The sequence below is a fragment of the Vigna umbellata genome, chromosome 1, assembly GCF_029865625.1.
Source record: "Vigna umbellata cultivar VRB3 chromosome 1, Vumbellata_1.0, whole genome shotgun sequence".
In the NCBI taxonomy this organism is placed as follows: Eukaryota; Viridiplantae; Streptophyta; class Magnoliopsida; order Fabales; family Fabaceae; genus Vigna; species Vigna umbellata.
The window spans coordinates 92,190,890-92,262,978 of NC_142165.1; the positions used below are offsets into that span (position 1 = coordinate 92,190,890).

Below are 72,089 nucleotides of genomic sequence, written 5' to 3' on the forward strand. Positions count from 1 at the left end.
AATTTTTCGTCAGTAAATTGTTTGTCATTAACAATAAACTTACTTAGACAAAAAATCTTATTGGATAAAAGTACTCTACTATAATCCATAATCTTTATTGTTATCTTTATAAAATAAAATTCAGTAAGTAAATTTTCTATTCATAAATTTTGAATTTTAATAATAAATATTCAAACTTTATTTATAAAATAAAACTTCTACTCTTGACTATTTTCTAGATCCTTGTATATTATATGTTAATCCATTTTCAATTTGACTCAAATCCATTTAACTTGTGGGTCAAGTGAGTCGAGGTTTAGTTCAATCTACTTTTGAAAAATTTAAACCTTTTTAACCTAATATAATTTGAATCTGTAATAATTCAAATCGTCTCACGAGTTATAATCCATTTTGACATTTCTATTATCAGTAAAAAAATATGAAAGAAATACAAAGAATTCATTATTTGTTTGTGCACCTACGTCATTATGATATTTTTATTTCATTTTTATTTGGTGTATAATTTTTTATACTTTAAAATAAATCCTTGATTCACCCTTGTCTGTGTTGAAACATGTGATTCGTTATTTCTAAATCAGAAAAAAAGAATTGTCATTAACAATTTGGTCGTTATGATACTATTCATTTAGAAATTGAATTGGATTAGTCTTAATTAAGTTGATGACATTTAATGGGTAAACTAGTGATTGTACATATCAGTGGGTAATGAAGTGCTCTTAAAAACCAAGTCAAATGCTACATTATATGATATTAATTAGTGATCGACAATATCAACTACTGCTATTAATTAAATTTAGTCGATAACCGTTTTGTCGACTATTTATTTCATCCACCTTTGGTAGGTGGTAAATCGGCCACTACCCAATAATCTTTACCCACGTATCCATTAAAATATTATTAAAAGTCAAATTTTTACACTTAATGCTTTTCCAAGTAAGTTCAAACATAACTAGAAAAGAATACGTATGCTATTATTGACTACCATACAGATCTACCAACTCTTTCATTTTTCTTACCTGTTTATTTGTAAATTATTATTTATTATGTTTTTTTTTTATGATTGGACTTTTGACAAAATATTAATATTTTTATTTATCACTTTTAAAATTTCAAGATAAATATAACTTTTTAATTACACTTTTAATTGAATTAATATAAAAAAATAGTTATGATAACTCAGTGAAAATATAATAACACAATAATGTACATTGAGATAACCAAACTAAAATGAATATAATTAAAAGTAACTTACTGAAAGTTATATTAAAAGAAAAAATATTACCTTAATCTATATGAAAAAAAAATATATTAAATGGCCACCATAAAGAAAAGTGTAAGACTAAAAGGTCTATAGATAGATTTAAAATAATTTATTATCTATTTGATATAAGTTTGCTCTTTTCAAAATTCAAAGTTTTTTTACACTTTCTTTAATAATTGTCCATCGCCTTTAAAATTATATTTCACTTTTGAGGAGGTAATAAATGATACATCACAATAAGTAAATCAAAATTTTGATCTAAGCTCTGTGATTTCTTACGGTTGATTATAAATTTATACTCGATTTGTCTCAAGAGTATGAATCTTTTACAATTAGAACAAATGGAGGTGTTGATGTTATAGGTTCAATAAAAGGTATATAAGATTATTTTATTGAGTTGAAAGCTTTTTATTTTCTTTACAAAGTAAGTTATCTCTATAGGTAAAAGGGAACTGATAAGGTGCATTATTTATTAAACTTTGGTAGAGTATTAAAAGTACTGATTTTAAGTTGTTCAACAATTAATTAATTCTTTTTTTTTTCTTTCATATATAGTTTGAAGGTTAAGTTGATCGCTCAAATAACATTTAAGGGATCATAATTACTTGGACAAAGTACTATTATTTAAGGATTCTTTTAATTATTTAAGAAATACTTAAAAGATAATCATTATTATTTAAAGAAAGTATTGTTGATTAAGAATTAAACAATTTTAAGTTGGTAGAAGTACTAATATTACTTCTAACAACGATTTTTTTTGTTCATATATCAATTACTAGGTTATGAATAGGTTGGTTGCTCAAGCGATACTTAAAAGAAGTTATATGTAAACATTTGGTAAATTAATTCTTCACTGTATCAACAGTGTGTAGTGAATGAAAAACATATCGCATATATGGGATGGTGATATGTGTGCAGAATGATGATAGTATATTGAATGATTGAGTTGATTCGTAAATGATGAATATATGGGAATAGTTTTGGTCCAATATTAACGCAAAATGTGTCCTTGTGTAATGGGCATCTTTCTCGACTCTGATCAAACCCCTAAACCATGCGCATCCGTGATCTCTCCTCTAACAGTATTGCGATCCGCAGGTTGCATATTTCGATTCATTCCTTCATTTAGTGTCGTCTACATCACGCGTTTTCCCATCCACCTAATACCTCATTTTTCTCTATTTTTCATAACTTCGATGCATCGTTTTTCATGATTACATTTAAAACTCAACATAATGCTTAAGCAAGGATATCTTTTCTCATACTTTCGCGCCTCATGTTCATGCACAATGCATCTTACTGTTAATATCATTATATTATTATAATTTTGTTTCAATTCTGGTTCTGTTTAGTCAAAAATGTATTTGAAAGTGAATCAAATCAATTCCACGTGATTTTTTTTAGTTAAACGAACTAACAAATTAGTATTTTTTTAATTTTAACTAAAGTATGTTAATGTTTATAATTTCACTATTACTATTAGCATAAACTTAATATATAACTCGTTTATATTATGAATTAATCTCATAATTATTCTCAAATCGCTAAGTTTTCCTTTAATATGTTCATACACTTTTTTCTCACAATTATATTTTATTTTGTATTTATTGTATTTAATGTCTCAATTTTTTTTATTTGCAGCATTCATAGAGTTTCTAAATTGTAAATATAATTTATTATTCTTATTTTACATTTAAATGATCTATTTATGTCTTTTTTTTCTATTTTCTTTTACTGTTAAACTAAAATAAAATAAAAGAAAAATTACATTAATTATTATAATTGTCTTAAAATCACTCATTCTTCCCATGCTCTGCAGTAGTTATTATAAGTATCCTTACTCGATCCAATTCTATCATTTCCTTGATGGTACGTTTCTGTCAATATCATCTTTCATAATATACTTATTGACGACGAGCTTTATCCGTAACCATTCCTTGGATTTTCTTTCTTGATCTCTCGATACCCTCAATAAATTTCATGTGATTTTATAATATGTATATTCATAACTTACCTTCTGTTAGATAATTTTCTTTTATATACCATAACTATTAGTGAAGTAACTAACCGTTAGTAGAAGAGTTTTTAGTGTATATTATTCCAATATATTTTATAAACATTAGAGATTAACTTTGATATTAAACTTGATGCAATTTAATTAAAGTCATTACAACATGTTTTAAACTCTTTCTTGGCCATTAGAAAACATCGTTTTAAAAATGTAAGAAAATTATTGTGAATCCCAAAGTTTTGACGTAATAGTTGACCTCTCCAGAAGCAACGTTAGCGCCATCTAACAACTACGAAGACTACGATAAAAATTTAATGAATTGAGGTTGGAAAATGAAGCATGTGTGCGTTTTTTGTAATGTTCTCACATTAAAATTAGGAAAACGTGATCGAATTATTTAAATGTTCCCACATTTTGTTAGCAGCAAACGAATATTTTAGACATACGAAAACTTAATGTGCCCAAGATAAATGTACTGTAATGAGGAGGGACAATCCAAACATGTGCTATTTTCCTGGATGATCTAAAATGTCACGTGAGGCCACGTGATTTATAATCCGTTTAAGATTGACAAAGATTTGACGAGATAATAATGGGATCATAATCGATAATTAAGCGGGCCTTATTCATATGATATGCAAGAATCTAAAAATGACATTGAAAATGGAAACCATAATCGACAAATCAGACATAGATTAAACTCTCATGTCACACACTGTTGGAATTGGACGCAATGGTCAAAGCTTGTGCAGTTTAATGGATGATTAAATTTACAATTTGGCGCAATGAAGAAAGTCATTCCAAACCTAATTCCGATTGCAAATTACCATGGCCAAATATTTTACGTTCATCCGTAAGAAACTTGCTATAGAGGTTCAAATCTTGAATATTGAATCGTTTTGCTATTGAAATTCGTGATATGTTGAGTGGGAGCAATGCTACTCAATTCCAAAGAGACATCAGAAGCGTGAATTCCGAAGTTTAAATTATAGGGGGTATCAGTATGACAAAATGGGCAGCATGTAACTTATCACTACGGGCAAGGTATAATCACCATCGATAACTGCAAACAAAAGAAAAAATAAAAAAACTACTGACACTCACACGTGTTCTTACATTCATCTTTCAATTTCTTTTGTAATGCTTAGCTATAGTTGTTAATAGTTTAAGGGCATTCTTAAAGTGGTGGAAGAGAATAAACCATAATGGTAATGCTATTTTTTATTAATCGGCTTCGTTTTGTAAAATCAAATAGGGTAGAGAATGGTAAATTTTATTCTCCTTAATTTCCTTCATAATTTAAATGCAATAAAAATATAATACCGTTAATATTAAGGAAAATGATACTTGAACAACCATTTTTGACAACATTTAGACACGCGCACACGTGTCAAAATCTGAGCGGTCCATTTTCATTTAATTTTTCCAACTGGACCACTCAGATTTTGACACGTGTGCGCGTGTCTAAATGTTGTCAAAAATGGTTGTTCAAGTGTCATTTTCCTAATATTAATGTTGCCAGGACAAAATAAGTGACTTTTCTATTTGTATTCGTATGTTTTCTATTATGAGAATATTATTGTGAAATGTCTCTTTCTTATAGTTTTTTTTTCATATAATGTGATTCGAATATGTTTTTCTATTTATATTCATACGTTTTTTTATTATCAAAATATTATTGTTAAATTTCTCTTTCTAATTGATTTTTTCTCAAATAATGTGATTCAAATATAAAAAATAACAATACCATCATGTTTGGTAGTTTATTTTTTTAAATAAACTTTAGATTTAATTCAATCTCATAAAATTTGTTTGTAAGATGAGATATACATCCATTTATATTTTATAAAATCATCTTATTTTTAGTTGATGTGAAACTTTTAAAATTTGTTTGTAAGATGGGATGTACACCCATTTATATTCTATGAGATCATCTCACTTTTAATTGATGTGAAACTTTTAACACATCTCCTAATGTGGAGGTTTATATATTTCGATAATAAAATTTGATATTAATAACTGATTCGATAGTAGGTGGAACAATATACCCAACAAACAACTCATTTTGTTAGGACAAACTCTAAACCATGACATCATGTTAAGAAGTAAACTTTAAGTCTAACTAAGTCTTAACAACAAACTTGCTATGATAAACTCTAATAACGGTTCTAATATCATACAAAATAATTTTGTGAAATTGAGTTATACTTAAAATCCACTTCTTAACTTCATATCAAAGTCATTGTTAGTTATAAAGTTAGTTCAGAATATATATAAATGGATATAAATATTAATTTAGAAACTAATTTCGTGAAACAGAATTAAACTTTAAAATTTACCATAATTAACAAAATTTGTTATTTATTAAAAATATTCTATTAAAGATTTCACATTAATCAAAAATAAAACTAATTTTAATATATATATATATATATATATATATATATATATATGAATATCATCTTAGAAACCAATTTTATTTTATCGATTGAGTTAATCTTTTAACCTTATAATAATACGTAATATCAATTCTATTAAAATCCATCATTATTGAGATAGATAGGTTACCTGCTTTTGTCCTTCACAGCATGTTTTCATTACCAGCTGCAGTGCAGTAATATATTCGCATCATCAATGATATATTTTATACGTTAATCAAAAGTACAACCAAAAGTATGAAGGATAAAGCTAGGTTCAGAACATGTTTTTTCTCGTTATAATACTATGACAATAAAATTAAATTATTGAAAAAAAATTTAATAAAAATGGTTAGAAGAGAGGAATGTACATTTTCGCGATTATTGATATATGATTGTCAAAGTATAAACTTAGATGTATAGCAAGTGGTTTACATAAATGTTGGTGCCTCAATATTAAATATGAATTTCTCATTTTCTATTGAAACAAGCAAAGGCCTAAAGAGAGAGATTTGCATCTTTCAAACATGATCAAAGATTAAAGAGAGCAGATTATCAAACTCAAAAGCTGTCAGTGTCATAAGTCATCACTAATTTAACTTATTATCTCTAATTAAGCTCGCGTTAACTAAGCCGTGTCAGATTGGAACCATTCCTAATATCTCCACAAAATTATTCAAATACTCTTTGTTTTGTCAAGCAGGCACAGACCGAAGGCCTGAGAAACCACGCACAACACGAAAAAGACAATATCCCTTTTGGATCGATCATCTGCATTTCGGGGAACACAGGAACACTGTAAGCTAGCTGGAGTAGATCTCACATTAACAGAAAACATTCCATTTTAGGATTATTTACTCTATGGTTGGTGCACCAATTCTGATTCAGAGTTTTGATTCTTGCCATATATCTTCATGGTATCCCATACTCGAGCCGCGTTTATGTTATGAGACAACCTTATTTGCCGAAACGCGTAGGTTCTTGGCAAGTTCCTTCATAGTCAAATTGTAATTTTCTCCCATCTGCAAAACCATCAGCATTCAAATACAATTAAACTAATTGTACTTCAAGTTGGTATAGATTCAAGCAATTAAAAACGTAGTGAGTGTGCGAGAAAAATGACAAGAGCTTATAAAAATAATATTACAGTATGATCATTATTTTTGTTATTAAGGTAAGGATTGTCCTTCTACCTGAGCAACTATGGTAATGTCAAGGATAGAATCACCGAATGGTAAGATGCTGCTATTAATAACGAGTAGGTTATTTCTTTGGATCTCGGCCAGTAATTTGACGAGAAGCCCCTTTTGCTTGAGGCAGTGGATCCGAAGCAGCATCTCCTTCCCTGACACTCTTGATTCCACCTCAAACAGAGTGTCACTGACACTATCAGCACCAATGCACTCATCACATGAAGAAGAATCATCATCGCCAGAGAGCTCTGGCTTGTTCAGGACCACCGCCGATTCTTCCCTTGTTTTCTTGCTCTGCTCTTCAAGCACTGCCAAACGCTCTTTAAGATCTTTCACATATTTGATAGCGTCCCCTAACACAGAAGCCTTATCCATCTGCGTGGATCAACACATTTTCCACACGTTTAGTCAAGCAGGGTAACCAAGCCAGTGGCATTGATGACTTCTTTATCTTTTAGGCAAGTGTGTCAGGTTAAAGTTGAATATCAGTATAAATTTTTTAATCCAATTACTTAACTATGTAAATTTTATTAGCAATTCTATGATCAAACAGATAATCAAGTGTATTATAACAATTTCTAATTATGATTTTCCACTACTGAACTGATTCCTTAGCAAACATTTTCCAATGAATCATAATTGACTTGCGCTAGCATAAGAGTAGTTAATTACCTTCTTTAGGCCAGGAACAAGAGCTGCAAGAGCAATGAAGCTCTGGCTGAGCTTCTCTCTTCGCTTCCTCTCGGCCATGATGTGATCCTGAGCGTGAGCAGGAGATCTCTTACCATGTGAGGGTTTTGTTTCAAAGTTGTGATTTTTTGAGGACCCTTTTGGCGTTTGATCAGGGAAGCGTGATTTTGTCAATTGGGGCATTGACACTGACACCATTTCGTTCTGCGTTGGGTTTAAGTCAAAGCCGTAAAAGTGGGTGGTGGTGGTGGTGGTGGTGGTGGGAGGGGAGGAGTTGGGGTTGTCAAAAGACAGAATATGAGACTGAAAGGAGGAGAAGGATGTGGATGGGGAAAGTTTTGGCGAGAGGTTGTTGGTGATGGTGGATGAGTCAGAGTTACAGCAACTACTGCTTGTCGTTTTCAGTAACTTGGCTGGTCTCTCAAAGTCAAAACTGGTTTCATCGGTGGATGAGTTGCTCACAGTTTTGGAAGGGCACTCCGAAGACAAAGATCGCTGCAGGCTCTGTGTCTGTTCTTCAAGGGCACTGGCAATGTCTTGTGGCAGAAACTCTTGATCATCAAACAAGTTCAAGTTCAGGGCACACTCATCTGGAAATAAATTGTAATCATCCATGTCCTGTCATCAAAGACAAAAAAAAAGAAAAGCAACACAAAGTGTGTTAAAGGATTTGTAACCATCCATTTGTGCATTTTTCATGATTGGAAATCAAAATCAATTTTCTTACCAAATCAGATAACCAGTTGGGTGCTGATGCATCATCCATTGGTTTGTTTGATTCCTCCGTCATAATTAGGCCACCAACACTTTACGTACAGAACACTGATTTGTCCTTTCTCTATTCAAAGCTTTTTCTCTTCTACTGAATGCGAAATGTGTGTTAACTTTGTTCAATCTTTATAGCCTACTAGTCTTCACCTTTTCAATTCTTCAACTGGCTTTAAACAAAGGAAAGAAATAAAGCACGTGCGGACAATCTACTCGTGCCTTATAAATTGCTTATATCTATATAATGCTTTTAATAATAATATTTTTCTAATCTTTTTCATCACATCAATTATTGTTTACTTTTCTTTCTCATATTTGTCTTTTTATTATGAGACAAATTGTATAATTATATCGCATAAATTTTATTTTCCAAATTGTTATAGGCTGTTAGATGATAACTCTGCCAATTTTTAATCATATCTTTCAAAATTTATAGTATTTAATTATAGGGGAGATGCAAGAAAATCTAGTGTGCCACCCTGTAGCTGTGAACGTGGAATATGAATCATGTGATATTAATTAACCTATTCATCTCAATAATTGAGCCAAGTAGTCAGCCAGCCCAGATTAATTTTTATCTTATTTTTAATTAACTTTATGTTTTTCTGTAATTATGTTTTATTACACAAACACATGTGCACGGCGGATCTCGTTCAAATATAAAACTTTCCTAGTTTAATCATGTTTTCTGCCTTTCAAATTTCATCAATTTGTATTTCTATAACTATCAAGTCAAGTGAGTAAATGTTTTCTTAAACTATTAAATAAAATTAATACATATTTATATCTTAAAGTCCATTGTTGTTTTGAAAAATATTGCCGCATATTATATACATAAAGTTATACTGATTTTAAATTATTTAACGTGTTATAAAATATGTTAAGATTAACGTCGCATTTGTTTTTCAAATTACAAGTCGTTTTACTGTAAATTTATTAATCTAAAATTTTACAATATAAATTTTAAACATGGTAATTTGTCTTCTTCTTTTTATTGAAGGTACGAATAAACATTAAATAGGAAAACCTTTTTAGAGGAGAAATAAATTTTACTTCATGACTTTGACAAATTCCTTGGGTTGGTTTGTTAAGTTCTTTTAGGAAAAAAAAAAAACTATTTAAAAAATAATTATTTATATTTATATTTATTTATTTAAATTTCGAAAAAAAAAACTTAAACAAATCAAGATTTTGTTTTTATTCACTTTTATTATGTATTGTATCTTATTTATAATAGCAAGAAATAAGAATAATATAATTTGTTGTCTCAATAGAAATTATATCAAGATTAAGATTAAGATAATTTAGGTTTTCTTAGTAACAACCTAAATTAACATGTATTAATTTACTAATCAAATTTAACATATTTGGTATTAAGCAATGTAAAAACAAGAAACGCAAATATGAATATAAATTCCTTAAAATTTTTAACACATCATAAGCAAACAAAAATGCATTATGAATACTGAAATCATATTAAGAGGTCCCATATATTTATATCATATACAACCAAACTTGATTGTAATAACTTTTATTATTTAGCTCATAATCACTTTTACTATTAGACTTCACTGCTTCTTGCACTATTATATGCTCATGTGTATCACACAAACATAATAGGTGAATAATCAACACCAATCATAGATAAAATATAAGGGCAAGATTATTAATTTTTATAAAGTTATATCATGCATTTAAGATCCTATACTTCATGTTTCTATCAGGTATTCATAATTCAAGTCATCATTCCATATGAAACACAAATAAACCTATAAGTCTCTAGTCCAGGAACATATACATAAGGAATCAATGCTCATATAAAGTCCTACACTTTTCATGATCTTTCTATAGTGGATTCGACTAAAAATAATAGTTATGACTCAACTTGGGTCAATTACCATGACAAACATAGTTCTGATCAATCCTCTACGTCATGACATTATTTTATATTGATCCCGTAACGAGAAACCTCCTTTAACTCTTACCATATAAATCTCATTCTCTATGAGTCTGTGAGTTGGGTAGAGTTAGGATGACTTCACGCCAAACTCTCTACACCATTGTATATACTACACTAGACTTCACAATATTACACTTCTTCTTAGAAATGAATGTATTTATACAATTTACACCATCATAATATCTTAAATCACAATTTCCTATAGATTTTCGGTATTCAAATCTAGGCTTTATATTGGTAATCCAAGTGTGAGTCTAAATCCCGCATTGGGTAGAAATGAGAAAGTGCAGCACCATATAAAGGTGGAGACCCATTAACCTATTGCCTTAAGGTTTTGGGTACAGAGTGATACTAATCCCTTATGTGATTGGGCTTAGGTCTCATTGGTGTTGTATCTCCCTAATGAAACTCCTCCCTCAATACAAACCCAACAGTGATATCAAAACCAATAGTTAGTTCTAGTGACCGACTTGGACAAGTAAAATATATTTTTTGTAACAAAAGTCTTACTAGAAAGGATTCCAAGTAATCGTGGTTGTGAATGCATCTGATGGAGGGGGAGTGTACCAATGTGGAAGGGACTCATCCTTGAGGAGGAGATTGTTGGAAATCCAAGTGTGAGTCGAAGTCTCGCATTCGGTAGAAATGAAAAAGTGCAACACCATATAAAAGTGAAGACCCATTAACTCATCACCTTCAAGTTTTGGGTAGAAAGTGATGTCAATCCCTTATGTGGTTGGAATCGAGTCTTATTGGTTTATATCTTTCTAGTGAACCTCCTACCTTGATAAACCTAACACTTTATTCAACCTAACATATACCATCACTACAAAGTTCTCATTCTTCCATTATCATCAAATCAAGAAAACATCTATAAAAACCTTTTTACTAGTTTTCATAAGAAACTTGTGTAACATGTGACAACTCTTGCATTTACAACTTATTTAATTTAGACAACAAAGCCACAAAACATAAAAAAAAAATTCTTTTTGAATTTTTATCAACAGTTGGTGTGCAACAAAAATTAACATAGAGTATTTACAATTGTTAATATTAAATTTCATCCATTTCATTCTTATGCATTGACAAACATATCAATTTCATATTCAAATAGAAATCAACTCACAAAAATACTTAAATTATGTCTCTAGTAACTTTGAGTTTATAATAACTCATCAAAGTTCAATCCCTTGGATAATCAACAAGCAAATCATGCATTAAGTTCAAGATTATTAAGATTACTAAGTTTAATTCTAATTTGAATTGAAAAAGCATATATGTGTATGTGTAGCATATATATATATATATGTGTGTGTGTGTGTGTGTGTAGCATATATATGTGTATGTGCAACATATGTGTGTGTGTAGCATATATATATATATATATATATATATATATATATATATATATATATATATATATATATATATATATATATATATATGTGTGTGTGTGTGTGTGTGTGTGTATGTGTAGCATATGTGTGTGTGTTCCCAAGGCACCTAGTAGCTACTCCAAACTTATTTGCTCATCCGATTCACATCAATACCTCTAAATCACAACTTGTCTTCCTCTTCAACTCCAAAAGGGGAAAACCACCATGGATAAACGAAGAGACACAAGGAAGAGAGGGAAAGCTTCCCAATACCTCTAACAATATCCAAAGGTCTCTCCCAAGCACCCTAAGTATTTTTATTTGTGAAAAATGAAGAATGAATCAAAACCCTCACAATAAACATGAATAAAACCTATTTTTTTACAACTCAACATCATCATCACCCGACATTAGTTTTCCCTCGCTTAGCGCTAGCCCTACAAAACCAGGTGAAGCCCAACGCTAGCTTGGGCTACCCAACGCTAATTCTACAACACTAGATGCCTCTCAACGTCAGTTTCCACCGTTTAGCAGTGGTTCTCTAGAGGCTGGCAGCTCCCAAGGTCATTTTCCTCCACCCAACACTAGGCCACCTATGACACTGGTTGGTATTTGACTTTGTGGTGTAGTACACGATTGGTGCTCGACGCAAGTATTTACTCCAAATCTATCTTCTTTTGTCCTGTCTAAAATGTGTTTCCTTGAGTTCTAACTTGTTATCTTCCACCATAATTTCTTTCTATTAACTTATTTCAATCACTTAAAAGGATATTAAAGGTAAACCAAGCACACACTAACTAAAAAATATGAAAATACAAAAGAGGCGATGAACTTGAGGATAAAACAAGATAAAAGCTAGAAAAGAGTTTATTTATTCACGAAAACAAACACACTCAGTGCAAATGAGTCAATGCTTAGTAGCCGACTTAACGCTCAATGATTCTTGGAGCTCCTTATAATTAAACTTCTAGTAGTGCCCAATGATCCTTAGATGACGCCCAACGCTTGGACCTCTGTAGCTCCATAAAATAATATCCTATTATGATCAATGGTACTCAAGTATTGTCTAATGCCAATGGAAAATTTCATATCTGTATCATATTGATTTATTGAATGTATTTGAGTTATTTTTTTATCTTTAGGTTGTGTTCACTCACTTGTGTGGAAGGATTTGGGGGAGAGTGAGTGATTGAATTTGAGAGTAAAATGTTTATTTTTTTTAAGGATTTGGAGGTGATTGAGAGGGAATTTGAAAGTAAAATTTGTGAGAATTTTGATTGATGTTATAAATTAAAAGAAATATTTTTTAATATATAGAAAATAAAGATTATCAAATTACTTTTAATGGTAATAGTAATATAAAATGATATTTATGAATAATATATTATTTGGTAAAATTATTTGAAATAGTAGAATTAAAAAAATTAATAAATATTATTATTATAATTATTATCATTATTATTACTATTATTATTATTAATTAAAACTAAAACATCTTTGGCACTAGAATCGGTTCCAAGGGTTATGGGAATCAATCCCCTTTTTAATATTAAGGAGCAACTTAGAAAATTCTTTTATGTGGATGGAATCGAGGCTGACACACTTGTTCCTATTTTTGTTGGGGTTAAAGCACTCCTTGGACACCACCCTTTTGAAGGCAATCCTAGGACTTCATCAAGATGTTAGAGCAATTAGAGCATCTTATAGTGATGAAGTTAATGGTTCCAAATTCATGGATTTAACAAAAGCCAAAAAGAATCCATGTTCAAGTCACAAGATTGTTATTAAAGAAAAAAAACTGGGTGTTACATTTATATATATATATATATATATATATATATATATATATATATATATGATTTTCTGAATCCAAACTCCAAACTTAATGGACTAAAGACTAATGTGGAAAATATGACCTGACTTGACTATTCGGATTGTACGAATGTGTAGCTACAGGTGATCTGCACTTATGGTGGTTAAACAACAAAACACCCATCAAGCTACCCCACAAGGTAAGTCCAGTGAAGATTACCTCGATACCTTGAGGTTAAAGGACCTCCTGCCATTCTCACACATGAGTTACTCATCTCTACTTGAGAATGAGTAATCATAGAATATCAGGATAAACACCAGCTTAGCACGATATCCACATTCATACTTTACAATTCTCTAACTATCCACGAGACATTCTACCTTGAAATTCTCTTCCACAGTACTTAAAAAACATAATCCTCATCATTTAACATATAATATCATTCAACAATCATATCATCATTCATAAAACCAAGAATTTTGTGAATGTTGGAGACTGAACGGTTTCTCACTACCCAAAGGATAGGACCGAACTGTCCATAATAGATAAAACAGAAGAAGTAGCCGAACACTATTAAAGACCGACCACTAGAAGAGACCGAACGTTAACCCTTACATAAATGCTAGTATAAGACCGAGCGTTATTACTAGCATAACTGCTAGTGTAAGACCGAACACTACTAAGAAACCACCCACCCACCTAAGACCTAACGGTCATGAACAAGTAAGACTCTAAAGAGACCGAACACAGTTAATGACCGAGTACCTGAACATGGTCGAACGACCAATCAGCGCATGGTCGAGCGGTCAACATCGCACACTTCGCGTTCTACATTATTCTGCAGAATTACGAAGAATACCAGAAGTTACCCAAAACGGATAACAGTTTAAAATACTGTTATCTATTATGTAATTTTGATACTAAATATACTATTTTTGACTTAGAAACTTGCTTGGACTCATGCTTTTTTATTAAGTTGTGTGAATAAGAGAGTTGAGGTTGAATTTGATGATTTTTATGACTAATCCCCTTTGTTTTGATAGAAAATGAGTTAATACAGGAAGCAGAGATGAAGTGCTAAGGATATAGAGCTCAGAAAGACCTAAAAAAACACTAGAAGAGGGAACCGCACGAAGCTAAAACGATTTTTTTTGTCTGTAGTAATATTTCTTAACGATAAACTTTTAATAACACGAATTCACATTTTTCAATAATATAATATCTCACTATCTATAAATTTAGTGGATCTTGTGAAACTTTTGTATAATAGACATAGATGTTAAAAATATGAAATTTGTAAAAGGAAAACAATTATACATCAAAAACATGTTTGCCACTGGAATCGATTCTAAGATGATGGAAATCGATTTCCTCCTTTACAAATGAAATCGATTCCTTCGCTGTGTTGATTCTCAAAAGGTTGAACGCTTGTTCAAGGGCAAACATAGTTTTTCAGCCTAAATATTCTCAAATTTTGTGAAGATTGAAAAAATGTTAAATCCCCCACGTCATTATTTTCCCTCACTTTCAAATACGAAAAATAAACACTGCTTTTGAATCCATATGGGACAATAATTAATCACCCATAAAGGAACACAACATTAATGTTGGACCCGCTATTTCTCAATAATTTGACAGTCAGAACCCCGTATTGTGAACCTTTAGTAGTTGTTTATTAGATCCTTTTTTCTAGGCAAAATATACCTTCATTAAATAATGCGGATGAAATGATTATGCCAAAACCAGTTTCTCCTACTTGTTAACTCAAAAGGAAAATATCTTTTTAATAAAATTTTTTTCTTACGTGATAGTTTGTGATTGGTCCGTTTCAAATATACGAACCAATAAAATAATAACACTCTATTATCAAAAAATTATTAAAATATCATCATCCTAACTTAAAAACAATCTTCACATCACTACGACGACCATATTTGCCGTGGGGTATGCAATAATTTTTACTTTTTTAATTACAAAAACTATAAACTATTGAACTATTTTTGTTGCATAATAGTTTTTTTATTTACTCATTACATTATTGATTTGATATCACATTTGACTTTCTTGTGACCGTAAAGTTGTATAATAATAAAAAAATAGTATCTGTAAATTTTTTTCTTACTGCAACACTAGATAAATGTTTTTTTTTAACGGTTCAACTTGTCCATTTTCAGAACTTTTGAAGTAACAAGTTTAGAAAAGATGAAAAAGTTGGTCGCAATGAGTGATGTCCATCGTCTCTACGGGATAAAATGATGGAGACCACATTTTCCCCTTTGTCTTATAGTTAACTTTCATACATTTTCACAGGCTTTCCAGCATAACACAAAAGATATAAACTTTTGAAAGAAACAACGACAATGCAATATAAGCATAGGTTTCCCGATTTTTTTTTCTTTTTAATTTGATGAGGTATATTTTGATCTTTCAAAATATTTTAAGATTTATTTTTTAGTTCCAAAAAAATTTACTATGTCTTTTGTTTTTACGGGAGATTAAACCTATTCATTTTAATGAGAGTTATAACAGATTAATTTTTTTAAAAGAGTTAAACTAATTTTCGTGAAATTAGAAATACATTTGACTTTTTTAATTTTATTTAATATATGAACAAAACAATCAATAATTATTTCATCGTCCGACTAGAAATTGATTGAACAAATCTGCTGTAAAATAATATATACGCTAATATATTTATGTTTGCGTTCTATTCAATGGCACCATATAAGGCATTTTATATGGATTTTCACTGTAAATTGTATGCCAATTATAAATTTACTAGAAATACGGTCACAAATTTGAATTTTGAAAAAAACAATATATGAAGAACTAATATAGAGAATCTCTCATGAATCTATCATTTTTTTTCAAGAAGTTAATTAAATTTTAGTTACTTTTGTGTTTCATTCTTAAACTAAATTATAAAATATTTGTTGAGAATTTTTTAGTGTTTTTAAAGATATGGGAGGTATTTTATATGAAGAAAGGTGTTAAATATTTCTTAAAAAGTAATTTAAATAAAAAAATATTATATAAATATTCTCACATTGTTCCTTATTTATATTTTCTTATTTTAATTTTAGATCTTCAAATTTGATTATGTTTCTTTTCGTTTGGTGCTTGATGTTTTTTTTCTTTTTTTATATAGGACCATATTTTCATTCAATTTAACATTTTTCATTGTATTTGTGTTCATCTATTTTTTTTATTTGAACATCAAACTTTTTCACGAAATATTAGTCTTTTATTATATTTTGATAATTCTTTTATATTTTCTTCCCAATTCCTCCTTTATCAAACCTAAAATAAATTATTTGTCTTTTATATAAACTTTGAATATTTCTAGGTATTGGTCATATAAATTTTGTTTTTAAAAAGACTTTATAATATTTCTGTAACACTTAACAAATCTTATAAGACATCAAAAATTAATTTGATATCTAGATGAGTTTTAATTGCAAAAATATATTCTTCATTTTCAATTCTTATTTTGTAGACTTGTTTATTCTAATACATGATGTTATAAAAAATAGTTCCTCCTTTAGTTCGTGCTCTACAATCTTGACATTTTCTTAAGGATCTTGAAATTTACATATGTTAACCTTCCAATTGAGGGGTTTAATATCCAACAAAAACACTAGTTCAATTGTAATATAACAAGTTTGTATCCATAAGGATTTAATTTGATAAAATAGTAATTTGTAATCTATTCAAATTTGTAATAGAATAGTAGCATAAATTTGATAATTTTGGAAATAAATTTGATAAATAACAAAGATGAATGATGTTAATTAATATGTTAAGATTGAACATGGCTTCTTTCACTCTATTACATTACCCTTAATTCTTTATAAGTTCTGTTACTACTTTAATTAAAATTGGTGAAGGAGAAATATAAATATAATATTTATAAATATAATATTATTGCTAGCGTAACTTTCTTATCATTAATATGGAGAAAGAATAAGTTGTAAACGATAATGAATGGAGACAAATAAACCGTGTCTAGTTCCTTCTTAATTAATGAGTTATAATTGTGCAACAATTTAATTCAAATAATGCAGCGAAAGAAAACTGAAAAATAGTGCAGTAATTATGTTATTAATTCACTTTATGTGAATTAGTTATGTTATATCAATTTTTATTTTCAATAATTGATATATTTAAGATAATAAAATACTTTTTTTTATCTCTGTGATTCAGAACGTTAATGTTATGTCATGTTAATATTCAAGTCATAACTTTATGATCTTGTCATAGAAATGGACATGGAGAAAGTAAAATTATTTATAAGTGAAAAACATCATCATAGTATAGCTCACTAACTTAGTTTAATTAATGTTTTAACTTTGAGCTAGCAAGTTTGGGGGAAAAAATGTAACATTACATTTTATCAACATTGATTGATTATGAATGCTATAATTCATATGTCATTTCCCAATGCACGAGGTTCCATTTCTTTATTTTATTTTATTGTTTTAGGTACACCACGTTGCGTTGTCGTTTAGTGCATGTGGAGCATATTCTGATTATGTTGCTCTTTCACGTTTTCTTTTGTTGCTGGCATCTCAGTTTTATTGTTCCTTTTTCGTCCGTGAAACATGTATATTGCTATATGATAAAAATCCTGTGATAAATTATACTATTTTTTTATTAATATTTATTTGAGATGACTTATTTTGTTTACCACAAATCTTCTGTAATAAATAAATTATTTGTTTAATTTGTTTAATCATCATCAAACTTTATTGAAAGTATTCTATGCATGTCCTTTGTCTCAAGTTCAGTGACCTACTCTCTTTGATTTTCTTTTCGTTGATGTTTCAGTTAACGACAGAGAACAAACCCACACTAAACTAAAACGATATTACGAAAATATCATATTAAAGTTGATTTAGTAAGACTAATGAAGATTACTTTACAAATTAAAAATGAGATTGGGATACTCTTTGTCCCCTTTTGGTTTGTAAAATTTTAGGAGTGAGAAAATGTTTCTCTAATTTAAGGGAGAGAATGTCTTTATTTTGTTTATTTCAATTTAATAAAATGACTGAAAATTTAGCCTGTGATATATCATAAGCAAGATCTTATCTTGCCATATTCTTTGCTGATCTAGAATAAGCATACCAACTCACGTAGCGAGATTATAAATATTGAATTTAGTATCTGAAAGAATTAAAAGATAAATAGTATTCTACTGAAAGTCTTGTTAACTTTGGTATCAATGATTGATGGGTTTTATTTCATTTAGTGTTCTCTAGTCTAGATTTCTTCCATATTAGGTATGAATTTCATAATTTAAGTTTTTTTTAGTTTTTTATTTTTATTTTTGGAGTTTGATTACTTAGTTTTTATTATATAAGTTTGGTCTGCTCTCCTATATTATTATATTTGTTTTCTCTTTTATTCAGCTTTCCATGTAATAATATACAATGATTCAACGTCGGAGGGTCTTAATGTTGATAATGATACCTAACATGTAAATTTTTAATTTTAAAAAAATTAGTTCCTAAATTTAAAACTTAAGTGACCCAAGTTGGATACTTTAATTTATATGTTAATAATTTTGAAAATTAAATTTATGGATACTCATTGTTAAAATGATTGCTTTCCTATATTAAAGGCTCTAGAATATAGCACTTATGTACATAATTAGAAATATCTTATCTCACCATTTACATAAATAAATAAATTGAGGAGTGGGGGGCTGATTTCTAGTGGTTACGGATTGTTTTTAATTTGTTAATCAAGCACATAAAAGTCTTCTTGATGACGAACCTTACAGATTATATTTAAGTCTTTAAATTTTAAAATAAAATCATCAATAATATTTAATCACATATGACATGACATGAAGAATGATGTCACAATGAAGAAGTGGTGCCAAGGCCATGAAAAAATAATAATAATTTATCTTCATTAAGGTTATATGCTTTCAATAAATAAAAAGAAAACACGAGTTTATATATATATATATATATATATATATATATATATATATATATATATATATAAATAAAAAAAGTGGGATAGAATTTAAGAACATAGCTGTGTCATGAAAAATTATACTGGCCGTGGAAACAACCAGGTCCAAATTTAACCCTTTAACAAAATCATGATTTGAAACTCATCACATATAAAAAGTAGTCACAGAATCATAGATAAGAAAAAAAAAAGTAGCAAGTGATATTAGAGTTACACACTCCAATTGTACTACTAACTAGAAAAAAAGAAACAAATTGATGCACCAGAAGAAAAAGAAAAAAAGTTATGAATATAGCATGTGTTGTATCATATTCTAGATCAATCATCTATAGAAAGCTAATACAGGACCAACTTCTACACTCGTATTTATAGAGATTATTCCATGCATTCTGCAACGCTCAAAAGTTATATATTTGGAAATCATAACGCATAATATACTTAAAGAATCTAGCACATGCCAAACTGGCGGCTACAAGTGTTCCAATCAAACTATGATGAACACATCTTTCACCAAAGCCAAATCTACGATTCTAGCAGACAATAATTTCCTAAAATAAACAGATTAATCAGCATGAGAAACTGAAACAATGGAGTTATAGAATCATTTGAACTCTTTGCCGGCAAAAATGTTTATAAAGAAAATGTCTCAACAGAAAAAAAACACATGCAAATGTTACTTGGAAAGAGACGACAACCAGAATAAGGGAAATCAAACTAAGGGAATCGCAAAGAAGCATGTTCCATCCTACAGTCAAATGTTTTATGGAGTATGTATAACTGGAAATCTTAAATATCACGGTGAGCCAGTGTGCAGAAAGGAATAACAATGTTCAAGTGCTTTTGACATGGTGCAATTCAAAGTCCAAATTTAGAGGATAAAACTTCCACAGCTTGCCAATAAAACAGGCTCAGATGTTCCTCATCACTTGTTGGAGAAGCAAGGGATTCAGGTCTGTCGGTATTACTTCTCTCAGTATTGTTGTTCAGATTTTCCTCATGTGGCTCAACTTTGTCATCATTTTTGTTCTCTTCTGTTGGCATCTTGACGTTCACATCTTTGCTTGGTTGATCATCCACATTCTCAACAGGCAGACAGGGGCCAACTTCCGGGGTTGCCCTTTCAGGCCACAGTGAAGTATTAAGATCAAGAACGAGATCAGATTCACCAATTCCATGTGCTTCAACCTTGTCACCTGAAAAACTTGTATCCACAGCATCAGATTCAGGAATATCTGTTGCTCCAACCTTGTTGATGCCCCCTTGAAGATTCACATTGAGATCCAATGCTGAACTGCTCACAAAATCTCTAATTTTTCGCTGCAATAAAGTAAGCATGTATTAGCACCAATTGTGTATCCATGCACATAGCCTTTATTCCATGCACATGGTATCTAAATTCATTTTACAGCTTATGTCATTGTCACTCTCAATGCTGACAAAACAGGATTTCTTTCTTCACTTGAGTTCAATATACTGACTGATTATGTAGTATTAATTGTGCAACAATATCTCTAACATTTTTAAATAGAACTGTGAGCAGAATCGGTACAAAAGTTATATGGTAGGACCCAAGCAAAGACAAGAAAAAATATAAGGTAATTGGTATCTGTATTCAGAAAATTCTCTCAAAGGATGAATCCATGATACAACGTAGCATAGGATGTATAGACAGACTAAAATTATGTAACAATGGAATGGAACAAAGATTCTAGCGAGATGAAAAGCAATAAACTAGAAAATAACATTCTTCCCGAGAATAGGACCCTTCTACATAACAGAATCTTCACTCTCCGTCCCCCACCTCCTCACTATATAGAACTGTTTCCATTTCTCTTTACGATCATTAATTGCCAACTATCCTTTTTGTTATGTGTTTGTTTAGGTAAACTTCTTTGTAAACAATTTTTAGGAGATAAAAACTAGAAGAAAAAATGAAATACCCTTCTCCATAAGCTAAAAGTTATAAATACACATGTAAAATTTGATTTAGAAGAAACTAATAAAGAGAACATTTACAAATTAATTTTTGCAAAGCTAACTTTAACTCGAGGAGAAACTTATTTCATTTTTCCATATTTTATCCTCTTGAAAGTTTTATAAAAGCAATCATTTCAGATTTGGACAGCGACCCAAGATTTGTCGCCTTTCTAGTGTCATGTATAGTTATATCTATCCCAACCTTTTTCATTGGCAAATAACGAGCTTCGTCCAGATGTCCTTCAAATTTCACATCCACAACTCCAGTCAATCCGGACATCAAGTGAGGGCCTGCATGGATACATCAAAGTTAATAATACTTATCTAAATTAAATAACACCGAAAAGAAAACAAGTTATCACTGTGTCACGTATACAACATGTGTTATCTCAGTTTGTGAGCCCAATGTTGGCAATTCATTACCTGAATGAGAATGTGACTTGGGTTTTTCCAGATAAACACAGGAGGATTGCTCCACATTTGCCTTCCCCAAGTTTTCGGACAGCGATTCCCTAACTAGTGGAGATCGTTTGGGTGATTTTGACTTATTAGGGAGTCCAGCACTTGTATCAAGAGCCTTTGTTTTTCTATCTAAATCAACTTGTAAGGTGTCTGCACATCTCTTGTCACTAAAAGCATGAGAAGCTTTAACTTTGTCTTGAGGATTGCAAGAAATTTGGAGCTCAGAAGTAGTATCTTTGGTTTCTTTTGCTTTTCCATCTTTAAAAGTTTTGTATGAGGAGTCCTTATGCTGCAGTGGGGTGTTGTCGCAGGATTTGGCACTCATTTTGTCCTCCTTCAAAGACTGGCCTTCTGACTGGACACCATGCCTGTTAGCTGATGAATAAGATCTAGTACTTACACTTGCTTGCCTTTTCCAATCATGGAAAGATTTTGAGTTTAATTCTGCACTACTTGAAGATTCAAGATTTACTTGACTTTTGGATTTTTTGCATTCTGACTTCTTGCAGTCTTCACACATCCACCAATCACCTTCAGGAACTTTCTCCAACATATCACGCATACAATAACTGGTTGATGAATGAGAAGTAAAACCAGATCATTTCACTTGCCCATAATGAGAGGCTACCAAAACAAAAATACAACCATGCAAGATATTATAATACATACATGTGCTCTGCCCCATCCGTACACTTGTTACAAATAGCAAGATCCTCTTCATTTCCTGCATCCCCACAGATATCACAAACTATATCCTGCTATCAAATGGGAGCAAAAGAAGCTATATAAATTCATTTGAAACAAAAAATAAGCAAATTTTTATGTGGCCTGTATACGTCTTTTAACATGATATAATGCTATGTCAGAAGTTCATACACACGAAATTGTTGTCAACAGAACTTGATTATAAGGTATGATGCAGAAATGGAAAAAAAGAAAAAAAAAGCATTTGTAGATGGAATTTCAAACACTAAAAGAGCACAGCATGCCACAACAGCATGTAAAGGATTCTGTTGAACACCAAGTTTTTCTAGAGTGAAATTTGAATGGGATACTTAACTGAGTGCCATGTATAACAGAAAGATAGAGAAAGCTAGGTTAAAGATCTATCAAATACTCCATGTTATAGGTTTGAAAAACATAAAATACTAAATAGCACAGTGCTACAACAAGATCTACTAGGGTAGCAACAAAGGGGTCAAAAGGCAGACAATCTAAGTTTGCTAAAACGAAAATTCACAATCTTACTATTAAAATATTTAAAGTAGTTTTCTTAACATTGCAAATTCGTTTTAAACATTCCATGCACCATATGGAGCCCGTAAAAAACTTAGATTTGCTTTCTATTTTAAACCTCACTTAACTTTCCCTGTTTTTCCTCAACCTTGATCAATCCATATATTTCCTCATGTAACACCTGTCCGTTTTGCTTATGACCCTTTTATTATTATTAAAAGTTTAACATTTAACCACTAGCATATAATAGTGTTCCTTGGCTCACATTTTGCAAAAAGAAATTCCTTGGTGTAAATCATCAACTACTGGTGAGGTTTCAGATAACCCGGTTTCTCCTCCAACATTCAGTGAAGAAATTCCATCAACTTTATGACACTAAGTAAACAGAGTGAAATAAGAGACTCTTCCTATTACTGAGTTCCAAATACACCTCAGTGGACAATATTTTACAATTTCTTCAATTTTTCTTTTCATATAGGAATGTAGAATCACAACGATCAGTAGGATAAGATTTGGTAATCACGAATGTTTTTTCATGAATTTGAAAATGAAAAATACAAAAAGCTCCTATGCAATTTGAGATTGAATCAACAAAACCAGAACTAGAACAAATAGGTCAATAAACAGTCCGCTTATAGAAAACTAAAACAACAAAAGCCTTATACCACTTGGTAAGGTCAGCTACACAGATAACAAAATGCCGTTCACCTCCGTTAATGACTTTTGAAGTATTATTCACCATGGAATCCCTCTCAACAACTTCATCCAGTGTCCTTCTCGGTCTCCCTCACCATTTTAACAAAACTAAAAGACTATATAATTTACTCTTCTCACTAGTGCCTTCAGTACCCTTCTTTATACGTGCTAAACCCACCTAAAGCAATTTTATTCATTTTTTCAAGTGTGTTCACACATCCTTCTTAACATTCTCATTATACTATTGTCACCTTTTCCTCTTGTTGCCTCTTTAAAGCTCAACATTCTCTATATCAGAGTATAATTGGACATATAGTAGTACAGTAAAACTTGTCTAAGAATATGGTAAGAACCTTATGATTACAAATAACACCTGAAGTCTTTTTGAAGGCATATCCCCTTTCAAGGAGAGTTGAAGTCATCTATAAAAGATGGACCTAGACTCTCTCTGTTAGGGAACTAATTGTATATAGTAGAAGGAGAAACGTTACCCAGCCTAACTGCCAAGGCAGTTAGGAAAGTCAGTATAAAACGGGTGGGTTGGTTGGTGAGAGGATAGTTTTGGAGTATTATTGTTTTGCGGGAACTCTTGTAGTTCTTTGGAGAGAGGTTAAGCTCTCGGGTTACGTTGTAACACCACTCTTGTTGATTCGTTTCATAAAAGGAGGCTGTATAATTCAGAGTACCTGTTCTGTGTTGTGTTTCTAGTGCTATTCATAGGTTCTTGATAAAAAGAACCTATCATTTGGTCCGACCTGCCGGATCAAGAAGGCAGCAAGATCAGCGATGAATAGCCAAACGGAGGGAAGATTTGATAATCTTGAGATTACGGTGGAAGGAATTAAGGAGGAGACGGCTGCGATCAGGCGTGACCTACAACAAATGATGAGGTTGATGGGTGGAGGTCAGAATAATCAGGGGGGTGGCACGGAAGGGAGTAGCAACTCGGTGAATGATAACCCCGAAAGACGCGACTATGGAGGAATACCACAGAACTGGCGGAAAAGGGTGGAGTTGCCATCGTTTGAAGGGGTAGAGCCGCATAGTTGGATTAACAGAGCGGAAAGGTTCTTTGACATCCAGAGGGTGGCTGAGGAGGATAAGGTTGAACTCGCCTACATTAGCATGGAAGGGAGCGCGAGTTACTGGTTCAAATATTGGAGGGAAAAAACCAAGAATCGTTCGTGGTTAGGATTGAAAGCGGGGCTGATTAACCGCTTCGGAGGTGGGTTCCGGGGCACTGTTTACGAACAGATGGCAACGTTGAGGCAAGATGGTACGGTGGAGGATTACGTAAGGAGCTTTGAGACACTGTTGGGTCAGACCCAAGGGCTATCGGAGGAGCTGATATTGGGATTCTTCCTAGCGGGGTTACGAGAAGAGATCAAAGGCCAAGTACGAATTCAAGATCCTCCAGATTTGATGATTGCGATAAGGGTAGCGAGGGATGTTGAAGACGCTCTGAATCGAGCGCGCGGTGGAGTCTGGAACGGGGTGAAAGTGAATTCCATGAGCACGCGAGCCGCTTCGACGATCGTTAGAAGCGACGGTGATCGTAATTTCACGACGCGGACAGGTGGGGCAGAGGGAGTTGGTACGACCCGAAGGGAGGGGTCATCAACGGCGAGTAACGCCCAGGCAATAGGTAATACCCTTCTCAAATCGTCCATTACCCTTTTCAACTTGTCATCTTCCTCCACCTCCCTTAAGATCTCACCAAAGTCCTGCCAATAGGGCCTGACCATCACTCCCAACTCTGCAATATCTTCCTTGTCTCCCTCCTCCCTCCTTGATAGGGCATCCGCCGCTCGGTTGGTAGCTCCTGCTTTGTACACTATCGCAAAATCATATCCCAACAATTTAGCAATCCAATTATGTTGGTTTTGAGTAGTTATTCGTTGCTCTAACAAATGGCGAAGGCTTCTCTGGTCGGTGTGCACCACAAATCTTTGCCCCAGTAGGTAAGGCCTCCAATGCTGTATGGCTAATACCAAGGCCATCAACTCTTTCTCATAAATGGATTTGCTCAACGTTCCTGCTGATAGTGCCTTACTAAAGTAGGCAATGGGTCTTCCTTCTTGAGTCAACACTGCCCCCACACCCATGCCCGAAGCATCACATTCTATATGAAAGGGTTGGTGGAAATCTGGTAAGGATAACACTGGAGCTGTCGTGATAGCCGTCTTCAACTGTTGCATGGCTTCTTCAGCCTTTTCATTCCATCCGAATTTCCCTTTTTTCAATAACTCAGTCAGGGGTTTGGCAATCTTCCCATAGTCTTTCACAAACCTCCTATAATATCCTGTCAACCCCAAAAACCCTCTTACTCCTTTGACTGTTTTTGGTATGCTCCACTCAGTCACAGCTCTCACCTTCTCAGGGTCCATCTCTACCCCCTGACTTGATATTGCATGCCCCAAGTACCTAATCATGGTTCGCCCAAATTCGCACTTCTTTCGGTTTGCCACCCAGTGGTTCTGCTCTAGAGTAGCCAACACCACGGTAACATGTTCAAGGTGCTCTTTCCAAGTGGTGTTGTAAACCAATATATCATCGAAGAATACCAAAACACACTTCCTTAGATAAGGCTGAAAAAGGTTGTTCATGGCATTCTGGAAAGTAGCTGGGGCGTTTGTAAGGCCGAAGGGCATTACCATAAATTCATAATGCCCTTGGTGTGTCCTAAAGGCCGTCTTCTCCACATCTTGCACTCCCATACGGATTTGATGATAACCCGCTTTCAAGTCGATCTTTGAAAAGTAACAGGCCCCCCTCAACTCATCCAATAGCTCCTCAATCACCGGTATTGGAAATTTATCTGGCACTGTGGCACGATTCAACGCTCTGTAATCGACACAAAACCTCCAACTACCGTCTTTTTTCTTCACCAATATCACCGGGCTCGAATAGGGACTGTGGCTGGGTCTAATCACCCCTGTTTTGAGCATTTCCTGGACTTGCTGCTCGATCTCCTCCTTCATCACATGTGGGTACCTGTAAGGCCTAACATTAACCGGATCTATGCCCTCTTTGAGAGGTATGTGATGCACCATGCCACGATCAGGAGGGAGCCCCACTGGATCCGCAAACACTTTTTCATACTGGCTCAACAACAACTCCATCTCCCTTCCTTGGCTTTCTGTCAAAAGCTGACCTTTTTCCCCTCCTTCCTTTGAATCTAAGTAACCACACTCCCAGACCGGCAACCACATCTCAGCCTCGGCCATTTTCAGCAAAGCCTCCGGTTCCACCATCTTCCTTTCTAAGGTTGGATCTCCTTGAATTCTTACCTTCCTCCCCAACTGATGATATGCCATTGTCAGTTTACTCCAGTCCAAGGTCACTTCCCATAATTTCTCCAACCATTCCACTCCCAATATTACATCCACCCCTCCTAACTCAAACAAGTGGAACTTCTCTACCACTTCTACTTCTCCCAACACAATTCTCACCTCCTCACAGCAGCCCCCTGTCTTCTTTTGATAACCGTCTCCCAAGCTAACCCTGTAAGGTGGGGTCTCCACCACGGTCATTCCCATTTCTTCCACTAACCCCTGGCATATGAAGTTGTGGCTAGCGCCACTGTTAATGAGAACCAACACTTCTCGACCCTCTATCCTTCCTTTTAATTTCATAGTTTTTGGAGATGTTAACCCCCTGCTGAAACAGCAGATAACTCCATCTGGGACTGATCCATCTCATCCCTAGCTTCGTTCTCCTCTTCCTCCTCTTCTTCGGCCAGAATTAGCATCCTCAATCCTCTTTCGGGACATCTATGCCCTGGGCTAAAAGGTCCCCCACATCGGAAACACTTTCCCTCCTCTCTTCTTTTTATGAATTCCGAATAAGGTAAGTTTCGAACACTTCTTCCTCTTCCCTCTCCATTAGGCCTGGCAAACCCACTCCCTTGGTTTGTCTCCCTCCTGACCGAACCCACACTCTCTGCGGTTCCCCCTCGTCCTGGTACCTCGCGACTGAATTCGCTTCTGGTAGCTACCCTCGCGGTTCCTCCCCACACACTGGCACTCTTGGTCGACTGTCCCCCATTGACTTTGGATTGGGAGCACAACTTCTGTACGTCCCAGGCGATCCGCATAGCCGTCATTAGATCTTGCGGGTCATGGGGTCTCACACAATCGCTTATTTCCTCTTGCAATCCCGCCATAAAATATCCCAAGAGTTGTTCCTCTGGAATTCCGGTAGTCTGCCCCACCAATACTTCGAAATCCCTAATATACTCGCTCACTGCGCCTCCCTGTTTAATGGCGGCCAGTCTCTCATAGACGAACCCTCGACCTCCTTCTCCAAATCTGATCACCAACGCTCTCTTCAATCCCTCCCACGATCTGTTCCGGGTTTTTTCTCTCCAAAACCGAAACCAGTAAGCAGCATATCCTTCCATACTGATGAACGCCAACTGCACTTTCTCGTCCTCGGCCACCCTCTGCACTTCATAAAATTTCTCCGCTCTACTTATCCAGATCAACGGGTCGCCTCCTTCAAACCCCGGTAACTCTACCCGTTTCCTCCAATTGGGAGGGCACTCTTGATTTCCCTCTCGTCTCCGTTCTTGGTCTCCTTCGGCTCCGCCACCGTTGTCGTTCACGGACGACTCACTGGCTCTTTGGCGGTTTCCATTTGGATCGCGATTGCGGTCCCCCATCATCCTCAAGATCGCCTGGATGTCTTGCCTCATCGCCTCGTAATTATGTCTCAGTGCCCCCGTATCTGCCTTCGTCTCTGCCACTGCGATTTCCACCGCTTCTAACTGTCCTTCCACCGCCACTACTCTTCCCTCCGTTACGCGCCCACTCTACTCCTCCAATTGGGATCCGGCAGGTCGGACCAATTGATAGGTTTCTGATAAAGAAACCTGTTCAAGATCCTCTAGAAACAGCACTTAGGCGCCAAGAAAACAGAAAGAAAGCAAATTGTGCTGTATATTATTCACAAAGTCAAGTTTGTACACTCACACAAACAAGGGCTTAATCCCTTCAACAGGCTGGATCCTGTTTAACTAACAACTGTCAAAAGTTCCTCAGCAACTAACCCCTCTACAATTTATATTCTCCTATTCCCGCCCTACCCAACTGTAATAAACAGTTGGGTTACTCAACTAACTCATTAACTCATTCTTTTCCTTCTCTCATAAACCTTCCAACTCTTCTCATTCCTAACAGATGCCATCCTTCAACATCTCACTAATTAACTTTTCTATTTCATTCTTCTTTTGGTAAGAATATTTGTAAGGCCACAAACTAGGAATGTGATAGGTCCAGGAAGAGAACTGTATAGAAAGATACACTTTATTCCCACAAAGTCTATTTCCTTATCAATGAACTAGGGAAATTAGACAAGAATTCTATTACAACTAAGGTATTTCGAGAGACCTCACTCTCCACAACCTTTCCTCAAACTAAGATAACCGTCCTAACTGTCATGTTTTTTTCCTTCTACTATAGACAATGCCAAACCTATCAATACCCCCTCCATGAAGTTTCACCTTGTCCTCAAGGTGAAAATCTGGAAATTCATTGCTGATTGAAGAGGCTGCTTCCCAAATGTTGTCCGAATTTGGAAGGTGCTGCCATTTGATTAGGACTTCCAATTCTCCTTGGTTATTTGTCCTGGTGTCTAATAACTATTATGGATGAACATCTAAAATTAATTCTTCAGTGAGTGTGGGAGGTAAAGGCTGGATAACAGTAGCTGGCTGGACTGCTCTTTTGAGGAGAGACACATGAAACACTGGGTGGATTCTGCTGAGTGGGCAGATCCAACTTATATGCGACCATTCCAATTTTCTCAATAACCTTGTAAGGTCCATAGAACCTAGGACAGAGATTTTCACACAGGTCTTTTCGAGAGGACCTTAACTCTCCCAAACCCCTTTTCCTCCTAAACTCCAAAAAACTAAACAATAGCCTAAACACAGACTATATATACTAGTTTCTTACAACCTGTTACAGCTGCAGGAGGTTATAACTACCTCCTTTATTTATTTCTCCTAATATAGACTTTTCCACTGAACCTATCAGTCACAAAGCCAGGTAGGTTGCATTACAAAAGCAAAGAGTACAAGTTAGATTGATAGAGCAAGAAATCCAAGGGTCAGGTTAATTTTTGGGAAGTTGAAGGTGGTCCAAAATCACATCTTTTGGGAGTACATACATGTTTTTAATAGTGCAAACCTTGTATGTTAGAAAAGTAAGAAGCAAAATACAGTTAATCAGTTTTCTATAAAGCTCTAGTATTGAGCAATATTCACTAGTGAACATGTAAAAGTAAAATAGACACTTGGTGAGTTAAAATTTGGAAATGTTGATCATATGCAATTAATTTACTAAAATAAAAGCAACTTCACATATTGTACCAAATCCAGTCTTTTATGAGCGGACCAAGCATAAAAAGTTCCATCTAGGGAATCACTATTAAGTTTGCTAGTTCCGGTGACTAGCTTGCATATATCATAACAAAGCCTCTTTGAGGTCCTTGTAAATTGAAACCACTTCAAACAAGTTCAATGCATACATGTTCCAACTTGAGGAGGATTGTTGGAAAGTATTTTCTATTCTGGGAAAATAAAAAATGTTCTATATACTGGCTGTATTCTTTTGTAAATAATTAGGCATTGACTTGTATTGTTTCCAAATTCCCTACTTTCCTTATTTTCCTAGTTTCCTAATACTAGAGATAGTGAATTATGAGTATATAATTCATCACGCTGAGAATCTCCTCAAGCAGTTAAGAAATCCTTGGTCAATCTCAACTGACAGAACAGACAATCTTAATTCAAAAAATTTACAATTAATTGTGGATAGCTTGAAGTAAATAAAAAGGAAATACAACATACTTCACCGTCCATCTTATCTGAGGCACCCCAAGGATTCGCCAAATGCAATTGAACAAGATTCTTGCACACTGGTGTTCTTAATCACAACGTAGACTTATGGAGATGCTTCTTGCATTACAAATGATATTCAGCTTCAATCCATCTCAAATGTGATCACCACCGTCACAAGTAGCACAGCTATAAACTTCATCAGCCCAACAACCTAACTGGATAGTGCTGTTTTTGCTAATGAGGACTCCCTTTGTTTGCTTAGGAACTAGGAAGGTACTCCCTGAAATAAAAAAATAGGAATCAATTTTTATTGATAGAAAATTTCCCCAGAGATCTATAATACAGTTACAAAAAATTATAAATAATCTGCCTCCACAAAGATAGATCATTATCATAGAAATCTCTTAATGAAAAACATCTAATCGATCCGATCTGTTTGGAATAAGATTCCAATTATTGAATGTTCTTTGGCCAAGTTTTGAGAATCATGATGATCGCAATTACCTTCGCCAAAATGAACACCAAAAACCATTTAAAAATTATCATCTAAAGCCGATCTTCATGAATTCTTCCTATCAACGGCATTGAAAATCAATCCCCAAATTTATACTCTCATGTAATAAGTCAATTTGAAAATTTATCACCGTCAAAATTGGTCAAACCTCAGGTAGGCATTGGATCGAATACGACATTGGGAATTGCTCGCGTTTAAAAGCAATTCAATGTCTTTGCGCAAATCAAAATCCCTAAAAGTAGTTTAATTTTCTGCATTCCCAGAAAACAAGTTGTGATTTGAATATACAATAGAGATGGTACTTACCTCACAACTACAATTGCAAGTGATACTCAACAAAGGAGAGGACTGAATGCTGTCTAAGAAGAGAACTTATTGGTTCCCTTACCCTCATAGGTTTAATCAGTAAAGTTGTCAATTCCCACTCCCGCTGTTGTCGCCACTTGTTCAATATGCACATACAATGGCATGAGCAACATGTGTCACACGCATTGCACGATTTGGACTTTTCTTCCATTTCAAACTCGAAAGGCTGAAAAGCGGGGAAACGAGAATCTACTAATTGAAATAATAACAAATCACAACAGTTACCAATAACAACAAAGATATCCTAGGAGCTAGCAATGTACTCAATTAAAAGATATCAGCACAAACTATATGATTGGCAAATAACCAATATAGAGTTGAAATCCTCATCATGGGTGGTGAAAATAAATACATACATAAATAACTCAGACCATAGACAACTTCAAAAATCAAATATCCTTTCAAGGAATTTAAAAATCAAGTCCCTTGTGTTATATTTTTTTTAAAAATAACTGTCTTTGAAATTAGTCTTAAGGCCTAACTTAAACCCACAAAACTGAATTGTAAGGTGAGGATTGCTTAAGCATTATGCCATATACCTCTAGTCGGTGTGAAACTAAACCACACCCTTGAGGTTTCAACTAAGGTAGGGTAAGGGTGACAACAATTAAGGTGGTTTTCAAACAAATGCATTCAAAATCATATCAATTTCAATATAGCTATATGATTGATTGTGCTATTTAAAAATGATAGCACCCAGTAATGTAAAATTCCTTGCTTCATGGTTAAGAGCCTTAATGGTTGAGAAATGGATGTTGCATTCTCCATGCAAGAATTCCAAGGTTAATCTTTGTTAAAGGAAATATACTACAGGTGAATGGGCCACTACTGTACTAAGGTAGCCCAAGTGTTCATTGAAAAAATTCAAACCAATTATAATATAGTTTACATTTATGGCACCCTATTATCTTGTTTCGCACTTTTACCTACACACAAGATAGTAGGAAAGTGTCAAAATGAACTAATAAAACTAGACACCACCAAAAGGGAAAACAAACATGAAAAGTTAGAAAATGTTCTTCGATATAAACTGATTGTTTATAACTTAAAGAGGGACGATGAATTTTTTTTATTACCATATTCTCAAATCTAACAACTCCCCAACTGGCAAAAACTATTACAAAATACAACAACATTAAAAACGGTTTGACAAGTCAAAAAAATAATCTCTACTACATAATTGACCCCTATGATTATCACATGACTTGAGCTTCTCACATCAAAACTAGTTAGAATCACTTATTTCAGTTATTTTCAGTTTACTATATGCTCAAGGCAGAAGAGCACTCAATATTTACTTGCTTTATGGACTCTTTAGCCCTCTTCACTCCATCGAAACATTAAAAACACACAACAATCACCATGTGGTCAATCATATGGAACAGGTGATGCCACTGTACTCTGTCAAAAACTGAAAATTCATTTAGATAAAAGTAAATTGATTTTCATCTACTTCTTTTAATCAGAACATGCTTCCTTTGATTCATTTTTCTTACTCGAGCCTTGAAAATATAAAAAAAAAATATTAATTTCAGGAACTAATGTCAATCAGGTAGTCGTAACCCATAAGCTACAATGATGCAATCATGCAAACCATAAATGTGGTGCATCATATGTACTATTGGATTTTAAAGTTCAAGATTGAGTAGCAAAGTGCCGCTGAAGGAAAGCTTGTCCAAATTAGACCATCACCAGGGCAGGGCAGAAAGGGAGAAGGTCAAGGAGAAGCAAAAGTTCTAAACAGGACAAACAATTTGATGCAATAAACCATACATGCAGAAGCTAAACCTTTGCAATACAATGACAAGAAAGAGCAGAAGAAACTTCCAAAAGGCTTCATTACTGCTTCTTTTTTTCAGAACCATATGATCATTAAAGACCGAATTCAACAGTGCCATTGTAACATATGACAGGCATGCAACCAAAGCCGTATATACCCAAAATATATTAAGACTCCATATTATAAACAAGAGAAAGGAAATGAAACAGCATAAACAAGAGACCTTCCACAAAATTTTCTGTTTCTAAAAGAAAGTCAAATCAAGTATTGACATGAAAAACATAACCTTTATTTTTATCAGATACCCACAATCCCAATCAGACAACGAGACCATAGATTCACACACGCACAAAAAGACCAAAGAGAAAACACTTAATCACATACTATATCCAGAACCGCCAGGCTAATTATAATATAAAATAGAATATTAATAGTAAGCAAAAGCAGGAGAGAAAAAAAAAATACATGCCTGGGAAGGTTGGTGAGTAGTAATATGCTGATAGAGGATCCTTAAAGTTTTTAACTTTGGCCTCCCCAATAATGGCAATGATGCAAACGCATGAACAGAGGAAGCGATACCCATGGCAAGGGAATGGAAGGAAGGGTTACAGACTCTAAGAACACTCATGATCCACACCACACTCTCTGTGTTGTGCATAATGGGCAATAATCTTTTGCTATTATTCCTTTTTTTGGCTATTGCCAAACTCAATTTCATTACTTGCACATGAATGCATTTGCATCTCGAACCATACACACTCACCGCTTCTTTTATTTCCCAGTATCGCCAGATTGCCTGTTTTTTTAGTGCTAAAACAATTATTATTAAATACTCACGACAATTTGAGATTATCTGTGACTTTCTTTTTCTCAATTCAGTTATTATTACAAAAATAAACTAAAATTCAATTAAATTGATATGTATGGAAAATTATGAAACTGTTAAGTTATCGTATATTATTGTAAATTTAAATTAAATGCAAGGTTTTATATACATTTTAAAGCAATTTATAATTATAGTATTTTATTTTTTCATTAAACTTAGTAGGAGTATTTTGTTGTTTAGAATATTTAATTTAATCTTTTATGTTTCTGAATTAAGCCAAAACAGCAATCCTTGTGTTAGAATTTCATTAAAAAAATTGTGATTAAAAATCATCACAATATTTTATTTCATAAATTAGTTGTGCACAAATAATAATCAATGTATATTGATTATTTCTTGATTTATCTTGTATGCATATCAAGTTCTAGATATGTGAATATTACTTTTTATGGCTAATAAATATATATTAGAGATGATAGGTGAACTTGTTAAACTTTATTATTTATAATAAAGTAATAATTTATTTGAATTTGTGAGATAATACGTGAGTATATATGGTATGCGAAATAAATAAAAAAGTAAGCAATATGCAATATGTAATATGTAACGTTATAGATTATATAAAATTATATAATATAATAGTCCATATTATAACAATTAGAATTAGACTTGCAGATAAAGTCTCAAGGTTACAATCATCCCAAAATGGTTGTAATTTAAAATTTTAACACAATAGAGTATTTCAAAATAAACATAAGCCTATGGATCCTAACTAGGCTAAGCAGCGATGTCATCTCCCTCCGAGGCCTATTCCAGAAGCACCTCATCTATCTCTGCTCACATCCAAATGGATGATCATTGCAACAGAAAACACAACACAAACGAAAGACAACACAAACAGAAGGGTGAGCTAGATATACAAAAATCATGTTATAACAATCACACACAACATGCAAGTTTAATTCATATATACTGGGTCACTTAACACAACTTGTTACACTTTAAACTTGACTCGTTCGGACTTAGAATGATAGTCGAGCTATAACGGGTCTTGCACTCGTGGTGGCTTATGAAACTTGGGTTCCCCACCCTACCACACTCACGAGGTTAGCCTGTTCTGAGCCTTGAGGCACACTGGGAGCCCCCAAGACTAAGACCTCCTGCTACTCCTCACCACATGGTTCAATCATCTCTACGTGAGAAGAAAGACCATTGGAGTTTCAGGATGACCCCCAAGACTGAGCTCCTACTTTCATTCTAAACACTAAGGGCACCACCATGAATCTTCTTCTTGAAGATCATGGAATTAGGTCCATCAACCATATTGTCACTTTGAAACTTAACTCAAGACATGAACAACCAAACGTCATAATATTATCACATTAATTCCAAACATATAACCTCACTGATCATACAATATCATAATACTTTTACACCATTCTAATAATCAAAACATAGTTCAAGGTTATCATAAAACAGGAATAAAAAGCATAAAAACAGGTTTTGGGAAAGTCGCTCAACGCACCAAACTCGCTGTGCGAATAACAAAAACAGTGGGTTTTTACTCACTCACATTCGCTCAGCGCACCAAGCCTGTGCGCTATGCTAAACTCAAATCGCACAGCACACCAAGTTTGTGCACTATGCTAAACTGAAAATTCTGATACACATTATCACATCCTAAACCCTCGCATAGCGCTCCAAATTTGTTATTCGAATTAAACTAGCATTTCCCACACAACCACCAGTCGCATAGCGCCCAGATTCGCTATACGAATCACCAAACAGAGAGCACCTCTCTGTGAGGACTCGCTATGCGAAAACATTCGCTTAGCGAGTCTGCATAATCTGCAAAACTCAATTTTTGCATAAATATGCAACTCACACACCTTTTTCCATTTCTAGTCATTTTCCCCAACTTTTAACACCTCTAATTCGTGTTTTGTACTTAATTAAACTTATCTAGATGATTATAAACGTTCCTACAGTGATTATTAAGTAATTAAGACCCAAACTCCTTCATAAAACACTAATTTCCTCAACTTAGGGGCTCAAATCCAATTCTACCATTTTTAACATGTTTTAGCCCAGTTTTATGTTCCCAGCAAACCACATTGGATCTATCTAAATCATCCTAACCCTCCTCAAACACTCTAGACCTCATATACTCAGAATCACTACCTCACTTCCTCTTAAGATGGCTTAAAACTGTAACAGAACACCAAGTTTTCTACCTATTCAATGTTACAACAGATTTCTCACCCCAAGCAGTTCAACATAGTAGTTACAGGAATTAGATACATCCAGAACAGTTTAAAATCATCACACTCTAGTCCCACAGTCATACAATCCAACACATGCAAATAAATCTTCTCAAATCAAAGCACAACATCAACAACATAATAGTACAAAAATCCATATACATACACCACATGCAACCAATTTAAAAACGTATTCTAGCTCCCCTTACCTTAGCGATACGTAGCCCACTCACAGACGCGTCTCTACAGTACCTTGCATTGTGAAAATGACTCAACAGGACCCAGCTGAAACAAGAAAGTAATCGGTGATACTTGAAGCTCTCGGCATCAGGAGTACCTAGGCACCACCTAATCGGACATGCAACGGCTAAATGAGAAGGAGGAGAAAATGAAGACAAATGGTCTAGAGAGAGATAAGGACTGAGCTAATGAACCAGCTGCTGGAAAATTTGCTTTTTAAGCTTAATGTGTTTTAAGAGCCTGGCTTCATTAATCCAGAGTACCTATCAGCTCTTGCCACATATTTTCAGGTCCTCACACAATAGATATAAAACAATAATCAATATCAAGAATTATTAAAATTCTATAACCAATTAGCAGGGGATTTAAAAGTTTTTAATAACATAAAAAAATGTTTCTTATGTTGTTCTGTATTACTTAAGGATTATGCGTGTTTTCGTGACTCTTTGGATTTTATTATTATTATTATTATTATTATTAGAAAGTTTATTGTCAAACAAGTTTGAAAAGTTTAAGATAAGCTCATTTAGTATTGTTAAACTTCAACCCTTTTCTTTTCAAAGCTTTAAAATTTAAAAGAATTAAATGTATTTTAATTTTTTTTAAACATTAATACATTTTTTATTCTCAAACTTTAAAAAATAAATAAATATAATTATTTTAATTTATTAACATTAAATATTTTTACATATTAAATAACATTTAAGAAAGACTCATATTTGAACTTAAAAATATCAATATAAACCATATTAAAACTTTATTTGATACCTAAACAAATTAATATAAAGAATATATTTATATATTTTTAAAGTTTGAAAATGAAACTGTATTAAAATCTAATAGACTAAAAATATATTTAATTTAAATTTAAAATAAAATTAAAGCTTAGTGTGAAGCTTACATTTTTACATATTTTTTTTGGTTAAATATGTTTTTCGTCCCTTAAGTATCACACGATTTTGATTTTAGTCCCTACTCGAAACTTTGATGGTTTTTAGTCCTCGTAGTTTTGAAACTATTAGTATTAGTCCTTAAAAATGGACGGCGTTAAGTTTTAGTAGATGTGGCAAACGGCGATGTCCAGCTACGCTCTGCACTCTCTGCCACGTTTCTCACGCTGTGCCACGTTTCTGAGATTGAAAGTGTCCTCCATTCACCACCCTCTTCTCCTCCTCTCCTCCACTACCGCGACTTTCCCTTTCAACTTCATTCTCGCGCAAGCCGCCGCCACCAACGCAAGCCGCCTCCAACCGTGACAGAACTAATACAACAACCCTAAATCGCGCTCCAGAGAAGAAACCCATCCAACAATTCACAACATCAATTTAAAAATATAATTTATATATTAAAAATTGTATTTATCGTAATGTACAATGGTTCTTAAAATCTGGAGATGTTAAATAAATGACGTCAAAAATTGATTGGAGGGTTTACCAAAAGGGGAAAACATTGTCTGAACCTGCATAAACAAGGCAACCCAGTTAGGGTTCAAGGATTGAAGTGACCGGAATTTGAAGCATAAAACTAGTGATTCACGTGTTTCAGATTTATGAAGTATTGGACTTGTTAGTGACAATAACAATTGAATAATCAGCAATGGCGAAAGCAGTGATCGGAGAAGAAACCCGACTCAAATTGGCGGAGGATCGTCTCAGCCAATCCGCACTGCCATCGGAGGCACACCAATGCCATCTTTGTCACACTCTCACTCTCCCAAATATCTATCTAACTAACTACCACCTCCGATTTTACTTTCAGGTGGGTCTTCTAATCGGCAAGTTCAGCTCCGCTTTGGGCCGCGCCTTCATCTTTGATTTGGTTCCCACCCCACTTCTACCACAATCACTCAGTATTTCGACGCACTCAAGGTGTTGGTTTCAACCCTTTCTTTTATCTTCCTAAAATGAAGCATTCAAGGTAAGCACTGTGTTGGAAGGTATTGGAGTGAGAGAGGACAATCGAGAGACTAACGTGAATCAGGCCCAACAGCTTCGCATCGTGTACCCAGCAGGAACGACCCACTAGACAGTGCTGCTGGAGGGCGAGGAGCAGAAACAGGAAGCTTCTGGGTCACCGTAGAGTTCAACTTGGAAAATGAAACAATCAACGTGGCACGACAGCTGACATCAAACCTGTCCTTACCGTTTGCCACATCAACTAAAATTTAACGCCATCCATTTTTAAGGACTAATACTAAGAGTTTCAAAACTACAAGGACTAAAAACCATCAAAGTTTTGAGTAGGGACTAAAACCAAAATCGTGTGATACTTAAGGGACGAAAAACATTTTTAACCCTATTTTTTTACTCGATATGCAATCTTTCTCACTCACTAAAATTGAAGGTTTTTCAAGTATGATTGTGGTGTCTCAAGTCTAAATAATTTTTATATATGTAAAACTAGAAGACATCAATGCATTGATTAGAACATGTTTGGATTATAGGAGACTTTGGTTGAAATCTAACTCCTCTTTAATTTGTCAAGTTTTAATTTCTTCGACAATTTCTTTGGTGAACATGTCAAAACTATGAACATATTAAAGTCATGGTTTCACAAAACTTATGTATTTGACATGCTTTTTTTGTATTATAGGTTCAAATAATGACATTAATGTCTTAAATAATGCTTTGAATCCTATTTATGGGATATTATCTTGCTAAAGTAGAGTGGGTTGTATTTATCAAGTCCATCCTATGCATGTCACAAGGAGAAAAAAAGAAAATGTGAAGTGTAAATAAAAAAATAAAAATGTGAGTGTTTATAGAACTATTCATTGATAAAAAAATATTTAATATAAATTGCTTAAAAATAATGTAACTTTAGAAATTTTATTTAAACTGAAATCAGAACTTGAGTGTATTGCTTGTAATTAAGAATCAATAATATATATTATCTAATGAATTTGAATAAGATTCCTTATTAAAATGAAGATGTGACTAGAAGGTCAGTTTGGATAATAAAGAGTATTTTTTTTAGAGACAAATATAGATAGAATGTGAATTAGTAAGAAACATAGGTACAAATAACAATTTCTTAAGTTGAAACTTAAGCCTATAATGTGCATAAACATTAGTTTAGGTTGGGCTTCGTTATTCTCACCCTTTTTTTTGTTAAGTTCACTATTAATATTTTAAATTTTTTGACGTAAAAAAAACACATTTACATTAACTAGATTTATCGAAATACATTATGGAAATTTCGGTATATTGTAAAGTCTTCACCTTTAAAACAAATTTATAAACAATCAATTTTTCATTAAGATCCACATAAAAAAATGTCAACGAGGAAAATATCTTTTTGTGTATCCAAAGTCACATGTTTCCTAAAAATGATAGAAGCTAAATAAAATATAAGGATAAAAAAAATTACAAAGATACATTTTTGAAATTTCGAATTAAGATGATGTTATGATTTTTATATAAATTTAATTATATGACTAAATGGTATTAAATTTTTGGTTAAATCATTTCATTTGTTCTTATTTTTATTTTTGTAGCGAAACCCAAATCTTTGTCTAGATTTAGTTTTTAATTTATAAAAATTTATACCATCCAAGTCTTTTTTTATTAGTATTGCACTGATAATATTAAAGAAAGGTCACGTGTTAGTTTGTGTGTTTTTAATTATTTTTTTAATTACTTTTATTTTATTTTATTGTTTTAATTTTTTAAAAAATAAATCATGTGTGAAATTAATATCGTATTCCCTTACAATTACAATGTGACGTGAGAATGGCAGTATCACCCATCACTGTCATTCATTGTCTTAGATTTAATATCTCTATATTTATTTTATCTCAGGCTCATTTTTTAAAAAAATAAAGCAATTTTGTTTGTTTCCAAATTAAAATAAAATATATTTTTCAATAAATGTTATAGAAATATTTTTATTAAAATTGATATTTTTATTAAATATTTTATAATATTAAGTTTATTTATATTATATATTCCATTGAACTTTAATTAATTTTTTTAAATTTTAAATTTATTTGTTTTAAATTGTTATAAAATTCTTTAAAATTATTTTAAAAAAATCATTTGAATTTATAAAATTATTATTTTTAAGGTTAAAACTCTCGGATATGTCTTCATCTTTGTACAAAAATATCAATTCGGTTATCAAGTATTAAGTTGTCTCAATTGAATCCTTATTTTTAAAATGTGATGCAATTTGACCCTTTCCGTTAATATAGAACTGACGATGTTAACTTAATGTCACGTGTCATTATGTGGTTTTTTTAATTTTTATTTTATAAAAAAGATTGTCACATGTTAAATGAGGATCCTGACACATGACAAAGACAATGTAACATGGTAGAGACAGTGTGACGTGGCAGTGACAGTGACACTTGTTATGTGAAAAATCTCAATTCAATCCATTTATCTGTATAAGGTCTCATTTTAGTCCTAATGTTTTTTTTTTTTAAATTAAAGCGATTTTACCCGTCTCCAAATTTAAACCATATTTAACTTTTATATAGATGTATAACGATATAACAATTTAAAATAAATATATATAACTTTTGGAGGATTTTTGGAGTGTTGGAAACCTCTCCCTCTCCTCCTTGGGTCTCCTCCTTCATACATGATAATTTTTCCTCTTTTGGGATTGAAGATGAAGATGTGCCACAAAAATAGAGGTGTTGGTGAAAATGGGAGACACAATTGGAGCATGGAGCAGTTGCCAAGAACCTCGAGAGAAAGCTTGCATCTTCTCTTTAGTTTACATTTCTTCCCCATTTCTTCAATTTGTAGAACCCTAAGTTCTCCACCATGAATGATTATTCTTGTTTGTTGATATTAGATGTAATAAATTGAATCTTATGTATTTTGTGATGTTAATACATATATGTATTTCCATTTCAAAGTTAGTATTTGATTTATATGCTTAATGTTTATCGTGACTTGATTTATGGTTCTTAATGTATTGGAAAATATGACTTGAACATAGAACTTAAATTGAATACCAAATGGAGTTTGTATCTAGGGATAAAACATGATTCATTAGTAATCATAAGACTGTTGAACTTAATGCATGATTGTTGGTTGAGGATTCAAGGAATTGAGACTTGATGAGTTGTCATAGACTCAAAGTCACTAGGGATAGGATTTGAGTATTTTGGTGAGTTGATTTTGACTTAAATATGGAATTGAGGTGTTTGTTAATACATGACAATGAAATGGATGAACTCTAGTCTTAACAAATTGTAAATACTCTATGTTACATTTCTTTGCACATAAATTATTTTTTAAAAATACAAAAAAAAAGTTTCCTTTGTGTTTTTGTGAACTGTATGGTCTAATTGAGTTATTAAGTGCAAGAGTTGTCGAGTGTTGCACAAGTCCCTTAAGAGAGAACCATATTTATCACTTTATACGCTGTGATCGATGCATTTGTCATTGGTTTTGCAACCAATACCATCTGATAAGGGGCTATGGACACTAGCCCAACTCCGGACACAAGGCCAATAGATAACTCGAAAAACCATCCATGTATTCACTCACCACATGAATAATATCCATTTTTCCATTGTCTCTTTCATCCAATTAAGTTAGGAGCATATAACATGTGTTCCGTCCTTTATCTCTTTCCATGTCCGACGTGCAAACACTACATTCAACTTCTCAAGCTTGGGAAAAAACACATTCTAACAATAATCCAAGAATATGTGATTGACAGATAACTAATCCATCCCTAAGATAATGTCTAACTCACGTAAATATATATAAATCAAGTTCACCTTGAATCTATGTCCCTCCACTACAACTGAACACTCGACACACACACATACTAGAGAAGTAGATATTGAACTCCAGGCTGATGTGGGTCTAATAGCTTGAATTACAACTCTTTCATTAACAATTCCAACCCTTACACATACAAAGTTAACACAAATGATTGTGTTGCTCTAGTATTAAACAATACTCCCAAACATCTACCAGTTACTATGCACTCCCCTAAAATAAGGTTACCTAATATGGCTGCCTCCTCCATGGATAAAGAAAAACCTCTTCCGACTGCTTGAGGTTTGTCACCTCCCTGTCTAGTAGGTTGTTAATGAGATGGTTATCGTGGCATTGGTCATGTAGGAGTACTATGAATCCCACCCTGCAGACAGTTTCTAACTAAGTGTCCTAGCTTGTTGTAATTAAAACACTTCATTTCTGTAATCTTCCTTGGACAATCTTTCTTCAAATGTAGCCCAATGCATTAAAAACATCTAACATTTACTATTGAGACTGAAGGGAAAATGCTACAAACCTCGAGGGTTGAAGCCTATCATATGGTTTCTGTTGATGTGCTCTATTCCTTCCACCAAAAGACCCACTTGAAGACCCACCGTGATATAGCCTCATAACTCTTTTAGGGTGTTATTCTAGTCATTCAATCATCTTCACCTTTCCACTAATGCAAGGAATTCGTGAATACACACATAAGCCATTATCTTCTTTAAATCATGTATAAGCCCTTTGTCAAACTTTCTACACCTCTAAGCCCTAGAGGTGGCTTAGGTGTAAAAACGAGATAGATACTTGAATTGGGGCCGCATATGCATGTACAAACATATCCCCTTGTTCCAACCTCATAAACTCTATTTCTTTAGCAAACTTGACACTATTTGGAAAATATTTTCCCAAGAACTACATCTTAAAGCTTTCCCAACAAATTTCCTCAGCCTTGGCCTCCTTCATCTGCCTTGCTCCTACCCACAAAAATTTGGCCTCCCCAAATAGAAAATACATTACATAACTCAACTTCTTATTTTTCGAACATGAGGTCGCTTCAAAAATATTTTTTATCGCCCTATCCACCCTTTTACTTCTTGATGAAGATGGGCATTTACATTAAACCTTAGAAGGTTGTGCTTCATAAACTTGGACAAACTCAAATGCTCTTGAGGTTGTGCAATTGAAGGTCCAACAACATTCTCAATTGTTAAAGGACCTACAACATTAACATTGGCTGCCCTTGCAGCCTTCTACTATCTCATATTTCTTGATGAGCATGAGTCATTTTTATACTTTGTTGTTGCATGACATTGACCATCATCTCGATGGCCTTGATAAATTGACCTAAGTCAATATTGGGTTGAGGTGGTGGAAGGGGTCTACAAGACATGCTCATTGAATCATAAGAAAAAGAATTAGATACACATTCATAGCATTTTGGAAACCATCTCATAATTTAACATGTTCCTAATAACAAGGGTATAACACCCCAATCATACACAAATTTATGCTAAACATCATACCAGTATTTCAATGTTATATACAAAAATTGATAAGTCCAACTCTCAACTTGGAAAAATAAAATTATAGAATTTGGTAGAAAGTTGTCATTACTTAGTCATGAGTGTGCACCCTCGTCACTATATCAAAATCATTTCTCCCTTAATATATTAATTTTTACTAATGTTGCTCACTTCTTTACTCAAACACTTCCTTATACACATGCAACACAATCACAAGTGCAAACCCCACATCCCACAATTCACCTAAATTCAAACTGTTATGATACCAAAAGGTAACAATCCAAAAATTCAAGACAAACAACTAATAGTGCTTAATTAACATATGGTCCTTGTAGTTTTAATAATTATGTGTGAACAAATTCACATTACAATTGTTAATAATAGAACTGAGTTTTTCGTAAAAGTGAACTCCATAATATAAACTTCATTTATAGTTCAGTCTTTCAAAATACATTCAAAATGAACTCATAAGTACTTCAAATACAACTACAGTCTTAATACATTTTTTCAAAAGGACCAACCCAAGATCTAAAGCACTCATATACTAATTCTTTAGTTCTTTATTCTAGCTTCAATATTACTGCCACTGCAAGAGAGAAGAAAACAAGAAACAAACACAAATGTAAGGATAAACTAATTGTCAGAAGAACTTAATCTAAATCTTTTATATATATATATATATATATATATATATATATATATATATATATATATATAGGTTTTGTAAATAAATATTTGAAATATAGATATATCACATAAGAGACCAAAGATCAACGTAGAACTATTGTAACAAAGGTTCTTTCTCAACAATAGGAACCAAGTGGAACATAATATATCTCATCCAGTACTCATAGCGTTTACTATAGCTTTTTGAGAATGATTATTTTTCATATCATACTCATCATAAATTAACATTTTCCCTTAAAAATAGTTAATTTAACAACCTTGAAATTAAAACTTCATGTCTACACATGCATTTTCACACATGATAAAAATTACAAAAGGTATTATACAAATAAGATCATTTAGCAAGATAAAAATCATTCCTAGTATGGAAAAAATATCACATACGTATCACCCAACTCCAAAGAATCATTACCCATTACAAATAGATAAGTTTTCAAGAATTAATGTTTTCTAGTCATTTCATAATTTTCTCATTCCTATCCACAATTTACACACACACAACATTCCTATCACACTTAAAATCCCTTGTCTACCAAAATAAAAAAATCTATCAACGGTCCATGCACAATTTTTTTTTCTTTTATGTCTCCACTAGAAAATATTTTAAAGAGAATAGTAAAGAAAATCACATACAACAAGAAAATAATTACATGAAAAGGAAGTAACAGTTCACAACAAAAGGGCAGAAAATGGAATTACCTAGAAGGAGAGATTGTTCAATAGCTTTAGTATAATCCTGAGCAAATATCATTTCCTTTGCCTGGGATCTTCAAAAGATATTAACAATTAGATTTTGGGAAGAGAAATGGAAAGTTGTTTTGAGAGAAAGTGGTTTAGGGAAGAACAAGAAAGTTTTTTTTTTTCTAATTTGATAAAAGGGAGATTCTCACCATTACTTTCTAACATATTAGCAATATATATTTTTATAATATTACAATCCAAATTAATATAGTGATAATAATAATAAGATTATTATATCATTATTTTCGCTTAACTGTGTTAGCTCATAAAGCATATGAATAAACTTTTGAATGACTTCATCCTATTTTATTTTTTTTAATAATAAAGCTTAAGAGGGATTGTTTAACTTATTTTTTGTAAATAGGACTACCCAACTTAGAATTGATATGTGTCAATAGGTTTTCACAAACGATCTAATTTACGTCATTCTTAATAAAAACTAATGATACCCTTTTGATTGCTCTTTTACTTTGCTATGTTTATTGTGATCAGTTTACCAGAGTTTAAGTTATAATCTCCTTTATTGCAAGTATGGTTAGAATTAGCTAGTTTTATAAATGTAATCGCTAATGTTCAAATAGTTTTCTCATTAATGTGTTAAAAACAAAAAGTTATTTATTTAAAAAGGTTGAATCAAAATATTGAATCAAATAATCGGCTAAGCTATACTCAACAAAAGTTTGTAATTCGTATATGGTCTTTTGGCTTTACCTTTTCAGTTTTAGTAGTTTAAGCCAAGCAAACCAAAACAAAACATCAAATATTCAAAAGTTGGTTTTCCTTTGTAAAAAGAAAAGAGTGACGAAGACACCACTTTAGCTTTTTATTATTACGTTTTCTTCTCATGTGCAGAAGCCTTCCCTTTCTGCTAAAAAATCGACCAGTATGGTTTTCAGTTCACAGATATTCATATATGTCATCACCTACATCTGTTGAAAAAGCGATTTTAGAATTCATGTAAAGTAGATGTATGTGGTGTGAAGTTTCCAAACTTGTTTTGAAGGCCTGTCTTTTTGCTGTTGGAGGATGCTTCAGTAAGAACAACACACAGATTTGCTGCGATTGTTTGAGATAACATGATAGAAGATAAACAAAAACCGATGCAACAGTAAACATTAAAAAATGCTCAAGTGGGAAGTGTCATATTCTGGATCATTTTGGGTGTGCAAAAATGTGAATGCATGTTGCAAGAGTTTCAAAATGCACTAATCTGAGATGGAAGTGTCACTGTTAAGAACAGTCAATTGTTTAGAAGGGAGGAAAAGGGCAAAAGACAGGCTTCCATGCAGATGAGGATAAGAGAAAGGCAATGATTACTGATGAGTAACTGGGTATCTGAGCCCATGCAGTGACCACGACTAAACTTAATCCCACCACCCACTCACATCTCACACGCTTTTGCTTTTTAAAACCCCTTTCAACTCTTTTTAACTGTCCTGAATATGGGTTCCTATCAGATTAAATAATACTAATTAATTACAAGAATGCTAATCAATACTTTTAATTTAAGGCACTTGTTTAGAAGAGTAATAATGAATGGTTTTTGTGTTGGGGTTGTTGCAAGGCACACACAGAGGGACATATGATGATCGATCATGTTAAAAGTAGTGGACACTGAATTCATGGTTGTGAGATTTTTGGGCATCTATATCAGTAACAGAAGAGAGAGATGAATGATCAGAAGATGCAGAATGATAAAAGAAAGAGGTATGGTATGCTATGTTGGAGAGGAATAGGTAGGAGAGGGGACCAAGGTCAGAGCACATAAAAGGGTGAAGCATCGATGTGGTGCCAAATGAGGGTTGAAGAAATCATGCAGACCCTATAAATATTTGTGCTCCTCTTAGCTGGCTACCCTGTAAAATGCTGGGGTCCACCACCCTGTAAGCTTGAGTACCTAATGCTCCTTGCATAGTGAACACATTATTCATATGTGCTCCCATGATGTGCTCCCATGATGATCAGTGCAAAATATTAATTATGGCTAAATTCTTTTTTTTTTCTCTGCTTAACTTATGGTTACATTAATCTCATAATTTTAAAAAGTCTATTTTAATTCTTTAAGGTTTAAACTTGGTTCATTTTTTTTCTATTATAAATTAACTGAAAACGTTAATAAAATTTTATTTATAGTTGTTATGAATATATATACATGTACAACATTGAGATTATATATCTGTTAAGTTTATGTTTGATGACATTAAGATAAAACGTTGAAATGTTGTGGTTGAGGTGGATAAAAATGTTTTTTTTTCTTTTTCAAATTATAACAAAGTATAGGGTTAATGTTATTGGTAAATATTTCACTGCTTTCAATTGAAATTTGAAAGTCGATTAAGAAAGGAAATCCAACTCAAGGTTTATTACAAAATGGTAAAAAAGAAGAAGGAATTTAACTTGGAGTAGTTAGAAGAATGAATTTTGAGAAATTTCTTTTCAAGCCTGTCTAGAATTAGATTTTTTAGAGCTTAAGACAGTAATTTCGTATGTAATATTCTTTCTTGAATACATAATTAACATAAGTGAGAGATTTTAGTATGCGGGACTATAAATCCATATCATGTATGCAGTGACAACAAATAACATTAACTCTAATATCACAATTTGGAAAAGGACCCTCTTTTATCCCACTCAAACAACAACAACATTATCCTTATTTCCCTTTTAAAAAGAATAAATTTTCAACGCAGAAATAGTAGACTAATTCAGTAATATAAAAATAATTAACATTTTCATTAGTTTTGTATGGAAAAAACTGAAATCAATAATTTTAAAATTTTAGAAAGAGCAAGGGGATTTTTCTAAGAAAATTAATAGATTAAACTCAGGATACAAAATAAAAAAATTTAGCCTACTATTATTTATAGGAAAGATATAGTAATATATATTCCAAATTAAGGATAAAAGGTTTGCTCTCAGGTTTCAGCTATTCCCTTGTACATAGTGTTGTAGTATAGTCTCCCTTCATGTACGGGTATAATTTATTGGTCTATTGGCAAGATAACTAAGCTGATTCGTGTCCTTAATTAATGAACAAAATTACAACAGTGTTTTAATAGTACAAAAATTCTCAGGAGCAGCGTGTTCATTTAATTTTTGTAGGTACAACCATATATTTAAAAATTGTTATCATACTTTGAGAAATCTAACAGTTTTGATGCAGTTGTATTTTTTAGGAAGAGCAATAATTTTTAGCACCTCAAAGGAGATAGACAAAGCCAGGAGTGTAATATATTATATTACTGATTAATTTTTACTTATATTTATAATAATTCCACTTTTTAATAAGAATTTTTTTCAAATAAATTTCTTTTTTCAAAATAATTGATTTCATGTTTGTTATAATTTTTCAAAAGAATGAGATATTTAAAAAAACGTCTCATAAATTTTGTTATTTTTCTTCTAATTATAAACATTCGTGAAGTATAACTTCTGCTTTTTTTTTTTCTAAATAACAATATTCACCGAGATCTTTTTTATTTCTAAACAAATTGATCCATTTATATTTAATACTATTATTTTTATTTTTATTATTATCCCTGCTAGGGATGACAAAAAAATCCGCACCCACGGATATCCGCGGATAAAATCTGTAACGGATAGTTGATATCCGCGGATATTTATTATCCGCAATCCGCGGATAGCGAATATTTTAATACCCGCTTATAAACGGGTGGGGTGCGGATATTATATTATCCGTACCCGCGGATACCCGCAAAAAATAAAAATAAAAATTTAATTTATATTTTATTAAGTTAAATTTAATTAAAATTAACATTAATTTATATTTTACAAAATTATATTTAATTAAAATTGAATTTATATTTATATTTAATTTAATTTATATTATATTTTATATATTTTTTGTAATTCTATTTAAATTTTATTTTAATAATTTATTAAAATATAAAATATTTGCGAGTATCCGCAGATATCCACGGGTATCCGCGGGTTTTAAAATCCCGCAGATATTTTTAAGCGGATATCCGTGGGAGTAGCGGGTGGATTTTTTTTTGTCGAGTCGGATTGTAAGTAGGCACTATCCGTACTCGACCCGACCAGTTGTCATCCCTAATCCTGCTGCGTTTCTCAAATAACTTTTTGTCATAAAAAGAAGTAAAGGGAATCCAATCCTTAAAACTAGAACCAATTATATTGAGAAATATATTTCACTTGGATTCAAATGATTACAGATTAGGATAAGTAAAATGAACCCCCCACAGGCAGAACTGCTGCTCCAATCCGTATCCAAGAACACCCTTGAACAATTCAACTGATCAATATCTTCCCATATATGTATATCCAATTCAGAGGGGAATCCATATTTTTTTAATAGAAAAAAAGATAATTTATAAAAAAAATTTAAAAGAAAAGTAGTATAAATTTTTATAAAATATATAATTTCACGAGTCTCAATGGCCATATGTGAATCAGGTAACAGAGAACCATACCAAATGCCATACCTCTAGCTTTATTTCTGAAACTAAAAGCATCATCTTGCATATAAAATGAAATTGACTATGATCATAAGAATAACCAAGCAAAGCATATACAAAATATATATTTATTATCACAGATCCTTATTCCATGTCAACTTGAGGGTTGGTCCATTCCTTCCCCATTTCCTTCCAACTCATCTCTTACCTTAGTCATTGGTCGAGTCAGTACAAAAACATTAAACCTACTTAAGTATGTGTCCTATATATACAGTGACCTTATCTCTTTATCCCACCCTAATTTACAAACCTTCAAGTCTCAGTCGTAGGATAGATAGGGCAACACTGTGATAACTGAGTGGGGTTTATGCACACAAATCAAGTATGGTCCCGCTTATACATGTGAAGTTGTGATTTACACTACCCAGTTAGTTATATATACCGATGTAAAAGCTAACCAACGGTGACAAATAACTCACTAAACTCTTCTGTCGGAGTTTAAGTAATTTTTTGATTTTTGAATTCATACTGTAGAACTTGCTAATCTATGAATCTCTCTTTCTCACTGACGTGATTTTTTTGAAGAAAAAAATCTGGTTAAGTGTGTTGAGTGCGAAGGAATTGGACTTGTGTGGAGTACAACAATAATAACAACATCATCAACCTAACGGATACGATGAAACGACATGTTAAAACATTGGGATGTTGGGTTTGGACCACATGCATGAGCATGGATTAATAAATGGTAACAACACAAGAAAGTGCTCAATGAATGTACGTTTTCTGCTGTAGCCTAACAATAAAGATTGCACGCCAATAGTGCGGCGACACAGCTAGCAAAGAACACATGCATATGTACCTACTGGGTTCCCAGCATAGTTGTTGTAGCTCTCTGACTCACGTTTAATGCTATATGTATATGTGTATGTATGCATATATATGGAGTCTGCTTTGTTGAGCTAATCAAGCATTCATGGGAATAGAGAGAGAGAGAGAGAGAGAGAAAGATAGCGTGTGTGTGGAAACTGGCATGTATAAAGTGTAGACAGTAAAAATGGAAAATAAACAGCAGCACGAAACGGAGGTTAAGTACCTGAACTTTTAGTCTTTACTCTTTTACCATGTTTCTGGTCATGTGTAGCCTACTTGTCCAGAAAAGGGAAGCTAGAGATGGCTAATTGGGTAATATGTGTGAAGAAAAAAATCTCAGCTTTTGATCATGGAACTAGATATCTGCATGTGCAGGTTAGGCCTACTTAGACTAACAAAATTAAAGCCTCTCCCACGATTCGTTTTCTGTGTGTGCTCGTTTCCTCCATTTCACAAAAGCAACAATCTATGTATACTTTTTCTTTTTCATTCCCTATTTTTATACTCTACATTTACTATTTTACTTTTTTTATATATTTCTTTTTCAAATACACAAATTTACCTCTTCAAAGACTAATAAATAATATCGATTTATGATAAGTATTTGGGTACTTTAAACCTTTTACAAACTTTAAAAAAAATATATGTTCAAGTTTTGCTTACGTTCCTTTTTATGTGAAAAAGAAATATGTTAGTTCTCTTCGTGCCACATCTTATAATCCTACTTTCTTTAACTAGATTGATCCATTAAGTTTCAATCTTTACATATACTTCTGGTTTCTATTAGGATTTTTCTTGAATAAATTATGTTAATATTTTGAAAGTTTGGATATAGTTGGTTTAGAAACTTTAATATACTTTTAGTTTGTAGTTTCTGATTAGGAACAAATTTCACATCATTTCAGTAAATATAAGAATTAATTATATATTCAAAATTGTATTATAATTTAAACTAGAGAAAGATACAAAATATTTAATAGCTATGTGCTTTACACACTCAATCAAATAAATTTCAGTACTTTGTGATGTCGTATTATTTTAATTAAATTAAAATGAAATCTTAAAAGTAATGGAGAAGTCCGATGGAAAATGGTTGATGAAAAGGAAATTGAAGGGATATAGTTTTGGGATTAAAGAATAAGATCAAAGAGAGTGATCTAAAAAAATTTAAGACTGGGAAAGATGGAAGAAAGTGAAAACAAAAATATTAGTTTAGGTGTTTAGATTGGAAAAATGAGGTGAAAGGGGGATGGAAAAGAGTAAGAAATTTTTTAAATGAAGGGTGAAAAAAAATTACGCTTTTGATGTGAGAGTAAAACGGAAGTGTTAAAAAACATATATTTTAGAGTATAAAAAGTAACACGTTGGTTGGCTTTTTTTTTAATTAGAAATATTTTGTAATAATTAATCAAACATGACTAATGAAATGAACTTTATTAAATCTTTAGTATAAAATGTTGTACTAGACTCAATTACAATTTCAATGAAAAAAAGGTGGGTACAGTAATTCACAGTCCAACCTTACACGACACTTTTTTTTCTATTCGAATCATGAAAAGGTTTCAGTCTCTTAACTCAGATATGAAATGGACAGCTATTTATGTTTAATACCTGGGATGTCTTTATTGAGAATTAGAAACTATTTTTATAAAATATTAAATTAAATTTAAGAGGATAATTTCTTATAGATATTTTTCATATATACAAAGATCAAATACCTATTAAGGAATATAGATATTTACCAGTATTTTTTTTTGTAATATTTATTTATGAAATAATTATTTATAATAACAATATTTTAATATAAATATGTTTTTAATTTATTTTTAATAATTTAAATTGTGATAAAATGTTTTTTTCGTTATTAACTGGTAAAATAAAGGTAAAGGATAAAGTGGATGATATAAAATTTTAAGAAAATAAAATGCATAAATAAATAATCAAGAAATTAAGTTTTGGGGGCAAACTGTGTCTCTTACTTTTTAAGTCAATAATATTTGAAGGAAGCTGGACAAGACTTAGACCAAATTCATTTTAAGCTAAAATGTAGTAATTAAATTGCTTTGTAAGCTAGAGTCAAACTATTAATTTTCTTTATTAACATTGAGTTTTAAGGATTTTTTTCTCTTCTACAAATTTAATTGTTGGGAATTGGGGAGGAATAATTCCTACATTTTCAAACTAATCTAATATATATATATACACACACTAAATAACAAAGTAAAAATTTATATAAAAATCGAATAAATGCTAATAATAAGTATCATAGCACTACAAGGAAAAAAATGGATTTACTGATTATCGAAATTTTCCGGTGATTATCAAAATTCACTTGTAAACTAAAATTATTTATGACTTATCGACAATAAAAAAATTCAATTATAGAATGTCTATTGATAAACTTTAATTGATATAAAAATTAATCATTAATAGATAAAATTTCTCAATACTCATCAAAATCCATTAATAAAAATTTATCAGTAAATAATATAATTTGATATTTGTTTTTTCTCCTTCATCTTCCTTTTTTTCTTCAACTTGCTCCCTCTCTTATCATTGTCATTGTCGTCATAATTATTGTTGCATTTGTCACCTTTCGCTCTTTCTCTTCATCTTTCTCCACTTTCTTCCCTTTCTCCTTCTTTTCTCATTCCTCCTCCTATTTCTCTTATCTTACTACTTTGTCTATCTCTTTTCTCCTTCTCTTCTTCCTTCCTCTTTTCCTTCTCATTTTCCATTATTATCGTCGTCTCCACTTCTGTTGTAGTTGACGTGGTATCACTTTTTATCATTATTGGCATTACCTTTATCATTATTAGCTGGCTTCATCTTTTCTTCTTCATCTTTCTCCTTCTCATCTTCTACTTCTTTTCTTCTTCCTTTCTTATTCAAGCTAATTTTCAATTAATTTATAACAAGTATTTTGTAAATCTTTTTGTAAAGCCTGATATTCATTTTAGTAGTAGATTTACTGACGAAATTACTAATGAATTTTACAAAAAAATACATTTTTCAATAAATTTGTAAAGGATTGAATATCAATGTATTTACTAACAAAGTTTCAAAAATTTCAATTATCGACGGATGCTGATGAATTTTTTTTAAAAAAAGTTTATTATTGAAGAATTTAAAGATAAATAATTATTGTAGATTTACTTGTAAATTTTACTATGACATGGTCAAAGTACAAAGCGGTAATTTTGACACCCATTTTATTAATTAAAATATTTATCATAAATAAACATTATAAATTTGGGTTTTCACAATTTGGGTGGCTTGATGATGCTCGTGGTGACACTATGACCAAACATGGTGGTGATTTAGGACTTGAGTTTTCATTCAATGGTAGAATAAAGATGATGTCGTGGTAGATTCTGATGACTGACTGCATGTTTAATAGAAAGTGGTGGAGGCTCACAGTGATTGATAGAGGCGTGAGGTGGTGGCTAGAAGGTGAAGAAGATGGAAATCTAATGAAGGTGACGCAATGACTGACGACATAGAAGAGATGGTAGCCAACAAAAATGATGGTGGAAGAGGTGAACAGTCAAAGTGGAGAAGAAGAGATGAAGTTTAAATTAGAAACCAAAGAGAACAAAAATAAAAATGTGCTAAGGAAGGCATATTAGGGGAATCAAAATAATATTTTACCCTTCTTTCCTAAATCGTCGAAAATATTTTTCTAAAAACAATACTTGTAATTTAACTATGATTTTAATAAAATCGTCGAAAATTATTAGAGATTTCTGAAACAGTTGAAAATAAATCCCTCCTATAATATATTATTATTGTTGTGATAAGAATATTTATTATATACTATAATTATATAGTAATATTAATCTTATATAATTTTATTATAAAATACCATTTAAAAAACAAAGGAAAGATAGCAAAAGAAATTAAATATGTTATTAAAATGCCTTACTGCTATTTTACAATCGATACTTCAATTATTATTTTTATTAATATATTGCATATCAAAAGTTGACAAATGAATATAAGATTACATGATTAAAACATTAAAAAGGAAAAAAATAGTAATAAAACATGGAAAACAATTCAAAAAATGGCAATAACTGGCAATAACTGGCAATAACTCTAAAAACTATTTTATATGTTAAGTTACTTTTCAACTTGCATGTGTGTGTGGACAAAGGAAGGCAGCAGCACTAAATGCTAACTTTTCTTAGTATCTTGAGTTATCTTATTCTATATACATTATAATCTGCCCGAAAAAGTCTAGTAATTTATGTTCATATTTTTAGCTATTCATTAAAGCGGTGTTTGTAATTAGATCACAATCACCAAAGAAAACAATTAATTGGATTTGTTCCACATGCATACGTAATTAATGATTTCAAAACTTTAATTTGCAAGTAACACATATTGGAGGAATGATTGAAATCAATCAATATTGTAAAGGAAAAATATAAGACTTATAATTTTTTAAGTGTTTTTTTATATTATTTATTAGACGAATTATTAAGATGAAATTTTAATTATAATTAAAGAATAAGATAAAAACACTATGAAGCTTCAACAAATTAAGGTTTGCCCAATTTAAGTACTAATCCCTTTCAACAGAAAGAAATTCGACGATTACTTTAAGGACACTGAAATCTAAATGTCAAGTAACAAACTACCCATTGTTTCGTTGAAAAACTTTCATATTGATTATATATATATATATATAATATATATATGATTTGCTAACGCGTGTACGCCTGTTTTCAGTTGGTACATTTTAGCAATGTGTACCGGATTTTAGTAGATAAAAATATCCTTATATATCATGGATTCTAAGTTTTAGAGTTAAGGGTATTTTAATAATTTTCATTCTCAAAACTAAAAAAAAAAAAAAGAAACTCCCAAACCCTTACTCACCACTCTCATTCCTCTCAACCCTTTCTCTTTCCTCTTTCTCACTCCAATATTTTCTCTGTCATCCCTACTGTAGTCCCAATTGAAAAAAAATCAGAAACACTTGTCGTTAAACAATCTTACAAAAAAATATGATTTTATAATGAGTTTTCGTCTTATAATTTTTGTCTTATCTAATTTTATTCAATTTTCACAAGCATAAAGGAATTGGTAATTGACTTGAAAAAAATGAGAAATACTCGTTGTTACACAATTTCTTACAAAAAATGATTTTATAATGAGTTTTAGCATAATGACATCAAAGAAATTTTACAAAAAATGACTTTATAATGAGTTTTCATTTTATAATTTTTGTCGTATATAATTTCATCTAATTTTCACAAGCATAATAACATCCGAAAGAATTGGTAATTGGCCTGGAGGGTTTTTTTACATGAAATTGAAGAGATCTTGAATGAACGTTTGCCTTGAAGGTGAATATGTCAATGACTCAACTCTTTACAAAGGCAAATTTTTTAAAGGCAAGTGTTTCTGATTTTTTCAATTGGGACTACAGTAGGAATGAGGGAGAAAAGGTTGGAGTGAGAGAGATAAAAGAGGAAGGATTGAGAGGAATGAGAGAGGTGAGTAAGGGTTTGGGGTTTTTTTTTTTTTTTTAAGTTTTGAGAATGAAAATTATTAAAATACCCTTAACCTTAAAACTTAAAATCCATAATATATAAGGATATTTTTGTCAACTAAAATCCGGTACACATTGCTAAAATGTACCAATTGAAAATCAGGCGTACGTGCGTTAGCAAACCCCACATATATATATATATATATAATCTTCACAATGGAAATAAAAGAAAAATTAATTATTGAATAATAAAAATGAAAAAATAAAAAAAATGTTATGATTAATTATATATTAAACTAACTAATTAGTTTGAATTTTGTAAACTTCCAAAATCCATGTAAACAGAAAGAGAGACTGAGCTTTGAAATGAACCCATAAAACTGGAAAGGAAAATAAAGTTATATTAAATAGAAGTAGAATCCTACATGCTAAAGGCAATACTTTAGTCTTTAAATAAAAATTTTGGTATATAAGTGATTTTTCCTTATTCTTTTTTGTATTAAGAGGTAATAAGTGCGGTGAGATGGTATAAGTCTCAGCTTAATAATTATTACATATGAAAATGAAAATTATCCTGCATTCTAATAAATTTCTTATAATACTTCAGTTAATTAGGTAAATCGTATTCTGAAAGAATAACCGTAAAAAAATTATGAAAAATAGCTACTTAAAGCATTATATAGGAGTTGAATAAAGCTACTATTGTTGTTTCTAGTGAAGCAATCACTGCAAGAACTAGTACCACATATGTTTCTGTGACATAGGCATATAAGTTAAATAAAATAAAAAATATCTCATTTTTGAAAGAATAATGGTTGCATTTGTATTGTCTCTATATTATGTTATTCGTGTTGAGAAAATTTGCAAAACCTAGAACATTTTTCTGAACAAAGGATTATTATTACTTTCTTGCAAAATTTGGCAAACTAACACCATACACATGCTTCTAATATTCTAATAAACAGAAGGAGTAACAGAAAAAAAATACAAAAAAACTAAATAAAATGTTATAAATAGGTTTTATAAATTCGTTCACACGAATATTGAGACAATAAATTTCTAAAAATTAAGTTTTTTTTCTTCATATTTTATTTAGCTTCTGTCCGATAGAAAAAAGTACGTGTTTTACTATTTTGTACTGTATAAATGTTTCATAAGAAATTATCTGCTCTGTAAAGAAAATGCTAGATGATTGAACACGCACGCATGAGAGAAGTATTATTTCTCACAAAACATTTACTACACAAATTAACATGAAACACACATATTTTTATTTTATTAATTTCTATATAAATGATTTGTAAATAGTATTTATAATTTACAAAAGAAAAAAAAAATAGATTTTATGAATTGATTCAACACAAACAACCTAAAAAGGAGTATTTCTCGCGAAACAATTACTATATAAATTAGCACGAAACACCTTGTTCAAGCTCCAACGAATATAGTCTTCTAAAGATTATATTAACAAATTTAGTAATGCTTTTCAATTGGTGATCTAAACTTATCCATAAGTTTAATGGCTTCTCTGACATATAATATTATATATTTCATGATAAATGCAGTTTAGGTATTCTTATAAAAAATAAATGTATATGTATGTGTGTAAATTAGAAATTACATAAATAATAAAATCATAAAATAGTAAAAAATTTGAAAATGATGCATTTGGAGTTTTGCATAAGTTTGAGTGAGAACATGTTAATATTACTCTATTAAAAATAAAAATATATATAAGAAAAAAACCTCGAAAATGTATATGAGCAGGTAGACATATATGTACTGCAACATTTCTGAAACGGAAAATGACACTCCACTACAACCTTTCCTCAGTGTCTCCTTCGAACCCTAATCCTTCTTCCATCAATAAATTAATGGTAATTTTATTTTTTTTTGAAAAATAATGGTACCAACTTACATTTTCCCTTTCTTTGAAGTTACATATGCGAAGCCTTCTCCTTCCTCCCTTTCCAATCCCCTCCCACCATATAGCTCTTGAGGTGCACCTTTCGCAAAACAACCCAAATACTAACAAACTGAATCAACCAAGAACTGGGATCCTTACAAAGAAATTGAACAAAAAAATAAAAGAAAAATATATCCAACCAAAAGATCCATATCAGAGCTTCAGCTATAATATACGAGAATTCTACATGGTGTCTTCAAAACATAAATTACAGTACTTCTCTCTGTCATCTCTCGCCGCTTAGCTGTAAAAGGGAGCAAAGCACATGCACATAACTTCCTTTTCTATGGAGTTTGGACTTTGATCTTTCCTCACCTGCTTCAGAAGACATTAAACAAATAAACCCAATCGTTTTCTCATGGCGTTGATGTTGATCTATTTCCCAAACGGAGCTCTAGATCAAGCTCCTCGTGTTGGCCATGATGAGCGGAGGAGGTTGCGGGTTCTTGTTCCCCTTTCCCAGAATAAGAAGAGAGAACGGTCCTCCTCCTTGTGGCAGGCTCCGCCACTGGGAAATCAAAGGAGGCATTTGAGCAAGTTGGGAGGCTCATTGGAGGGTGTGAAAGGGAAGAGGAGACAGAGAAAAGAGAGGAGGGAGAGTCAGCACATGCATTATTGAAACTGGTGGTGTGGCCAAGAGGGGAGAATGGAGCAGTGTTAGGGCTAGGGAAGGGGTACAAGAGGCACACCCCACCATTTGCGAAAGGGTCCGGAGAGTGAGAGAGGTTGAGAAAAGAGGAAGAGTGGTGTGAGCGGGAGAGAGAGGAGATGGGGTGGTGGTGGCGGTGGTTGATGGGTGAGGCTTGGTGGAGGCGAGCACGGTCGCGGCGGTGAACGTTCATGTGGCCACCGAGGGCTTGTGCTGAACGGAACTCCCTTCTACAGAAAGTGCAGGTGTAGGACCTTGGAGGCCAAGTGGTGCCCATGATGTTGCTGGTGTCCTCTGCAAAGGCTCTGACCTCCCAGGAGTCATCTTCTTGGTCCCTTGGATTCCACATCCAAGAGGGTGAGGGAGGAGGAGAGGTGGTGATGGAGTTAGGGTTTGGATGGTACAATTTTTGGATCTGGTCACCGAGACAAGGCCAATCCCTGTAGCCATGGTACTGAAACTGACATTTAAGATAGATAGATAGATAGATAAGTGATGGGAGAGTTAGTCGATGTGGGAATGAACAAATTGGAGATAGCTAGCTACCAAAAATATATAAATTCTTTAAATATATATGTAGTAGGGGACATGACTAGGGACCAAAATCAATCCCTCAAAACCCCAATCGAATGTATCACCCATTTTTGACACCCAGCATTTGGATCCTCTATACAAACATTACATCATATAATTATCTTAATTAGTAATAACTTTCTTATGTTGCTTCAAACATCTTAATTTATTAATTAATTACCTTCCTTCCTTTGGCTTCTACGCCTTCAAAATGTCTGAGACGCTCCTCTGCCACTTGTTTAATCATCTCCCCGCCCCGAACAACCACCAATAACATGTAATCTGTTTTATGCAGATAAAAAATGTTATTTCATTGCTTATAAGTAATATTAACACTTTTTATAATAAGTTGGTAATTTAGACTATACGAGTTTAACCGTAGAAATAAATAGAAACTTCATGTCTTTTACGACTTTACTTTCTATGTATTTTTAATTAAAATATTTTTACAACACAACATTAACCGGTAAAACAAATAATATGTTTAATAAGTCATTTTGTTTGTCTATAAAGTCATCACAGTATTTAAATAGTTATACTATCAGTCTAATTTTCAGTAAACAAAAAATGCTAATGACTAATAAATAATATTAAATAGCAAAAAATTTATGTTTTGTAAGTATAAATGAGATGAAAAAAGTCATCATATTTTATGATGGTTAGATGGTAATTCTCGGCAAACAAGTTTCACAAAAGGACTGTTTCAAGGAGCTTAATTAATAATGATTAAGAATTGTTTAAAGTTTTATATTTCGCATTTTTATAATATTAAAATTAAAGCAGTATATATTTTTAATATATGAATTATTTTTTTTAATTTAATAATGTTTGCCAATTTTATACTATTGTCTATAATGCAACTCTAAAAATAAAATATTAAAAAATGGTTCACTATCCCCATACAAGGTATGGAGGATCTGCTTGTTGATTGATTTTCAAAGGACACTGGTTAAAGATTTAGAGGTGGAAAATAATTATTGAAAATTGTAAGAGAATATATAAAAAATGTATTTTTGTGTTTCTAAAATATATATTGTTTAAAGTTTGGAAGTGTTGTTTCATAACGAGTGATTGGTGCTTTTGTATATTTCCCTTTTCTGACCCTTTCATCTAAATTGAGTGCAGATATATAGGACAAGCAATTAAAGACACCCCTATAAAGAAACACTTCAGACATAACTTTCTTCGCCTGTGAACACACCAAGAAAACGCCCATCTTACATTCTTGTCATTGTTTGTGTCGTCCTCTTCAAGCACCTACTCTTAGCTTCAACCTAAACATGACCCCCTTAATTACATCTCACCAATCCTTTACTTGCATTGCACATCTCAACTTCTTAATTCTAGGTTAAACTATTATTAAATAATAATTAGTTTCATATTCTATTGTCAAAAAACAACTATATAGAAACATCAATTCCTTTGGTTTTGTTAAGTCAGAGAGTAATAACTGTGAGCAACAGCATCTCTCTGAAATGTTATACATCATATCTTATCTACCAAGGACCAATCTATATATTTCTCCTAAATGGTCAAACCTTTTCTTTTCAATATAAAGCTGATACAGTTAGATTTTTTAACATGTCATGAATTTGATCCTCTATCAAGTGTGTAAAAAAAAAAGGCTTCCTTGAAAGAGGTAACATTTACTTCAGTAATCATTAAATTAAAAAATAAATAAATAGTTTTTAACTCCATTCCATTGAAAAATATCTTGAATAAGAAATATCAGTTAAAGCCAGATTTTCTAACGGTATTAATTGTTGTTTGAACATACGGTGTTTTTTTTCCTGTTTTCAGGAGTTCCTTTGAACCATGTGTGTCGTCTGCGTCTGTGTTGTACTATTTCTTAACTTTTGACACGCTGTATTTGTTGAGTCTATGATCTACTACCAGAAGGAAAACATGTCCTAATAATGGGAATTGTTAAAGTTCTGAAACTTGTGTCATGTCCTAATAATAGGAATTGTTAACGTTCTGAAACTGGTCTTAGTATACAACGATTCAATCATGTCAAAATTTCTGAACAATAGTGCATATCATATGTATCAGAAACTCCTTGGTCAAATAGTATTAAATTCGATTCCTTTAATGAAGATATCAATTAATATGAACTTGTAAATACAAAAAAAAAAAGGATTTTACTTAAGTTCTCAATAGAGAATATGTAATCTTTTAATTAACTTTTGTTCAAAGAAAAGTTAATTTAAGTCTATAATTAACATTGTAAATAAATAAAAAAGTCATTTTTGTAGCATTTAAAAAATCAAAGTAACGTGTTTGTGTGTGCGTGTATGATATAAAAGCAATCGATAGTGTTAGTTCTCTTTATATATATATATATATATATATATATATATATATATATATATATATATATATATATATATATATATATATATTAAAAAATCATCAAAATAGATAAATTTAAAATACTTTATGAAATATAAGTAAAGTTGTGTCTTGAAAGATAATTTTTATTTAAATAGTGTAAAACATGTTTTAACAAATTATTTCTATTTAAAAAAATAAAAACAAAATCATATTATAATATACAAATTTTAATGTTAAAAATAAATTAAGAAATCGAATTGTATTTTAAAACATGACATTTTTTCATGGGAATAGAACACAACTTATTTATATCTATAATTTATTTAAAATCAATATGTTTCCATTACAAAATAGAAACTAATATAATGACATGTGATAGGATAATAATATATAAGGTTGTTATTGTCATGCCATATTATTGTTATTATTATTATTATGTAATATAATATTAGTTTGATACCTGATAAATTATTATTTTTAAATATAAAAATAATTAATTTTTTTAAAAAAGTAAAAGAAATCACATATTAATAAATGATATTTTCTTTAACGGTGTTATTATGTTACTAACCTAATTGTTTCATTTTTTTAAAAGAAATAACAAAATTTTTGTTATTTTTGTTATTAGTTGTGTATGTACACTTGTCTGCGTTAACTTAGCATAATACTGTAGAAACCTAGCAAAATTTTTGCAATGGTGTGTAGCTATTGAAAGGAAACAAAATTGGAATGAAATATGGTGTCTCTAGTATAAAGAAATAAATTATATTCCCTAATTTTGGATACGAGAGAATAGTAAAAAATAAATCTAAATTTCACACTAGATAAAAATAATAAAATTGAATAAAACTTATAATTTATTATCTGCAATTAATTATATTACATGCAATTATATATCTGCAAAATAAACTAGTGTATAAATAATACGCAATGGTCAAGTAATACACACAGCTTAGTTTTTATACCCATTTTAATAATTGCATTGAGCTATAATATTGAATGAGATCCCACATACTTTCAAGCAATAAAAATAAAAATAAAAAGGCTATGTTTTTATTTGGGAAGATGATAACCTGACAGGATTTGAGAGCTTCGGTACAACAAAGATAATCTATCAACATCGTTTTAATTTTGCGCAACAGGGGACCACCAAACTGTAGCAAAGAGGGATGGACACAACTCACTAAATACAAAGTACTAAAATTGTAAACGGTTTTTTAGTCCGAAATAATAATACTTGACACTAAACTATGTAATAAATAAAGGTAACATAAAAACCAAGAAATAGCTGTCACTTTTTATACCTTTATTCTTAAATACAGATCATCCACAGTTTTCCTCACCATTCATCTATCTCTTCATTGGGAGCACAAAGAACATGGTCTCAAAATTAAATAACGAGCTACATGTCTACAACACTATATTTTTTCTTTAAAATTCACATGTTTTTTTTTTCATTTTATTCTTTGTAAATATTTTAAGGTTATCATATTATTTGATACCATACTATTTTTTCTATAAAAGGTTTTATTCCATACAACATTACAACGAAACCTTGACATCCTAACTAGAAAGACATAATGTCAATATATAAGTGATACCAAAATGAAGAATGTATTAAAAAAAATAACATAATTGAAATACATAAAATTGTAAGTGCGAAACCAAATCATAAACATGAAATATAAGTAGTGTTTTTAAAATGGGTCATTTGGCCTCGCTTGACCCACCACAGGTTAGTTATTTAGTGAATCAACCCAACGCGACTCATTTATTAGCAAGCCGAAAAAATTTGAACCTAACACGACCCACCACGGGATGTTGGTTAAATGGGTTGAGTCATTGACTTACTTAACTTATTTTACCTCTTCTTTCAGAATTCTTATAACAGGTTACTTTGATTGATAAAATTAAAACAATAATAATTAGACCAATTGATATAAAAAAAGGTTCTCTATAAGCAAAATAAGAATTTGAGCTGCAATGTTTTTAGTTTCATTGAATAATTAATTAATTTCATTTCACTAAAAAAATATTTAAAAATAAAATAAGTGGGTTGGTGAGCCAACCTGACTCACCACAGGTTAAATACGAGTAAGCCAAATTCTTAGTGAATCAGTCAAAATTAGCTTGTATTAAAATTTCACATTTTTTTAACCTAACCCAACCCGAATCTATGGTGAACAAATTGATTCACGGATTTTTATCAAAGATAGTACTAAAAATAAACATACTGAAATAATCTATATTTGGACATCCATACGTTTTTACGAAAATCATGTCTAATATAACGAGACCCTAAATTATATGATACCAAATAAAATAACTTTTATAGTCTATCCTTAAATTAACAAATTTATTGGCAGATTTTTTTTCTCTAAAGATATGTGAAACCTTAAAGTTAATATATATACTCCTATCAACGCAACAATTTTATCTTCATAATGACCGCCACACAAAAAATATCACTGCGGGTGGTCAAATGGAGAGTCTCTCTAGCTGCATCATCAATGTTGATTTAATATAACCCACGCAATTACCCTTTTCAAATACACGGGTATAATTTCGGAGGAACTTTCTTTGGGTGACCACAAAAGTACTTAAAAAAATGTTTAACAAATGCAGAGAGATAATCCTAATCATTATTAGATTCATAGTACAAACAAACGCATTTAATACGTTAAAAATATTCTAGATTTTTAAATAAATATTATGGGCCATGCAAACCATTTTCTTAAATTAGTTGTGGAGAAGGTCTCGCTACAAAAGGAATAATTTGTATAGGCGAGGATCTTCTCTTGATTATATTAAACATTTTTAGTGTTAAAATGGGTTATCCAGTTCAACCTGGTTCGATTCATCACGGGTTGATCACTTAATAAGTTAACCCAACCCAGCTCATTTATTAATGAGCTAAAAAAATTTGAATCCGGTCTGGTCATCACGGGTTGATGGGTTAAACGAGTTGGCTCAAAGCTCACTTAGTTACAAGTATTTTTTTAAAAATCCAAAAAAATTAAATTTTTTTGTAATTCTAATTTAAATAATTTCACTATAAAATGATGTTAAGCTTAAAAGATTGTCACTTATCCATTTATAAGATTAGAGACTTGAATAGATAAATTTATAATATTTTGGTCTCTTGAAACATCTTTTTCTTTATTCTCATTTACAATACAATAAAAAAATGTTAACTATTAATATTGAAACACAAAATAATAAATAATTAAATTAAATTCACCAACCCAACACCACGGGTTCAATTCAGGTGAGTTGAGTTCTAAGTGAGCCGAGTTGAAAATTGTTCCGTATAAAAAATTTCATTTTTTTGAAACCCAATCCAACCTGAACCCGTGGTGAGTCTAATTGACCCGCAGGTTCTAATCCATTTTGACAACACTAATTTTTATTGGGGCGAGTCTTTTCTTGATTATATTAAAGTGCTAATTAAAAAATGTCATTTATGTTTAAAAGTATTGAAGTGAGTCAATTTCACTCATAAAAGTTTATTTATCATGCATTAAAGTAAAGTGAGTTAACTCTTTCTTCAAAGTCTAACGTCGACCAAATATAAAGTTAATTTATAATATATAAGTAGATGTAAATTTAATATTAATAAGTTAGATTTGTGGAGTTGAATTAAACTTAAATTTTATTTCTTAATATGATATCAAAATTATGGGTTAAAGCCAATTCTAGCAAAATGTGATATTTGTTGGGTTTATTTACTACAAAAAATGGGTTTTATCAACAAAATTTTATATTCGTCAATAACTACAAAAAAAATTTGTTGATAAAATTCGTCAATAAATACTACGATTTTGTTCATCTTTTTTCTCCTTTCTCCTTCTTTTTCTTCTTTTTAAGTTCACCTTTTTTAGATTCATGCGAGACCACAACCCTTGCCAAGACCTGTTATCGCATGGACCTCATCGACAAAACACGTCTTTATCGTTGACGTTTTCTCCATTCATAACCATTGATTCCTACTGGAGTCATTGGTGCTTTATCCAAGCCGCCGACACAACTGTGTGTATGAGTTGCTACTACACTTCTTTCTTCCATTTTATGAAATATGAATTTGCCAATTATTGCTTTTAAAGTTGGTGGGTGGTGATGGAATTTTTGGTCCGTGTGAGTGGGTTTTTTGAAAAATGGAAAACAAAGGATGAAGGATGAAAAATGGGGTATTTATTGGTGATGATTGGGCTGTTTGAAATATTTCTCATAAAACTTTGAATGAAGGATGAAGATATGGTGAGTTATAAAGGAGATGTTTGGACATAAAATTTGTCGCTCTTTTTATCAACGAATTTACCGATAAAAATTCATCTATAAATCAAATATGTATTACCCACAAATTTACTGACGAAAAAATTTGTTCATAAACAATATATTAGTACTTAAAATTTCAAAATCTATCAATAAAATTTGTCTGTAATTTCAAGACACACACGCATGCACGCACGCACACACATATATATCCATATATATATATATATATATATATGTATATATATATATATATGTGTATATATATATATGTGTAGTATATATATATATATGTGGATATATATAGATATATAATAAAAAAGATATATGTTATATAATATACATATAAGATATATATACACATATATATATATAGATATACAGATAGATATATATATATATATATATATACATATACATATGTATATGCATATATATGTACATATACATATGTATATGCATATATATATACAGATACATATACAATGTACATACATATACATATACATATACATATGTACATACATATACATATACATATGTACATACATATACATATACATATGTACATATATATATATATATATATATATATATATATATATACACATATGTGTATACACACGTATATACATATATGTATATATGTATATGTATGTACATATATACACACGTATATACATATGTGTATACATATACACATATACATATATGTATATACGTGTGTATACACATATGTGTATATATATATATATATATGTATATATAATATATATGTATATATATATATGTATGTATATATATATGTATGTATATATATATATGTATGTATATATATATATATGTATGTATATATATATATATATGTATATATATATATATATAATATGATATATTATATATATATATATGTATATATATATATATATATGTATATATATATGTACATGTATGTATATATATATATTATATATATATGTATATGTATATATATATAGGGTTAAATATGTTTTTATTTCCTTAACTATCAAGCGTTTTTATTTTTAGTCTCTCTTCCAAACTTTGGTACACTTTGATCATTTTTCTTAAGGAAACTGTAATTTTTCGTCCTCCATGACTAACATCGTTAATTTTTGTCTAACGTGGCTAAAAGTGTGCTACAATGGAAGGTCAATTCAAATTTTGTTTTTGACTCTAATTAAAATTAAAAGAAAAAATATTAAATTGTAGGGTCAAAACTGAATTTTTTTTTCTTGGTTATGCAGACACTCTTTGCTTCTCCATCTTCAACAGCCACGGTCAACACCTTTCCTGACTTCTACACCGAGAACCTCTCCGTGCTTCAGGTTTCTTTCTCCTCTTCTCAATTTTATTTTGTTTTTCTTAATCCTTTTTCAGAGTTGTTACCAAAATTTCACTTGTTCGTGTAAGATCTGGTTTTCGATCAAGATCCTGTTTTTTAGTTGTGACTAGGAAGGATAGGGGATTCTTGTAGAAACTGGGAATCTTCCTTGCTAGCAGAGGCTTTGTCGATGGGGTTCTGAAAGGTTAAGGGGGACTTAGTGCTACCATTTTGACTAAGATTTACAACAATAAGCTTTGTAGCAATTCCTCTAAGTACCTGGTGTTTCTTGCCCTTGGTATTCCTGCTATAAGCTTGAGTATGATGTTTCTCGTTAGGCCCTGTACACCAGCAATTGGTGATGACCCTGCGGAGCCTTACCACTTTTCGCTTGTTGTCCCTTTGAAGATGACATTGCTTCCAAGGAATGGGACTAAATTAGAGCAATAAGTTGGATCTTCTGAGTTCCTATTTCAAGGGAAAGATGAGAGTGTGGCGTCGTTGCTGGCATCTTCGTCGGCGGGGGCACGTGGGACTTTTAATGATTATGATGATTTGCCTGAGGTTGTTAAGCTTCTTGCCTTGGGTGAGGAGACTGAGAAGGAGAGGGGATTCTCGATAAAGACGAAGAGAATGATGATTCCAAAAAATTTTTCCAGTTTTGACCCTATAATTTAATATTTTTTATTTAAATTTTAATTAAAGTCAGAAACAAAATTTGAAATGGCCTTCCACGTGGCATACCGTTAGCCAGGTCAGAAAAAAAATTAACGTCGTTAGTTATGGAGGACAAAAGATTACAGTTTCCTTAAGGACAAGGATTAAAGTGTACCAAAGTTTGGGAGAGGGACTAAAAATAAAAACGCTTGATAGTTGAGGGACTAAAAACATATTTAACCTTATATATGTGTGTGTGTGCATATATATTATAAGATTACTTTACAAGGCAACTTCAATTTTGTCAAGTTAATAGTTAATAAACTAGATAGAGTTAAAGTAACCCTGAGTCGTTTTTCAACGAATATAGAATTGCTTTCAAATACTTGACTCTTATGAATACTCTAAAAGATTAATAAAATGCAATGAAATGCTTAAAAAATAAAAACGAAAATCTATCATAATGAAATTAATATTAAAGAATGTGTTGAGTGTAATTGAAGAATAAGTAAGAAACTTTAAAACAATTATAATAAAATATTTTAATTCCACCATTTTTTCAAGATAGATTCATCATTGGTTATTCATAGACTATTGTTCAATTAATTATTTTTTGAGTTTCAAATCAATTTCATTGTTATACAGTAATTTTAATATAATAATATTTATTTATTTCATAAAAGTAGTTGAAATGGAAAAATAACTCATTTCTCCCTCCCCATGGTTTTGTTAAGTTGAGAGAATAGTAAGAGTGTGATAAAGGGTCATACCCTGTGATCCGCCAACAAGTCAAAAATATAATTTAATCTAATTCGTTTACAATATTTCATAATTAATTTCATTTAATATTATTATATTTTATTTCACTTCAATTCATTTCAATTCCCTACTTCTACACTAATCCAAATATAAAACGATGAAGGATAACCTAGTTTAGAAGCATTTTCCTTAACTACAATTTATTATAATTTTCATTTATCTTCTACAAAAATTTATAAAAGAAAAAAACAAGAAACTGTTTATGAGAAAGACGAAGTTACCTGTTGGGCCCCAGAGAACTGAAAGTTCTGATTTAGAATGACTCAATCTGGGCTTTTAGTAGGAAAACCTCAACTTACTGGTTGTACTTCCAAAATCTTTTTACGCTTCCTCTCAAATTTTCAAAATTACCATTTAACTCTTTTATAAAAGAGACTTTCAGATCTTGAAAGGTTTGTAAAATAAGCTTTTTGGAATTAAATTTTTTTATGAGGTCTTTTTTTATTTTATTTTTCTCTCTTCTGCAGCAATGACTATAGTAGAGGTGACGGCGGCTGTGGAGTACTCTAGTGAAGAAGGGTATTTTAATTTTTTTCAATAAGTATGACAATGCAGTTATTAATTGTGTAGTGCAGAAAGTAATAGCCTGATGGAATTGCATTTTGGGGATTATGGGATCCGTTGGGCCACGTAAAACCCACAACTATTGGGTAGTTTTGAGTTACGTTTGTTGGCTATTACTTCCTGCTTTATGCATTCTATCAAATTTCTTCCTGCATCTCATCACTGCGGATTTTATTTTCCGTCATTAAATCACTTTCGAAAAGATTTTTCTGAAAAATACTTACTTTTTTGGAAGACACTCACCCACTCTTATTTTAAAAAGATATTTCACAAACTTTAATGAGTGTAAGAAGAAAATTGATAGGGTGCAAGAAGTAACACCCTGCTTTGTTTTTCTTCATTTTGGAATGCACTGTCTTATTGTACATCTTTCTATTATAATGGGGCCGATTTTTTACCCATCTATAAATTTGATGAAATCAAATTGCTAATTAAAAACAAAAGGAGGAATTTGCTAATAATAACCTATTGCTTATATGCATCTGCCTTAAAAATAGACTCAGTCATTTTTTAGCAATTTTAATTTAATTTCTTTTCAACTTTTTTTTTTGTATGTAAGTAGTTCGCTCTTAAAATAAAATGGCTGTATCTATCTTCTTAAGTAAATATGTCTAATAATGACCAATATTTTCTAAATAAAATTAAAAATACAATAAAATAAAACCATTTACACATAAATTCATTAAAATTAATGTTAATATATTTCTAAATTATGCATCGAAGATGATTGCGTTTTCTTCTTTATCCCATCGTTTATGTTCGCTGTCATTATTTTAATGTTTAATATTTAATATTCAATGACATGGCAGATCTTTCACTTGACACTCCCTTCAAATCTTATTGGTAGTTTGGAAGCTTTATCACTGCATGAGCATATAAATGGTTTGCGAGTTCATATTGCTTGAGAGTGAGAGCTAAACTATCTTTTTACAATCTCAATAATCCCTAATTATCATTATCATTGGGGATTATTGAGTATAATCTGAGACATGTTGAATGAATGTATCATCGTCTTTAGTAACAACTTATTTTCATACCAATAATCCTTATTAAGAAGAAGATAGGATGAGACATGGAGATTTTGCACTAACTGTCGTGCTTTTGAATGCAATAATTAAAGATAGTTTTCCTAGTCTTACAATAAATGCTCATTAATGAGTTTTTTAAGGCTAATTTCTTTACTAAATTGGATCTCAGATTCGATTACCATCGAATCTTGATCAATGAAGAAGATTAATATAAAAAGACATTTATAATTCATCAGGGTCCATATGAATAGTCTGTTATGTCATTTGCATAGACTAACATTGACAACATTTCAAAGTGTCATGAACGAATGCTCCTCCAGCTTGCAGCAAGTTGAGAAATTTAGTCACATTGTTTCTGAGTAAGGTGTGACAATGGACAAGGACAAAATTCAAACACTTTTGGCTTAGCCTACTCCTTTGAATTTCAAAAAAAATCAGAATTTTAAACAAGCCATTTATCTTGGAAACTAATGCCTTGTACTTAGCCAAAATTCCTATTCCATTATCTTTTTCTAAAGAAACCGGATGCATGATGCAAAGATGATCTACTTATACAAGAGATTATGTTAACATAGAAGCAATTTCCAAATTTGGGAAGATTTAGCAAAGAATTTTATCACGGGGCTTCCTCCCTCTCACGGCTATAAAATGATCATGGTGTTGATTGATAGATTCGCTAAGTATGGACACTTAACTACTCTTAATATGTTCACTGCTATTATTATCCATAATTATAATTAAGTTTTTTTCATGGATAGAATTTTAGTATAGAACTTCCTATGAAACTGGCATTGTAAGTTGGTGTAGGGTCAATCCTCTCAAGTTGTTAAGCATATGTCTGATCCTCTGAATGCGATTTTTGTTCAAGAACAATTACTACAAAATATTTAACCGACAATAAAGAAATATTTATATTAGAAACGGGTCGATATTGACGACTTTAAGGTGGATATATAATAATTTGCTGGTGAAGTTTTAATCATGTAAACAACATTTTATTACTTTGAGAAAGAATCAAAAGTTTAATTTCAGGCATTTTTTACTTTTTCCGATCCTGAAAAGATTGGTCATGTTGCTTGTAAAGTACTACAACTAAAATTCATCCGGTTCCATTCGTCACAATTGAAACTTTGTTGTGCTAACCAGATCCTTATTTTCTCTACCAAAACCAATTACTTCCAATGATTCAGTATCAAGTTATTTTCTCTCTATTCTTTCTTCAAAGCTCAATTGAGTAAGCTTTGTAACTTTTGTTTATTAGCTACTTGTTATAAGAAATACACTACAAAAGTAATACTTTGCAAAACTTTTTTTTAATTCCTGTTATTTTTATTTACTGATATTAAACCTTACATACAATAGTTTCAATTAATAGAAATATCAAGAAATCAATTGAACCTTCATTCTATAATCAAGTAATTAATTAAAATATCGTCACAATGTTGGGGAATGTTAAAAACACCAAATAGGATAATGTTGAATAAAAGAAGGTTTCTGCAAACTATACGGATTTGAAAAGTCCAATAAGTTTTGAGGAAATACATGACTATCTCCTCACTGATTTTTATCAGGATGAGTCCAATCAAGATCTTTCCCAAATCACTGATGTTACACATTTTTATGCCTCAAAGAAAACCATTTTATCTGTCTCATGCTTATGCCATTTTTCATTCATTCTTTCCTTATATCATCTATTCATGAAGAGTTTCAACACAAAAAGGTG

The 72,089-nt window shown here is 31.7% G+C and overlaps 3 protein-coding genes across 5 annotated transcripts; all 3 read right to left on the bottom strand.

Annotated features, from left to right (window-relative positions):
* Nucleotides 1-6,429: 6,429 nt before the first annotated feature.
* On the bottom strand, nt 6,430-8,463 carry LOC124830392 (transcription factor bHLH18-like). The gene is made up of 4 exons (XM_047304080.2): nt 8,300-8,463; nt 7,555-8,190; nt 6,883-7,257; nt 6,430-6,711 (listed from the first exon to the last, which is right to left on the bottom strand). Exons 1-4 carry the CDS (start codon nt 8,360-8,362, stop codon nt 6,634-6,636), a joined length of 1,152 nt encoding a protein of 383 aa, XP_047160036.2. The 5' UTR covers nt 8,363-8,463; the 3' UTR covers nt 6,430-6,633.
* An 11,471-nt stretch (nt 8,464-19,934) lies between these two features.
* On the bottom strand, nt 19,935-34,123 carry LOC124830393 (uncharacterized). 3 transcript variants are annotated; one of them, XM_088104764.1, is made up of 7 exons: nt 33,819-34,123; nt 31,510-31,735; nt 30,699-30,969; nt 22,583-22,671; nt 21,875-22,482; nt 21,654-21,742; nt 19,935-20,791 (listed from the first exon to the last, which is right to left on the bottom strand). In XM_088104764.1, the coding sequence occupies exons 3-7, from the start codon at nt 30,708-30,710 to the stop codon at nt 20,330-20,332; spliced, it is 1,260 nt and encodes a 419-aa protein (XP_087960890.1). In that variant the 5' UTR covers nt 30,711-30,969; nt 31,510-31,735; nt 33,819-34,123; the 3' UTR covers nt 19,935-20,329. The 3 variants fall into 3 exon arrangements, with proteins under 3 accessions (XP_087960890.1, XP_087960891.1, XP_047160038.1); XM_088104765.1 differs by having other exon boundaries at nt 19,937-20,791; nt 22,583-22,637; XM_047304082.2 differs by having other exon boundaries at nt 19,938-20,791; nt 22,583-22,668.
* Nucleotides 34,124-58,262: 24,139 nt separating this feature from the next.
* On the bottom strand, nt 58,263-59,206 carry LOC124830394 (uncharacterized). Its single transcript, XM_047304083.2, has one exon. The coding sequence runs from the start codon at nt 59,124-59,126 to the stop codon at nt 58,485-58,487; it is 642 nt and encodes a 213-aa protein (XP_047160039.2). The 5' UTR covers nt 59,127-59,206; the 3' UTR covers nt 58,263-58,484.
* Nucleotides 59,207-72,089: the final 12,883 nt, after the last annotated feature.

Excerpts from the sequence above, each read along its gene's own strand:
- LOC124830392 (XM_047304080.2), bottom strand. The coding sequence starts at position 8,362 with ATGACGGAGGAATCAAACAAACCAATGGATGATGCATCAGCACCCAAC. Across the intron at positions 8,191-8,299 it reads CCAACTGGTTATCTGATTTG|GACATGGATGATTACAATTT; the intron begins GTAAGAAAATTG and ends CTTTGATGACAG. Across the intron at positions 6,712-6,882 it reads ACATTACCATAGTTGCTCAG|ATGGGAGAAAATTACAATTT; the intron begins GTAGAAGGACAA and ends ATGGTTTTGCAG.
- LOC124830393 (XM_088104764.1), bottom strand. Across the intron at positions 21,743-21,874 it reads CAAGTCACATTCTCATTCAG|GCCCTCACTTGATGTCCGGA; the intron begins GTAATGAATTGC and ends GTATCCATGCAG. Across the intron at positions 20,792-21,653 it reads GTTATTTGCCAATGAAAAAG|CGAAAAATTAGAGATTTTGT; the intron begins GTTGGGATAGAT and ends ACTTTATTGCAG.
- LOC124830394 (XM_047304083.2), bottom strand. The coding sequence starts at position 59,126 with ATGTGGAATCCAAGGGACCAAGAAGATGACTCCTGGGAGGTCAGAGCC.